The sequence below is a fragment of the Pinus tabuliformis genome, chromosome 4_1, assembly GCF_031772625.1.
Source record: "Pinus tabuliformis cultivar Carrire ecotype Pingquan chromosome 4_1, CPIR1, whole genome shotgun sequence".
Classification (NCBI taxonomy): Eukaryota; Viridiplantae; Streptophyta; class Pinopsida; order Pinales; family Pinaceae; genus Pinus; species Pinus tabuliformis.
Window position 1 is genome coordinate 766,804,861 of NC_142303.1, and position 72,089 is coordinate 766,876,949.

Consider the following 72,089-nt stretch of genomic DNA (forward strand, 5'->3'; position numbering starts at 1 on the left):
GATTAATGGCGGCTAAATCAACATCTTCGTGTTCTCTCTCGCGCCAATCAAGCATGGTGGGCAATCTACACACTAGAAAACATCCATTAGAATCCATGAAATCAAATTTTATTGGTCCAATTTGGAGAATTTGAGGTTTGTAAACCCTTTGCGCGGAGTACGCACCCCGCCTTTAGGAACAGAGCGTGGGTACGCGGGTTCCTTTAAGGCAAGGTGCGTACGCCCGCCATTTTCCCAACTGAGAAAATGTCGGGGTACGCGGGTCACCAGTGGAGCACCTGCGTACCCCGAAAGGCGGACCTTGAAACCCCAAAGCCTCCAAAAAAATGAAACTAGGGCCTAAAAACAAACTCTAAATGGATGAAATTGAAGAGGAGGATGTTGTAGAATACCTGATGAGACGGTGTTCGATTTCGACGGTCGGATTCTCCGCAATGTCCACGGGAAGTTTCTTGCCAAAAGCCCTTTTTCTCTCCTCAACAGTAAAATGGTAAAAATGAATTGGTAAAAGCCATTTTTATAGGTTTTTTGGGTAAATAAATGGTAAATTTGTTTATTTTTCACCATGAAAAGGTATTTTTCAAAGTATTTTTATCTATCTTTAAACAGGTATAAGTAATGTGTTGGTTTTTGCGCAGGATAAAAGGATTTTCAGGGAAAATTGTCATTTTTTACAAACAAAAACATCAGAGTCATCTTTAAGCCCTTTTCTAACTCCTAAACATGAAAAGATTGCCGAGCATTTCTTTTACACTCATTAAAATGAAATTAAAAGACGGTCCTCTTATAGCCCTTTTCTGACCGTAAAAACAGGAAAAGGTTGCCGGATTTTTGTCATTTCAAATTCGATATTGGAAATAAAACGACGTGTCCTTGATCGCTTTTTACTTTTCAGGTCAAAGCCACTAATTATGAAAGTACTCCTTGGTCGTAAAAGATCAAGCGGTTCTCTCAAGTATTATTTTATACTTTTTTGGGCTTGGGAGACACAAATTTACGAAAAAGTTCAACCCTGGAGTCTTCTTAAGTTTTTTCAGACTCTCTAAAATTGAAAAACGTCGAGTTTCTCCTATACTGGACTCATTAAAATTTCACTGTAAAGGAGCTGTTCGATTACAAACAGGAATGGACCACTCCTTCTTAGGGTTCGAATCTAAACTAAGTTGGACTCATCCGAAGGATGAGCTTATAATCAAGCATATGTTATCCTCCTCAAGCTTGTAAAAAATGAAGAGGTACTTTCCAGAAATGGTGGGGGAAAAGAGAGAAAAATGAGCCTATTTGTTATCCTTTGTCTCAGATGAAACCTTATCACCACTCTTGAACATGACACTTTTCACTAACCTGGGTTGGGAAATCCTTTGCCTAACAGTTAATCAAACCACATTGAAAATCTTCAACCGGTTCCGGGTATTAACTTTGGGACAATTGTCACCAAGTGTTGGGTCCCTATAATACTAGTAATTACCCCATTACTATTGTAGTTATACCCCTTATTTATATTGTTGTGCCCCTATTACCCCCATATTGTTATTTCTGTGCCCCATAGAATCCCTCTATTGTTATTTTTGTGGCTTTATATTATTATTGTTAGGTCGGCTGGATTATATTGTGACTCCTTAGACTCCTATATATAGAAAGGAGGTTTTGTCATTTGTATCATCCAAGAATTGTTCATTTATGTAATTTAAAGGAGGTTGCCCCCTCGAAGAGGTTGAATTCTAAGGCGTTGATCTCTCTTTTCTATCTTTTCTTGAGCTGGTTTCATAACATTTGGTATCAGAGCTTTGGATTCTAGGGTTTCGCTGCTCCAAACAGGTCATCGTGGCATTTTCGCTATAACTTTTTTCTGTGACGTTTCAGAAGTCGCAAAAAAAACCCATTTGAGAAGAAATCGCGCTGAACCTTGGGTCCGAATTTCAGAGCTTTTCGCGCGATATTTTCGGAGATATGATCTGAGGAAGTTGGTCTTTTTGCAGACTCCTGAATTACACTCAAAACAGGTGACCTGGGGAAAATCGTCATAACTTTCTTTCTGAGCATCGGATTGAAATTTCGTAAGAAGGTACAGAAAGAGGACGGACTGTAGTTTTTGTTTATATATTTTTCAGAGTCAAAGGTTGAAACAATGACACGTGGCACTTCATATAAGTTCGCTCTACTGAACTAGTCTATAATCAGGTCACTGCGGAAGATTGTGCATAACTCTTTCTTGGAGAATCCAATTTGGATCAGACTAGTGGCATTGGAAAGAGGACATAGAAGGCTACTACAGGTCACAATTTCAGAACTGGACGATTCGAAATTACAGAGATACATTAGATTCAATATCAGGCTTCTACAAAGTAAAAAAAGGTGTGTAGTTTTTTTTTAAATTTTTGCATAAGCTTGGTTTGAAGGAATTCAAAGGGCATAGTAAAGCATTATTATCGGTAACTGATGCCCCGAGGAAAGAAAATGCAAACACCTAGTAAGGAACCTGAAAGCTCTAGCATGACTCATGAAGAAGAGGAAGAAATGCTACATGATATATCAAAATTACAAGAACAAGTGCAACAAATGTCACGCTCACAAAAGCTAACAGATGTTAAGATAAATGGCGTGGAATCTAAGATAAAGGGCATGGAAGCTCAGGTGAATGGCATGGACGCTAAAATTGATGGCATGGATGATAAGATGGAAGAATTGAAGATAAATATGATTAAGTTGCTACAAGAAATGGTCACTAAGGGTGAAAGAGTACTAAAGGAAACTCATGATGAGAACAAAAGAAATGTTAATCATGATTCCATAGACTCTAATGTTGGATCGAAGACTCACCATGTTCCAAAAATCGATATGAGGAAGTTTGATGGCAAGGATCCCGCCACATGGATATTACAGATGGAGCAATTATTCGATCTCAATAATGTGCAAAACACACAAAAGGTACGTATGGCAACTTTATATTTAGAACCAAATCAGTTTGTATGGTATCAATGGCTTTGTTCTCGTAAACAATTTATCACTTGGGCAATTTTTACGGAAGAATTGATAGCACATTATGAGGATACAAAAAGCAACACTTTTTTTAGCCAATTGATAAGTCTCAAACAAAAGGGTTCAATAATGGAGCACATTGAGGAGTTCCAAAAATTGAACATAAGGGTAAAAGATATTCCAGAGGAGCATAGGATTGATGTGTTCATAGGGTCTTTAAAGGATAATATCCAACATGATGTGCGCCTTTGGGAACCTGATTCATTAGAGAAGGCATTCAAGTTAGCAAGAAAAATGGAAAGCAAAATTATGGTAACTAGGAAGCATACCATTCACAACTATAAAGATGGAAGTGTTATTGCCCATAGTCTTCCACAACCTACAAGGTTGACACCACAACAATTGGAAGAAAAAAGAGCAAAAGGGCTTTGTTACAATTGTGATAGCAAATACACAAAGGGTCATAAGTGTGGTGAGAAGAAATTATTCTACATAGATTGTGAAGAGGAAGAAGAAAAGGAGCAAGAAAGGTCAAAAGAAGAGGATATATTCCAGGAACAAAGCCTAGATGAAGAACAAATAAATCCGACCATATCTTGTAATGCATTGGCGGGAATTACCACTCCTCAAACCATCAAGATAGAAGGACAAATCAAGAAGAAAAAGGTAATAGTGTTGATTGATTCAGGAAGCACCCACAATTTTATTCATTGTAGGGTAGCAAAAGAATTGAATTGCTTCCTATATCCAGCACCAGAGTGTCAAGTGATGATTGCAAATGGAGGAACAATAAATTGTTCTGGAAAGTGCCATAATATCAAGCTATCCATGGGAGAATATGTATTGACTAGCCCAATGCTTTCCATTCCAATGGGAGGTGCTGATGTTGTACTAGGAGTCCAATGGCTACAATCCTTGGGTACAATAGCTTTTAATTTTCAAGAACTTTTCATGAAATTTTCTGTGGAAGGAAAGGAAGTTGAATTAAGGGGTATTGCAGGGAAACCAGGAAAGATAATCAGCTCTAATGGCATGACAAAGCTTCTAAAAAAGGAGCAAAGAGGTGTAATTGCACAATTATGTTCGCTAGATGTTTCCACATTGGAATCATCTATTTCTCCAGATCTCCAAAAAGTCCTGGACAATCATTCCAAGGTATTTGAGACTCCCAAAGGTCTCCCACCTATGCGTGATCATGATCATGCTATTCATCTGATTCCAGGAAGTGTTCCTCCAAACATCAGGCCGTACAGATATCCATATGTCCAAAAAAGTGAAATTGAACGTATGGTTGCAGAAATGCTAGAGGCTGGTATAATTCAACCGAGTCAAAGTTCTTTCTCAACTCCAGTAGTATTGGTGCACAAGAAGGATGGATCATGGCGCATGTGTCTAGATTATAGGGAGCTCAACAAGCTCACTATTAAAGATAAGTTCCCCATTCCTGTCATTGATGAATTACTGGATGAATTGCATGGATCAATTTACTTCACCAAGTTGGATCTTCGTTCGGGATATCATCAAATCAGAATGAAGATTGAAGACATTCCGAAAACGACATTTAGAACTCATGAGGGTCATTATGAATTTTTGGTCATGCCTTTTGGCCTTACCAATGCACCTTCAACATTTCAAGGTTTGATGAATTCAATTTTCAAACCATTCCTTAGAAAATTTGTGTTGGTATTTTTTGATGATATACTAATCTACAGCAAGTCTTGGAAGGATCATGTTGAACATGTTGACAAGGTGTTACAACTATTGGAGGAGAAACAATTATATGCAAAAAGATCCAAATGTTTCTTTGGAGTCCAGGAGGTGGAATATATGGGTCATATTGTATCTCATGAAGGAGTTAAGATAGACCCTAGCAAAATTAAAGCCATTAAGGAATGGAAAATCCCCACATCCATAAAGCATCTGCGAGGATTTCTTGGGTTGACAGGGTATTATCGCAAGTTCGTTAAGAATTATGGGAGAATAGCAGCACCTCTAACAACATTATTGAAGAAAGATTCATTTTCATGGACTCTGGAAGCAACAAAGGCCTTTAAACATCTTAAAGAGGCAATGTGCCAAGCATCGGTCTTAGCTACATCGGACTTCACAAAAACATTTATTGTGGAATGTGATGCTTCAGGAAATGGAATTGGTGCTGTTCTAATGCAAGATGAAAGACCCATTGCTTTTGAAAGTCGTCCAATCAAGGGAAATTTTTTAAGCAAAGCTATTTATGAGAAGGAAATATTGGCAATACTCCATGCACTTAAGAAATGGCGACCCTACCTAATGGGAAGACACTTCAAGGTAAAAACGGATCATGATAGCCTTAAATACTTTTTAGAACAAAGGTTATCCTCTGAAGAGCAACAAAAGTGGGTCACAAAGATGTTGGGTTATGACTTTGAAATCATCTACAAAAAAGGGAAGCAAAATGTGGTGGCAGATGCACTCTCAAGAAAGGATGAGGATATGGAAGCATTGTTGTGTGCCATTTCTATTATCCAACCAGATTGGATAAACGAAGCAAAGGAGGAATGGAAGAATGACGAAGAAGTGTGGGCACTTATTCGAAAGCTACAACAAGATTCCAGTACTTCTGATACATTTAGCTGGAAAAATGATTTGTTATGGTACAAAGATCGCTTATACCTCTGTAAGAATTCCCAACTAAAACAAAAGATTCTTATGGAATTGCACACTTCTCCCTTAGGAGGGCACTCAGGATTTTTAAAAACTTACCACAGGGTTAAGAAGGAATTTTTTTGGGATGGCCTTAAATCAGATATTCAAAAGTTTGTGGCGGAATGTTTGGTTTGCCAACAAAATAAAGTTGAAAAAATTAAGACACCGGGTCTATTACAACCTTTATCCATTCCAAGCCAACGTTGGGAGGAGGTTTCAATGGATTTTATCACAGGTTTACCCAAGTCTGAGGGAAAAAGTGTCATCATGGTGGTAGTTGACAGACTTACCAAGTATGCACACTTTTGTGCATTATCACATCCATTTAAAGCCAGTACAGTTTCTACTGCATTTATGGAAACAGTTCAAAAGCTACATGGAAACCCAAAGATTATTGTAAGTGACAGAGATCCCATTTTCACTGGAAATTTTTGGACAGAATTATTTTCTTGTCTTGGTACTCAGTTAGCTCATAGCTCATCTTATCATCCTCAATCTGATGGGCAAACTGAGATAGTAAACAAATGTTTGGAAGGATATCTTCGTTGCTTTGTATCTGATAAACAGACACAATGGGTCAAATGGTTGCCTCTGGCTGAATGGTGGTATAACACTTCCTTCCATAAAGCAACAAAAATGACCCCATTTATGGCACTTTATGGGTACCAACCACCATCAATCACATCATATTTAAGAGAAAATTCTAAGGTTCAGGCAGTGGAACATCACATCGAACATCAACAACAAGTCCTCCAACTCTTAAAGGATAACCTCGTGTTGGCACAAAATAGAATGAAACAACAGGTAGATCAACATCGCAGTGAAAGAAGTTTTGATGTAGGTGATTGGATATTCCTACGGCTACAACCATATAAGCAAATGTCCCTAAAGCAAGCTAAGAAGGATAATAAATTATCACCAAAGTATTATGGTCCGTACAAGGTGTTGGAAAAGATTGGTACTATGGCATACAAATTGGAGCTTCCTGTAGCTTCTCGATTGCACCCAGTTTTCCATGTTTCATGTTTAAAGAAGGTCATAGGCGACAAGCTCCCAGTTCAAACAATATTGCCAGAACTTGATGAGGAAGGAAAAATTATATTGGAACCGGAAGCAGTCACAGAAATAAGAACTCGACAGGTACAAAATCGATCAATTTCAGAGTATCTTATCAAGTGGAAGAACTTATCCGCTGAAGATTCCACATGGGAGGATGAGAATTTTATCCAGAAGTACCCAGAACTGCTCAAGCGTTGAGGACAACACTTTTTTGAAGGAGAGGGGCATGTTGGGTCCCTATAATACTAGTAATTACCCCATTACTATTGTAGTTATACCCCTTATTTATATTGTTGTGCCCCTATTACCCCCATATTGTTATTTCTGTGCCCCATAGAATCCCTCTATTGTTATTTTTGTGGCTTTATATTATTATTGTTAGGTCGGCTGGATTATATTGTGACTCCTTAGACTCCTATATATAGAAAGGAGGTTTTGTCATTTGTATCATCCAAGAATTGTTCATTTATGTAATGTAAAGGAGGTTGCCCCCTCGAAGAGGCTGAATTCTAAGGCGTTGATCCCTTTTTTCTATCTTTTCTTGAGCTGGTTTCATAACACCAAGCCATCTGTCGTGTCGTTATGTGTTCAAGAGGTCACTACAAATAAACCATTCATCTGCAAAATACCTGTCATCCATCTCGACCATCCCTGAGTCAGTCCTTACAGCTACATTTCTTCAGCTTGATCTATGATTTCGTGTTGTGGGCTTGCCTGCAACGGGTCGCTTTCTATCGACATCAGCACATTATCTAGAAAGATGACCTAGAAATCATCAGTACCTTGAGATCTGCATGCATCAATGGCCAGTTTCTTGCCTTTGATGACAGTTTACATCATTGACTCTCGATCGAAGGATTCCGTGACATGTTCGACATCAACACATTCATTCACATCTCATGGATTGTACTGGGTACTTTGAGAACCATTGACATCACTGGTGGTCTCTCTCACACTTGTTAACAGTTTACATCATTGACTGGTAATCAAGTGGCTTCTACCATGTTCGACATCAAATCATTTATTCACATGGATAGAATCGTACCATTCGGGAAGTAGAAATGAAGACCCTTGATTTAGTTTCCACCATCCAGGCTGCGAGGAGTTTTGTATTCATTGTATAGTAGACTAATAATAAACAGGTGGATGCGTCCATACTGTGTCTACAAGGGTCTATGATTATGATGTACTATGAAATCATTCCTATATCAGAGCAATAGTTAGTTTGTTAGTTAAAGTTTTCAATCTGAGTATGGGAATGCCTACCTCAACGATGATATGATCTTATATATGTATTTTGTGTTGAATATTTGCAGGTTCCGACTGGGCTCTCCACAAGATAATCCTTGAAATGATAAAGTACTTCACCCTTCCTAGATGATATGAAACCCTAATATACTACAGGCTTCGCACTTTAGGGGGCAATCTGTTACACTAAAATTTGTCACCATGACTATTTGCAGTCAGTATGGCTCCATCAACTGTCATACTGTCCTCCTTGGCAAGTCTTATACCTTTGCTCCTCATGTCAAACTCCAAGAAAGAGAGAAAGTCCTTAAAAAGTCAATTAACTCTGGTTACGCAGTTTCTCTTAACCTTACCTGCGTGTACGCACCCCAAGTTCACAATACCTACGTACTTGTACGCTCTGTCTGTAAAGGGGTGGGTGCGTACTCCTGTCAAGGTCAAAAGGCATGAGTTTTACTTCAAAAAAGTTACTTGTGGTCGAATCTAGAGCATTCTAGAAGATGGTTTCACGTGTATTGAGCGCCTCCAGATGGTTCATGCATCCCTATGAAAGAGGAACTTATCCCATCAAGAGGGGAGCTATCCCATTGAAAGAGGGGCTTATCCCATTGATGGTGGACCTGATTAACTTCCTCCAAAGAATTATAAATGCAGGCATTGGGCCAGAGGGAGGGGAGGTTGAAAGCTAAACATTCCTAAGGGTAGATGCTGCTGAAATTAGGACTCCCTTATAGAGCTTGAAAGGAGAGATTCCCATCCTTTCTTAGCTTCATTTGGAAGTGGGTGAGCTGATCAAAGTAAAGGAGAACCCTTGCTAGACCCTAGGAGGGACCTGCACAACACCAAGGCACTGGTTGTAATGGTTTCTTTTGTTTCTTCTTAATACAATTAAGTTCATTTTTCTCAACAAGTTGTTATATATAATTTGTTTCATATACTCCTTGGTCTTTATGATGAATATGTTTTATTTTATGAGTTATTCAGGTGCTATGTAATCGTTTGCTTGTTAGTGAATGTAGGTTTCAAAGAGAAGGAGGAGCTCATCTGGATCGGAGAGGATGGACTGCTACAAACAGCGTTGGACTAAAGGTATGCTTTAAACACCCGGTTTCTTGTATTTTAAATGCATATTTAGGGAAAGATAGTGCATAATTGTTTTGTTTGTCACTAGAAATCCTTAGCTCCTAGGGAGGTCAGTTTTGTCCGCAAAATTGACTCTTTCCGCATGACAATGTTTATATCCAAAATAATGCAACATTATGAGAATTCCATGGAGGTTTGAGTAGTGCGATAAGGCTTCAATGAAATTGAGATGGTGGTATATAATTGAGAGGCATGGGTTTCCACTCAAGTGTAGAGGGAATCACATGATAACATCTTGGTGGCATAGGATCTGCAAGGGCACACCATGACCAACTGGCCCACTTGATGACATCACCCACTTGAGTGATGGATAATTGAATTTAGGGATCGATGGAGTGCCTTACTAGTGTAGGATGGAACCCCAAATGTTCAACATGATTAGGTGACTAACCCCCAAATGAAGCATGAAATGAGTGAGAGTGATGGATAGAACCAAGTGGAATACCTAAAACAGCCCAGAGATGAATAATCCCAAGCCGAGGTATGACAGTGCTTAAGTGAGGAAACACATGGGGTGACACTAACTTGGGTTGATTTTATTCAACCCAATGTAGTTAAACATATAAGAGAAGGGAGGTAATAACATGTCGGGGATAAGACAAAATTGAGGGAAGAGGGAGAATCTCAAGTAGGTCTAAGGGGAATATCCATGACTCCTAGATCTCCTATTATACCCTTCACCTCTGAAAACTTTGTTGGGCACATTTCTTCATATTCATGAAGCAACTGTATAACTTTACTGATTGTCTCTGCATCCTAGCATCCTCCTATTTTTGCAAACTTGGTTTCCTTCTTTGATCCTATGTTCACCTTCTCGATCTTCTGTGGCTTCATTATATCTGGTATTTTTGGCTTAGGTCTAGTTACTTCATGGTATCGATCTTATTCTACTATGTTTATGTAGCGAGGATATTCTTCTTCATCTGTAGTTAGGTTATATCACTGTAGTACATTTTCTATCTATGCAACCCAATCATCTTGCTGCAATGTTAGTGGGGTTACATCCTCAAAAATATTCTTCTTGACTGTGTGAGGGCCAAATCTATGTATGGAAAATCATCCTCAAAATTGAATTTTAATATGAATCCATCAACCATGTCTACCCTATTTACTATACCATGTTGAAGTTTTGTTTCTAGGTACCAGTTCTTAGGAATTGTCTCTAATGTATGGATGAATCCATGTACCCATTCCTGTTATGGAATCTCCTTCCATGTTGTAGTGCACAACTAAATATGCTTCCTAGGATTAGTTTCACCATCATATTTTATCTCTATCTCTATATCTATTTGTCCAAACCTTATCAAATTCAATTTTTGACATTCTTACTAGCCTCCTATATTCTTCTTGTGTGCATTCCACCATCTAGCAGGGCTAGCTTTCAGGGATATATCCAAACCTGGAAAACTTTGATTTTCTGGAACTTGTTCTTCGTAATAATTAAGAAAAGTATTTACATAACTTAAGCTATCATAAGAAAGCATGACGCATAGCTTAGATATCATACAATGCACTGATTTGGTAATCCTTGCACAACGCCTTGTGGATACTTCATGTAGCCTATTCTTCTAGTTCCCTAATTCTTCTTCTGAGTCTGAGGTACAAGATTTATCATGCTCCCAACTCAAATTTCCCTCTACAGTAGGGTTAACCTAATCTTGTTCCTTTGCTATCATTTGATAGATGTTGTCTATGCTTGATGTGCAATATTCTTCTTTGTCTGGTTCTGTATATCTTACTCCTTCTGATGGATCCAAGGAAATAATTACTCTCATATTTGTTCCTTCAAATATCATCTATCACTTTATCAGATTAATTATGGGCAAATTTTCAAATGCCCAATCAATTCCAAGCAATGTGGGATAAGGGTTACTGTAATCGACAATCTCTATTACTTCAAAATCAGCAATAGTGTGAACTCCTTTAATATCCATGGTGACACCTGGTAGTCTTCCTAGAGGGAAGATCTTTTGCAAATTTTTCATCCTTAACTAAATATGTTACCACTGTAGCTTCATCTTACCCATTAATTCCCATGTCTGCTTCATTATGGCATTAACATCAGATTCTAGATTTAGAATAACTTGATCCATCTCATTTACTCCTATCTGCGCATTAAGCCTCATTTCTCTTTCGATTTTTTTTGTTGATGCAAATTATTGACTGCGCACATCTCACTTCACGGTATTTCTTTGGATGCACAAGAATATATCAATTCCTGAAGCCCTTCTGAAACATTTTGATCTCTGAAAAATTTCATATAGTTTTACGGAAAAGACTTTAAAATACCTGCTTGATTTGCTTAATCCTAGTATTGTGTCAGAGCTCAATCCTACGTCAAAGCTCAGTTCTATATCAAAGCTAATGATATGTCATAGTTACTCTTTTGATTGGGCTTTGGCTATGCACTAGAGGTCGAAGCTCCATCATCCATAAAACTTTTCTTTGCTTCCATAAATAGTTATTTTTCTTTCTAAATGTAAAAAACAAGAACTTTCTCAGCAGTCTTTCTCACCCACGCACTTCCAGATTCTTTCTTCCCATCAATTTATAACTACCAGTCACAACTCCACTTTTAGTGGTAATACTAATTCGAGGTGAGTCGGAATTCCTTTTAGCAGTCATCATTTGAATATTTTGAGTTGGTTGCTGAGTCCTTTTTTCTTACATATTTTCCATAAGTATAGGAGATTATGCAATTACATGGTCAAAGGATTTACAATACTTACATGTCATTGTGGGATTCTAACAATCTCTCACAAAATGACCTAGTTGGCGAAAGTTATAGCAAATGATATGCCCATGTCATTGACCATCTCTACCACCTCGACATCTTCTTTAGTAACCTCCTCGACCATCGTGCTATTTTTTTCCTCTTCACCATGCTCTTTTGCTCTCATTCTATAAGTGTCAGCACCATGCTCCATCAGTAATTTTTAAGCTCGACAGTTATTCTCATCATGTTCTACTGGTTTATAAAATTTGGAATATAGATTCCTCAGAGGCTGTAAGTATTTTTGTAGCAAGTAATAGTCTTTTGAATGATGTTGACCTATAGTCTTACATATTTTGCATGACAAGTTGGACCCTGCATTGAAAGGATTTGGTTCTGCACCGGTCATGTAATTCTTGAAGATAGGGCGTTGTGCTTTAGAATTTCCCTCTGATCTACATTTTGTACACCATACTTATTCTATAAATTATTTACTTTTCTTGATGTATTGTAACTATAGAGTTAGGTTCTCTGGCTCACTTTATATCTGTTGCATGTCTTCATTAGTGTCTCCTATAGGTAAAGCTTCCAATTTCATTGCAATTTCTAGAGCTTTTGTTTGAGTTCCTACCTTTTGTTGCATTAATGGAAATCTGATATGCAGTAATAGCGCATCCATAAACCATTCTTGATGTTTCTATGGAGCTATGTTGAAGCTTACATGACCTAATAACACCTTAAAGCTTTGATCAAAATCCCAAGCAAACTCACTTGGTTTTTGTTTGATCTCTTTAAACTCAATGATGTGTTGGGAATCAAACTTTGGCTTCTTAGATTCTCTTATCAGTGATATTTTAATATATGCAAATGTTCTATTCTGAGTATGTGAATACTGAACATATACCATGTCAATGCTCAATCTCATAACATCGAATGAGCTATGCTTTCTTTACATTCTCATTGTTTATCTACTTCACCGTCCATAGTGATTCACATAAAAACCAAAATTTTTCATGATCCTTGAATCTAGTTCTTTTGAAAATGGGTAGCTTAATATCATTAGTCATACTTCTTCTTGGAGGGGGAGGGGGAGTGGGATGGGGAAAAGTAAGGGGAGGGGGTTGTGGGGTAGGAGGGGTAGAAGGAGGGGTAGGGGGAGAGGGAGGGGGGGAGCCAAAAACACCCTTTTTATTACTAAATTCTCATTTCTACGAACTCTCAGGTTGGAAGGGTGAATATTGTGAAGTTACCTGAGGGTTATCAAGGAAGATTTCTTCACTTTTAGATTCACTCAAAATAGGGCTATAATCAGTCTCTATGAAAGTCTTCAAATCTTGTCCATGATATCTCTTTCTGGCATCTACTCTATATCTCTTTCCACCTCACATTGTTCTAATCACTTTTTCATATTTATTCCCTCTTCTTCCAAACATAAGTAAACTAGCAATCTGATTGCATTTGTAAAACTCACTTTTCACATAGAAGCATCTTAATCGAGAGTTTTAGAGATTTCAAATACTTACCTCATGGTGACTTGAGGAATCATTGTTATACTTCACTGTAGAAGATAGTTGAGTCTACCGTGAACTTAATAATGAATCCTCCAAAGATATTATAAATCCATAAGTCAACAACCCTTAAAATCTTATTGTGAGTGCACCTGAGTCGCTATATTAGCTTAGCAGTCGACAACGTAGTTTCTTGACCTTTGAAATAGTTCTTTCTATTGGTCAAACTCAATATCCACTAGAATAGCTCGATAAGAAATGAAACTAGGAAAATTTCATATTAGTTTGTGAAAATATACTTCTGTAACCAAGCTTCGAGTGTCAGACGAGTGTTTCTATTTTCTTGCTTCACAAATTCTCACTCTTTTAGTTATATCCAATCTTGAATTTATTTCTTCAACGGGTGCCACATCCCCGTATCCTTAAAATAGATCTCGATTCTAGCAACAAAACCATTTTTCGGCTTGGTTTGGTCTATCCTAGGTTCAATCTATACTTCACACCAACAAAACCATCAACCACTAGCACTTTTGTCAATGATCTGCAAGCAGACTGCAGTTTCACTCAAAGTGACTATGGGACGATGCAGAACCAGGATTCTGCAGCCTTGAAGGATGTGGAGATGTGGTTTTATTATGTTTCCTTATTCTTGACATTCATAAATCACTTCACCACATTACATTAATCACTTAAGCATATTATATCAAACAATAAACCATCATTGTGCTGAAATCAAATGCAAATGTAATAACTGCAACTCTAAAACAAATAATAAGAAAATATACACATGAAGACACCAAATTACCGTGGTTCACCCTAAAGTGGGGCTACTTCGACAATAATTATTTCTTAATATAATAAATATTGTACAACAAATAATTCTTGGCCTGCGCACTAAGCTTCAGGTCGTCTATGCACTCAGCTGCAGACTCATACCTCTATGCACTTAGATCCAGAGCCTCTCCTTTCCTACAAAAATACATATCACAATAATACAGCCCTAACACTGATCTAGATCATAAATATGATTCTCTTCTTTATTACATTACCCTATATATACTATTACATCGAGCGTTACATCATCAAAGACCATGGTCCAAATACCATGGACTCCCTAGAACAAGCTACTATGGTCTAAAAACCATTGATCCCTTACAAAATTATGGTTTTTTACAAAAATAAGGGTCTTCGACTCACCTCGAAGCCCCTACATGATGCGTTGTATTCACAATACTCCACTACGTGGTCCACTTTGTACTCTGCTGCATTCTCCACTATGCACTCCACTCCACAAAATGTCGAGGCCTTGCCAAAATCTTAGGCCAAGTTGGGCTACATCCAACATCAATGGATGTCCAGACTTTGTGAAATAATTTAATAATATATTGTTCATTTATTATCCAATATTAGTCCATCTTGTAGCAGGGAGAAAGTCCCTATATTATCTCATTTCCCAAATCTTCATAATATGCCCAATATTCTCACAATGTTCTACAAGAATAAATAATATTAAGCACATAATGAGCATGGATAAACCAAATTCCTAATGGCCCTTTATTACCACGAGTTAACTCTATGATGTGCAAGTAAGGGGGTCAAATAAATTTTTTAAGTGCCTATAAAAAATCAAATGGGCCTAATAAAATAGAAATTTTGTGGTCCATCAAGAGTTATGATTTTTTATATGTTTACAGGGGCTAACTTGTTAACAATTTCAAGTTGGCTTGGAGTTAATGGTGCCCTTTAGACTATTTCTTGAACCCCACAAGAAGCATATAAATATAATTTGTGTAGGATCTCAAAATATTACATCTGAGTGCATCAAATTACAATTCTAATACATTTGGTTGGCCCACACATTAGAGGTAGACTCCAAACAAAGGAGAAGGATGCTAGTGTGGCCTCTCTTGTGACAATTTTGCAGGCTGAGTGGATCTCATTACATGGCCAATTTATTACATTGTGTTTTGGGTTATTTTTTGTTAGTATGAGTGGAATTATACCTTAGTATTGTTTGCCACATGGGTTTGTTATGTTACAAGAGTCTGAAGCCTAGTGTGAGAAACTTACAAGTGTATCACATACATATACCTTACATGGGAGAAGGGTCGAGTCTTACTTTAGGTTGGAGGGATGGCTATAAGGCCTAGATAAGGGTTGGAACATTCTACAACAAAAAAATATGAGAACTGGAGTGTAATGGAGGGAGACCGCAACTATAAAGGGCTTGTTGGAAAGCGTAATTAAGGCTAAATTTCACTATAAGTTTCCCTAACTAGACCACGAACTTAAGATTCGTAAACATGAAATTAGAAACAGGTACGTTGTGATGTATTTAAGGTTGATTTGCTGCTATAGAGTAGTTGTCTAGGTTAGATAGAGTTTGGTTTGACCACCAAGGCTTATTCATTATAGAAAGAGGCATATGTCTGAGGTATGTGCAAGTCATGAAGGATCTAAGTTTACAAGAAAGAAGAGCATTTCTTGAAGTATGGAGAAGGACAAGTTAAGGGAAGAATGCATGGATAATGAAAGGTATATTTGTTTTTTTATCTATGGGTAGTATAAGTAGCATTTGGTGGGTTGTAGTAGCTACTACAAGAATCCTTAACTAGATAGCCAAAGTTTCATTAGATGAGAGCACATGTCAAGGTATTTTAGACAATATTAAATTGATGAATATGGTAGGGTGATGGTTCTAGTGTAAGAAACCTATTGGATATACCAAAAGAACGAGAGTTAGCATGATTGTAATGGCTTGCTCTAATGCATAAGCATATCCTCTTGAAGGACTGAGAGAACTATTAGAAGAGGAAAAATTCGTTGAGCTTGGGATTGATTCTTGATGGACAAATAAGGGAGGACAAGGGAGTAGGTCGCATGAGCCCAAGTTCATTATTGGATAAGGACTTCCTGAAGTGATATGTCGCATCCCTTTTTTCCCTAAGAAGTGTCTTCATCAGGTAGCACAATAAGGTACAAGTGGGAAGAAATTCACTAAGGGTTGTGTCCTTATAGGACTAAGGAGAAACTAGTTGGGAAGGAAGTCCCAAAGAAGTTGAGGAGCAACAATGGGAAATTGAGAGTTTTTCACAAATCTATTGATAAAAAACTCAACAAGAGTCTTGATGTGTTGATTTGTTGAATGACTAACAATTAGTTGGAGAGAAGTTGAAGCCATGTGCAATGACCTAATGGATTTGGTTCATCGATGGAGGCAGGTTGGAGTTGCTACAGATCAAAGCTGAAGGATAGAGTAGATATGTTCAAGATACAACCAAAAGGAGCTGAAAGAATTTGATACATCACATAGACGACCAGTGTATCTTGTTTGGGAAGTTTAGTTGTTATCGTTGTTGACACCAATTCATAGTTGTATTATTCGTATTAGTGGATGTATCAGGGCCATTATCCATGGTTCATGATCCCTAGTCAGTTGTATTATCAGTTTGTTAAAATAAGAAATTGGGCAGTTAAAATTTGTAGAAGGTTGTCGATATTTTTTCACATGTTGATCCATTGTTATTTATTGTTCCATTGTTCAAATTATTTTGTTGTGATACTTTGATTCATATCATCGGTACACTTGTGATACCTAGACTTTAGTATCATGGAAAAAAAACACTTTACCTCAAAGAAGTCCACATGGGAGATGGAGCAAAAAATGCGAGAAGAATTTCCATCTTTGTTCCAAGAGGAAGCGAAATTAAAATTACAATACCTAGGATGATTTTTATTTCAAGGGGGTAAATATGTAACCCCCCAATGGATCTACTTTTTAAACATTTACTATTTTTAGACACTGAACTATTATTGGATTGAATGGCTATGGAAGCCATGATGGGACTTATCTGATGATGTAATTATTTTATTATTATTTTAATTAACAAATAAATTGCTTGGAAATATTGAGGAAATAGCACTAGTGTCTAGAAGACTTCTTTCCATCTTAGGAAGAGTTGTTGGTGGTCATGTCCACATGATGAACCTTTGTTAAAAGTCTCAAAAATATTCCTAGGAGAAAATAATTAAAATTTAAATGAACATAATGGGAGAGAAAGGTTATGTTGATCTCCTAGTGGGAGATAAATATTAATTTAGGTGTGTTGACAGTGCTAGACCTGCCAACATGTCAAAGGGATATCCTCGATAAGAAACCCCAACTAGAGCTCAGATTGTTTGGAGTAGGAGTTCCAGAAGTGGGTAGTAAAGTAGTGCCTTGACCGTGGTAATGCACAAAGTTAAGTATGATAACTTTTTCGAAAGCAAGTGCGAGACCTTGTAGCAAGTCAAGTGAGATGCATGGGAATTACAACACACGGAGGGGGAAAAAGAAGTGTGTTCCTTAGAATATTGTAATGGTATGCAACATGAAAGGAACACAGGAGAAGAAAAGGAAAAGGAAGTGTGTCCTTTAGAAGCCCGTAATAGTACGCAGCTTGAAAGGAAAACACGAGAAGAATGACATCGCAAGTTGGAAAGAAGAATAGTACACAAACCAAAGTGATGGGCTAATATGACAACATGTCTTCAACAAGATTCATACAATTGCATAAAAAATAGTTCATACACAAATGCATAAGTTAAATAACATACATTGCTAAAGAAACCAGAATAGTCCAACTATAATAACAACATATGCATGAAAATGTGTTGGCTCATTTATATTATTAACTGAAAGTTCCAACCATACATACACCATTGGCAATCACTAGCCCCAATAGTGGACTATTACAGTCAACACCACCTGCTCCTCCAAAGAGACGTACACTCTCTACATTGTGGAGAAGCCAAGGCTTTTAACAATATTCTCCAAGCCTTCTCTAAGAAATTCCTAGCGCAAAGCTTGGCTCCCAAAATCCCATACTATGAGTTATGAGGTCCTATATATAAGAAAGGGTGGGGTGACCCTTCACGTTCCCCTTTGACTCTCTGACTACCCTCATGACTCTTCAACTCCTTTCCGAATAGCTCTTTACATTACATAGTGACTGTTCACATTCAAATAATGACACTTGGAATTTCACTTACAATATATTTACAAATAACAATACAATTTTCGCATATACATATGTGGGACAAAATTGGCTTGATTCAGCCTAACAAGACAAACACCATCACTCAAAGTCTTGGGAAAAGACCAACAAGGCAACATCCTCTTCATGGTCATCGATGACGAACTAATACCAAGCTTAGTACTGTGTTATTGTGTGCCCATACTATTTGGTGATGTCTTTCAAGAAACACGCTCTTGTCTCCATGGCTTTTGGGTATATGGTTTTGGAACCTTTGTCCAACTCATCTTGAAGCATGCAGAGTATTTTCCTGAGTGTGATTGGACCACCAATATACTTCTACATTTTTTCTTTGCTTAGTTGGATGTCATTGTTGGTTTCCTCTCGCATCGATTGCTCCATGTATCGATCGACCTCTAGTAGGAATTGGTTCTTCTTCATGGATTGAGTTAGGGATCTGATTGAAGGGATCTTGTGTGCCCTCACTATGACATCCAAACTCTTGAAAATTCGTGTATAGGAGGCCTCAATACTTGTGGTGATTGGAGGGAGATGCTCATAGTTCCATATCAACATTTTTATTCATGCTTTTTATGTCTCTGCCTGTGGCTTCATTATCTTATACAAGTAAAGAGGGGATCCCTTTCACCTTATTATCTATTCATATACATCCATAATAGCAATTTGTATGTCTTTGAGAGTTTGGAAAATCTTCATGCACTGCTGCTGAAAACCATATAGATGGAAAACCGCCTTGTGAATGGTGACAAATTTGTCATACATTTTCTCCTTGGTGGTCTCAAGAGTCGATACTTTAGCAAGTATCACTTTTCTCATTTCTACCATAGTAGATCCTGCAGACTATTCTATCCTTTGTCTGGCCTCTTACAAGTCCTTTTCCATCTTATCATTCTCTTCTAACAAGAACTTTACCATTGAATGTGTGGCTTCTTCATAAACCTTAGGGGCATTGGCCACGATAGCTGGATGTCCTCTAACGTTTGACACAATAACTCTTTCAACCATATGTGCATGTGACACATGATCATTTAGGAGTTTCTTTCTTCATGCATGTACAATCCTTTGTTGTGACTCATGAAATGGCGAATTTTACACATCCATCACCAGATCATTATCAAGGTGGAGAACCTCTCCTTTCTCACTCGAGACTAGTTCTAGTTATGGAGGTGGCATAGACTGAGGTGTGAACTTAGATGTTATCAGTATGACATCGGTATCTTGGTCCTATTTCTTTTGTTCTAACTCCATGTTTGTTTCTTCAACCATCTAATCAACCTAGTGAGAAAGTTTCTGAACAGACACCTGATCAACCTCTTCTTCATATGTTGGTTTCTCTAACTCCTCAACTTGTATAGGCGTAGTCTTCTCTGTCATTGTGCCTTGCCTTACTTCTTGTTCTTGTTTCTACTTCTCTTCCCTTTCTCTCCTTCTTAGCTCCTACTCTTCTTTCAGTTTCTTCTCTATTTCCTACAACATCATCTCTACATCCTCCAACCTTTTCTTCTCCCTTTTCCTCCATTCTACTATCCTTGCATGCTATCACCTCTTCACCTCTATTTCGGAAGCTAATATATTAACAACAGGATATTATTTGAACTTGTAGCTTTGTTCAACCTCTGGGTTCTTGGAAATATTCCTCTTGTCTTTCTCTTGCACCGGTTTGCTACTCACTACTATTGTTTTTGCTGCATCCTATGGTGTTGTTTCCTACAAAGTTTCTTTCCATTCTATAGCCATGTTGAATGGTTCATTGATTTTATAGGAGTTGTAGCAATACCTCCAAGGGTCCTCCTGTTGAAAATGGCAACAAGAAATGCTAAAAATAGAAGTGGTAAAAATAACATTGCTAAAAAATAGTAGTTTGGGTACCAGTGCTGGATTGGGCAATAGGGAATGAAAAATGGAAATGCTATTTTTAGCAGTTCAGGATGGATTACTAATTTTAGTCAGTCCCTGGACTAAAATAGGAAGTAAAATTCGAATTTGTTATTAACACCAGTTTGTAAATTAATTAATTAATTCATCTTGAGTTAATTAGTTAAGGAAAAACAAACTTGAAGTCTATGTGAGGACATGCGACAGTTTATCTATTAATTGAGGAATTTATCCATCAGTTAAAGAGATAAGGAGGAGTTGTAATATTGACTTGTAATTAGTTGGCTTAGTTAACTAAGTCCAGTCCAGTTAGATTAATTTAACAGTTTGTTAAATTAATAAGAGTTCATTTAGTTAATGCTTGTATGCATGTAACTACTGTATTTCAGATAACTGAGTATTCACTCATGGATAACTCATGCATGTCAGTTCAGATAGAGACCCAGTTGAGATCATAGAAGGGATAGTGTACTATCAGTTGGATGAATATTTTTCCTATAAAGGAAGCTCATCCATGATGAATATTTATCTCCTTCAGGACTGCGTAGTTGGATCAGAGGTTAGTGAGTGTGTGAAGAGGCCAATTCACACAAGTGGCTGCACTGGACCCTAATTGAAATTGCGCAAAGAAATAGGAGGCTTGGAGGGCGGACCAGAGGTTAGATAGAGGCCTTTGACTGTCTATGAGTAGCATAGGTATTACAGAGAGAGCAGCATAGCTTTTTAGCTGATTATTTTTGTAATACTAGCTATATTTTCACTTGTATGATAATATAGAGTTGTGGTTTTAGGCTGAGGCTTTCCCCGGGTAAATTCTTATGTGTTAGGTGTGATTTATTTCTCCATATTAGTTATATGTGTTCTTATTGATGTTGCTCATGTTCGATTAAGCTTCCGCTAAATTGGTTGTAGGAGTAGATCAAGTATTTTGCTTTAGTCTACTGCATTATCAGGTGATCTACAGGTGGGAATTTATACATGGTATCAGAGCACAGGTGATCAAGGAAGAAGAATATACAAGAAGGGAGAAGTTGAAGTTTGTGATTCCTGAATATAAAAATCGAGTTCTTATCACATCTCTATTTCACCTATGGCGTTCAACGATTTGAGACTCGAATACGCCCTTGATGGCAATTTGAATTATATGGCCTGGAAGGATTGCACGAAAGTAGTACTATAGGATAACGGTCTAAAGGACTTCATTGATCAAGAAGTCCCCAAGCAAACTGATGCTACCGAATTGGTTGAACGGAAGAAATGTGTAGCTATAGCGAGGAGAATCCTTCTGGAGGGAGTTCGAGATCACATAGTCTCAAGTCTCCATGGGAAGGAGACACCATTTTCAATGTGGAAAGCATTGAAAGATCTATATCAGAATATCAGTGATCAGAGGAAGTTGGCACTGAAAGGAAAGCTTCGGAAGATCAAGTGTGGAAAGGGTGACACAATCTCTATGTATCTGAACAAGCTCGCCACATGCAGGGATGAGCTTGGCTGTGTGGGGATCATAACAGTTGATGATGACATGGTGAGTCTTGCACTCCTCGATCTTCAAAAGAGTTGGCATAGTTACCAAGACTCGGTTAATGGAAGAGAGAAACTCCTAAATTGGGATCTACTTTGGTTGAATTAGATGCAAGAGGAGATAAGAAGAAGCACCAGAGATGGTTCTTCATCCATGGAGGATGAAGAAAACTATGCCTTAGGAGTAAGGTGAAGAAGGGGAAGGAGAGGGTTTCTCATTCCAAATCCAGTTGTTCCGATGGTGGGAAGAAGTTTGACAAATCAAAAGTGCGATGCTTTCATTGTCATGAGGTGGGCCATTTTGCTACAAATTGTCCACTAAGGAAATCCAAGAAGGGATCTGTGGAAGGATCAGAAGGTGATGCACTGGCCTCACAGTTCGAGTTGGATTTCACACTGTTCACATGCATGGTTTCATCCATGGTGGGAAGTGGTTGGTTTCTTGACAGTGGAGCTTCTTTCCACGTTACCGGTGACAAGAGTTTGTTTAGTACTTTGGAGGAGGAAGATCTCCAGATACTCATAGCGATGGGTAATGATTAAATGTATAGTGTCTCAGGTGTAGGCACTATTCTTTTTGTGAGGGAGCATGGAGCTCGCCTTAGCTTGACCGATGTCAAGTATGTACCAGGACTAAAGACAAGATTGGTGTCAATCCTGATGCTAGAAGACAGAGGATATGATGTATTCTTCAGTAAGGGAAAGGTTTTCCTTAGACACATCATCAATAGATAGGTGAAGCAGATTGGTTCATGGGTCAAGAACCTGTATGATCTTCAGGTTCAAGATGCATGCAAAGCCTTAAGGAGTAAGGAAACTGATGGATACTTGGTAGTTGAGAGGGAGAGTACATTACCGCTCAACATGTAGTGCCAGAAGAAGTCTCGGACAATTTTGGAGGTGCCACAATTGGTGAAGCAGCTTCAAGAGGTTGTGGAATAGCAACAACTAGAGAAGCTGGGAGGAGATCGAGTAGAGACATCTACTCATGAAGATACCTCCAGTAGGGGGAAACTTCGAGCCAGGAGGGTGGAGGGATCACATGCAGCCATACCTCTAGGTAGGAGGTGGGGCAATGTGGAATGATCGTCCCACAGAGGTTGATATGGTGGTAGGATCCTTAAGGTATCGAACCTCTTTGATTCGAATTTGCTATAGGAGCCCCGATGAGGAGTAACAAGATTGACTGATTGGGTAGAGATAGATGTGGATGGAGTGGTAGAGAGAGCTATAGTGCAGGAATCCCAAGATAGTGCAGAGCTAGCAGGCTGCAGCAATGTGAGAGGCACAAGTGTGTTGCACTAGTGCAAGATGGCATAGAGAGGTGTGCAACATTGCGAGATGCATGGAGATGTTGTAGTAGCATAGAGGTTAGAGAGGTAGCACTTTTCGGTAGTAGGTAGAGCTTCTGCATTAGAGTATGTTTTCTAGCCCAACAGAGAGGTCAGTTGGGAGATCTTTTTTGTGAGAGTTGTTGGAGAAACCACACTTGGTAGAAGTGTTGCATGCAGAACATTCTGAAGGTACAAGATGAGGTTCGAGTGGAAGCCTTTCTCACTGAGAGGGAGTGTTGAAAATGGAAACAAGAAATGCTAAAAATAGAAGTGCTAAAAATAGCACTGCTAAAAAATAACAGTCTGGGTACCAGAGCTGGATTGGGGAATAGGGAATGAAAAATGGAAGTGCTAAAAATAGCATTATATTTTTAGTAGTTCAGGATGGATTCATAATTTTAGTCAGTCCCTAGACTAAAATAAGAAGTAAAATTTGAATTTGATATTAACAATAGTTTGTAAATTAATTAATTAATTCATATTGAGTTAATTAGTTAAGGAAAACCAAACTTGAAGTCTATGTGAGGACATGCAACAATTTGTCTATTAATTGAAGAATTTATCCATCAGTTAAAGAGATAAGGATGATTTGTAATATTGAGTTGTAATTAGTTGGCTCAGTTAAATGAGTCAAGTCCAGTTAGATTAATTTAACAGTTTGTTAAATTAATGAGAGTTCATTTAGTTAATTCTTGCATGCATGTAACTACTGTATTTTATATCACTGAGTATTCACTCATGGATAACTCATGTATGTTAGTTTAGATAGAGACCTAGTTGAGACAAGAGAAGGGATAGTGTACTATCAGTTGGATGAATATTTTTCCTATAAAGGAAGCTCATCCATGGTGAGGATTTATCTCCTTAAGGACTGCGTAGTTGGATCAGAGTTTAGTGAGTGTGTGAAGAGGCCAATTCACACAAGTGGTAGCATTGGACCCCAGTCAGAATTGCGCAAAGAAATAGGAGGCTTCGAGGGCAAACCAGAGGTTAAATAGAGGCCTTTGACTACCTATGAGTAGCAGAGGTATTGCAGAGAGAGAAATATAGCTTTTGAGCTGATTCTTTTTGTAATACTATCTATATTTTCATTTGCATGATAATACAGAGTTGGGGTTTTAGGCTAAGGCTCTCCCTGGGTAAATTCTTCTATGCTATGTGTGATTGATTTCTCGATGTCAGTTATATGTGTTCTTATTGATGTTTCTTATGTTCGTTTAAGCTTCCGCTAAATTGGTTGTAGGAGTAGATCAAGTATTTTGGTTTGGTCTATTGCAATATCAGGTGATCTACAGGTGGGAATTTCTACACCTCCTTTGTCCAATGACATGCCCCTTTGATCCATGGATAATACACCTGTGCATAGTGGTTTCTCCATATGTAGTCAGGATCATAGGTATTCAAGTCCTTGGTGCCAAAATCAAACTTCTCTAAGTGCTTGACCTTGACATCCACATCCTTCAAGCTCTGGATCTCATACAATCCAATCCTCAAAGGAAGAGGAGGCCATGGTTCTCTCTTCCTCATGTGCAGTCTTCCTAGTAACATTGTGGATATGTGGGGTGCAACCTCTTGAATGACCAACTTATCTGTGGAAAACCTTGGTAGCACATATCGAGGCTTCTCTCTGCCAAACATCCTGATGACGGTGCCACCTGGTGAGGCATACCAATATTCAATGTTAAGAAATGACTCCATCTCTTCTTGGCACATGAAAGGTGGATCCTCCTCGAAGACTATCTTGTAAACTAGGGTGATGAAATCGTGAGATAGACTTGCCATGACTCCCCAATAGCTTAATTTAGAAATAAACTTACAATAAATGTTCACAACATTATTTGATGGTTTCCATGTCCAACGCATGCCAGGAAACTGATGTTGGTCACATATTACATCAAGTGATGTCTCTAATGTTCACATTGATGTTCGGGGTATAGAAGAATGCATCCATGTGGTTCACTGGTTCTGGTAAGTGATACATATGATGATAGTTTTGCATCGAAAGGTAGCAATATGTGTTCCACTGGAACTGCTCAATGTCATCATCTTGGAATCAATATGTGAGAAAATCTAGTGAATGATGTTCGCACATGGGAAGGCGGGGCACCTACATGCAACCTTGAATAAGTTTGACTTTTGGATGTTGGGATAGAACTTTCGATCTTCTAGATCTTCCTTGAACCAACCTGTGAAGATATGTTTAATTTCTTGCTATGTTATCTTCATGTCCTTCTTAATGGACAACTGTGTGTTTGCATAGACTCAGAAGTTCATTAATACTTGTTCAACTACATCTCCAGTACTTCACTTGATGGTATCCTTTGATCTAGCTCCCTTTGAAGCCATGTTACATGTACTACTTAATAGTTGCTTAACAACTATTGTATTTGGAGAGAGAGAGGACACCCATGGCATGAAAATGTTAGCTTAAAATTGAAAAGTACTTCAATCGTAGATTATCCAACCAACTAGGAAACTGCTAGGAATAATTGCACAATTGTGTGTTTTAGAGGTGAGGGACTGTCAGTTGGATCTTCACATTGTGTAGTCCCAACTACCAGTGAGAGGTGATGATGCCTCGAACTTTGCAATGCATAGTTTAGTGTGGCTTGATGATGACTAAAACTACACAATGTGTTGTTCAATCTTGCTTTGATGCTCACTAGGACTACGCATTGTGCAATCCCAGTGGGAAAGACTCCAGGACTGTCTCCTGGAACTTTGCAATGCATAGTTGGAGCCATTCATTGGCAGCCTCTGCACAATTCCTGGAGCCAAGGAAGAGCCTTGATATCCAGAAATGTGAAGTGCATGCTTGGAAGAGCTAGATCGGGGCCAAGGAAGCCCAGATCTTCCTAAGGGCAACACAAAAATGAGTAGATATGAATCTGTGAGAAATGGTTGGTGAAGATCTAAGTGAATGATGATGAAAGAAATAAAAAAAATGCAGGAACCAATCAAACATAAGAACAATGAAGCTTGTGGGAAGACTCGCCACAACGATCAGTGTTTGTATAAAAACTAGTTTATGCATGTGACACTTAAGAAAGGTAATGCAAAAATTAAACCAACACTTATACAAGCTAAAACAAATCAAAACATCAGTGGTTGTTCAATAAAATGGGTAAACCAACACTCTCACAAGCCAAGGAAGCAAAAGCGATAGGAAAACAACAAAAGACAAGAAAAACAAGACATACCAAGTAAAGTTGTGCCAACCTTACCCAAGGTTCCTAGATGCCTCCAGAATGCCATAACTCCAAGATAAAATGTGAAAATGAAGTCTGGTGATGTCCATTAAACATAATTGATCGGTTTAGGGTATATTTCGTGAAGGCCAAAAATATAGGAAAAAGAAACACGTGGCGATAGTTTCTAAAAATAAATCAAGTCTAACTCGAACTGCTAAAAATAGATCCCTATTTTTTAGGGATGTTTTTTTCTTTCTTGGGAAAGGATTCCATGCATGCATGGAGAAACTGCACAGTTCTGGGGAGAACTAGGTAACTCACTGGCACATCCACATGACAACTGTTGAGGGAATGTTTTTGTTTAATTCTTTCACTAAATGGCTTTGGCTACCTCTCATGCTCTGCACAGTTTCGTAGTGGAAGACAAGTTGCCAGCTCAGTCTATGAAATGCTGGAGCTAAGGCTCACGATTGGGCTAAACTGCACATTTTCGAAGAGAAAGTTTGCTTGCCCTTAAGGATTTCATAGTACATTAAGGCAGTGCTAGAACTGGATGCAACCAAGTCACAGGGTCATCTTGTGGATCGACAACAAAGCAAGTAACCAAACAAAAGTTGTAAAGTGAAAGATTAAAGTCAAATAAAAGCATGAGTACCTAGGCAGTGTAAGACAAGTTGCTGATATTTTAGAAGGGAGGCTCCAAAATGAAGCATAGGAAAAATTTTGGATGGTGGTTGTAGCTGCTACAACATTGGCGACAAACTTGTAGAAGTCTAGCTCTCTATATGGACCTTGTCTCGTGTAAAGTGATTCTTACTCCTCTTGAAGTATTATTCGATCCTTTTATTGTCATGGCTTCTTCACTAATTAGAGTTACAGATATAGTCCCTACCATTCTCTTTATTAGATGCACATAAAGGTTGATGCATGAGGGGTATATTGATGCATAAGTAATAAAGGTTGCGTTTTAGTTTCATCTTTGGTGTTGCTTCGCTACCAGCAAGTCTGGACAATACCCCGGCACTGTCACTTCAGTAACACAAGCATTTTTCCATAGCCAACAATCTTAGACATACCCTGACGTAGTTGCTTGTTTCACCTCCCTACAGAGGAAGCCTTTCTCTTCTTTTTCCTTTATTTTATTTTTTTCATTTTTTCATTTTTTCAAAGAACTGTGCATAGCAACTTATTTATTTCAAGAGGCAAAAGAGGGATCCTGATTTATTGAGAGCATAAGAGGTTGTCCCTTCAAACAAGGATGTTTATATATACCCCTAACATACTTTTTAAGGTTTTCCCCCACCTTACTCTACTTGACTGAGCTAACAAGGTTTAACCCAAAATATAAAAACCGATTAGATTAGGTGGTACTAGTTAAAAGTGCAAGCATTCTGTTTTCACCAAGACTCACTCTAAAAGGAACATATTTTCCATCAAGGTATCATCAACTAAAAGGAATGCAAGATCTTCATAAGGAGAGGGAATAAAGAGACAACCAAATGTTGGTATTTGTACAAGTCTTCTTGTATGTCACCATGCTTGTTCCAATAGGAAAAACATGGTTTCATGGGAAACTAATCCTATGTGTCCATAACAAGAAAACATGAAAAGGAAAGAAGTAAAATGAAAGAAAAAACAAGTAAGAAAAATCCAAACTAGAAAGCAAAAGAAAACAAGAAAGAAAACAATACTCCTACTCTTAGGATAAACAGTGCATGGGCCAACTCATGTGAAGTGATATTTCCAATGTAGCTATCGACACATTGGTTGGCCCATGTAGGGTAAGGCATGGTTGAAAAGAAAGATATTCAGGTAAAACAACAAGAAAGAGAGATCAAATAATGACATCCAACACACTCGAAATTTAAATGTGTCTAGAGAAAAGAAAAGAGGAAAAGTGCATGACAGGCACTTTGTAGTTGTACCATGTTTTTGCATCACATTGTGCGCAAACAACAAGCATGTACAATCTTTTGATGTTGAAAAATGAGAAAACATGCAGAAAGAAGAAAACTTCCATTTAACAACATGACTTTCTATGTATGACTCCTCGAATTCATGAGCGATAGGATCGTGTAATTCTGTTGGAGGATGTGAAATATATAGATCAGGTTGATTTTCAATGAAAATAGGAGAGCGATGAGGAGCATGGGGTGATTCAACATTCTGATCAGAAGTGGAAATGACCTCAGGGCTGTAAGAACCTGACATAAACATTTGCTCAAGCTGAAGTGCCTCGATAGTTTGAGGGGTATCTACTTCATTAGAAGGTATATCATCAAATACTAGTGGCTCAGAAAGATAAAAAATAAGTGAATCATAATCGTGATCAAATGAAAGAGTAAAAATAACATGACAACTACGATAAAAAAAATTGAATATGTGCATCGACATCCTCATGATTTGATGAACCATACAGAGCGGTTGATGAGAAACATAAATTTTTACCCTTTGAATTTTTAGAAATGAAATATGACAGATTGAATGGATTTGGAAAGAAATATTTATCCTCTCCACAAATAAATGATGGACCGAAATCCTGTGTGTCATGTGAATGTTGGGATGTAGAAACATACGGGTATGAATTTTCACAAGAAAAATTAGAAATGATAGGGTCCATGAAGATGTAAGGATAAAGTGAATGAGTTGTGGATATAAGGAAGTTATCCTTCACTGCAGATTCTTCTTTAGATTCCCACACATGCTCATAAAAAATGACAGCACAAGTTGGATTCTCAACACCAACTCTGTCGAGAACTTGATCCTTGTGAACATCAAATTTGGAGTCTAGAAAATATGAACACAACATAGTAAAATCTAGAGGATCAAAGGAAACAAAGGACGAAGGTTGAGAAAATGAGATCATGTGACAACCATTGGGGTTGTAGTCCAAATCTGTATAGATATATAGAGAAGGTGGGGTGGGAGGAGGTGATGGTTCAACAGATTGGTTCACAACTTCTCCCACCTCGTCTTGTGGAGCCAAAGCTGTTTGATGAAAAGAGGATGGTGAGTCACCTATGACAACAACCTTGTCCGCCTTAGATTATGAATCTCTAACACCAAGGTATGCTAGGAGGGGTTCGAATGATTCTAATTCATGTGGATTTTCAGATACATGAAGAAGATACTAAAATATTTCTTTGCGAAATTTCCAATCATCTTCATGTTCTCATATTTGAAAATAAATATTACGAAAATGATCCCAAATTGCACAACAGATTCATCAGGTGCTTTTTGGAATTCCATAAATTTTTTATTAAGTTCTTTATGGTCATAACGGAAGAAAGCATTTCCTAGTCTCTGATCATGTTATTAAAAGAGTGAATAGAGTCCACAGGCAATGGGAGACACCATTGTTGAACATGCCATTCAAATGTGTGAGTGAACAACCCACAGGCAATGTCGTCTAAGGGGACTTCAATCCTGTCATAGAAGCCTAAGAAGACAACTTTGTGTCTTAAAAGGGATATTTTGGCTTCACCATTGTATGTGAGTCATGACAAGTCATCGATGACATCCTTCGAAAATTTGAAATCTTGTGCATGAGAAAGATATGTCGGAGTTTAAATTGTAATGTAAGTCATGAATGATGTGCATATATTCATAATAGAATTTGCAGGCTGAGCTTGTCATCTAGCTCTCCTTCTAGCGCTATAGATGTTGACGGTACTGGACCCACCAACATGTGAAGGGGATCTCCCTAATAAGAAGTCCCGACTAGACCTCAAGTCGTTTGGAGTATGATTCCTAGCAGTGGATAGTAAAGTTGTACCTTGACTGTGGTAGCACGCAAAGGTAAGTATGATAATTTTTTTGGAAGAAAGTGTGTAACCTTGTAGTGAGTCAAGTGAGATGCATGACACACAGAGGGGGAAAAGGAAGTGTGTCCTTTAAAAGCCCATAATAGTACGCAACCTGAAAGGAATGCAGGAGCAGAATGACATCACAATATCGAAAGAAGAATATTCCACAAACCAAAGTGACGAGATAATACAACAACGTGTCTTCAACAAGATTCATACAATTGCATACAAAATAGTTCATACACAAATGTGTAAGTTAAATAACATACATTACTAAAGCAACCAGAATATTCCAAATAGAATAACAACATATCTATGAAAATGTGTTGTCTTAGTTCTTTTTTTAAGTGAAAATTTCCATCGATTCATACACCATTGATAGCTACTAGCCCCAATAGTGGAACATTGCAGTCAATGTCATATGCTCCTATAAAGAGATGTACTCACTCTACACTATGGAGAACCCAAGGCTTGTCACAATACTGTCTAAGCCTTCTCTAAGAAATTCCTAGCCAAAATTTTGGCTCCCAAATCCACTACTATGAGTTATGAGGTTATATAAATAAAAACTGGTGGGGTGACCCTTGAAATTCTCCTCTGACTCTTTGGCTACCCTCATGACTCTTCAAATCCTTTACAAATAGCTCTTTACATTACATAGTGACTACTCACATTCCACTAATGACACTTGGAATTTCGCTTACAATATATTTACAAATAATAATGCAATTTCCACATATAACCATGTAGGAAAAAATAGTCTTGAGTTAGCCTAAGAGGACAAAAACTATCACTAGGAATCTTGGGGAAAGACAAACTCGAAAACATCCTCCTGATGGCCTTCGATGATGAACTGATACCAAGATTGGTACTGAGTTATTGTGTCCTCGTATTATTTGGTGATGTATTTCTGGAAATAGACTCTTTCGTCCATGGATTTAGGGTTTATGGTTCTAGAACCTTTGTCCAACTCATCTTGAAGCACGTGCAACACTGTCTTGAGTGTGGCTGAACCAATGATGTACTTATGGATGTTTTCTATACTCAACTGCAAGTCACTAGTGGTGGCCTCTTGCATTGACTGTTAGATGTACCTGTCGACCTCGAGGAGGACTTGCTTCTTCATGGCTTGAGTGACAAATTCAATTGAAAGGATCCTATGTGTCCTCAATATGACATCCAGACTCTTGAACAACCATCCATAGGAAGCCTCAATTATAGTAATGAGCCGAGGCAGCTGCTCATAGTTCTGGATCAACATCTGAATCTGTGCTTTATTAGGCTCTACCTACAACTTCATTATCTTATGCAAGTAAAGCAAGGCTCCCTTGTACCTCATTTTCCATTCCTGTACATGTGTGATAACAACATGTATATCTTTGCGAGTTTGAATAATCTTCATGCACTACTCCAGAAAATCATATAGAAGGACAAACACCTTATACATAATGTCAAATATGTCATATAGTTTCTACATGGTGGTCTCAAGAGTTGATACTTCATAAAGTATTTATTTTCTCATTTCTTTCATAGCAGATCCTTTGGACTGTTCTATCCTTTCGCTAGCCTCTTTCAAGTCCTTTTACATCTGATCATTCTCTTCTAAAAAGAACTTGACAATTGAACTCGTGGCTTCTACATAGTCCTTAGAGGCATCTTCCGTGGAAGTTTGATGTCTTCTAACATCTGACACAATCGCCCTTTCTTCTATATGTGCAGGTGACAGGTGATCATCCAAGAATTCCTTTCTTTGTGCTTGTACAATCATTTTTTGTGACTCATCAAATGACAAATTGTACACATCCATCACCAGATCACCATCAAGGAAGAAAACCTACCCTAGCACACTGGAGACTCATTCTGATTCTTAAGGTAGTGGAGACTGAGGTATGACCTCAGATGCTCTTTGCATGAGGTCAATATCTTGGTCCTTACATGTTATTGCCTCTTCTCCTCTATTTTCAAATATACTCTCTCAACAAGAGGATCTCCTTTGAACTTGTAGCTTTGCTCAGCCTCTAGGTTCTCATAAATATTCCTCTTGTTTTATCCTACATCATTTTTCTATTCATTGTTGTTTTTTTTGTTGCTTCCTGTGTGCTACTACCTGCATAGCTTGTTTCCATTCTATAGCCATGTTGAATGCTTCATTGAGCTTAGAGGATTTTTAGAATGACTTCTCATTATCATCCTCTAGCCAATGACTCGTGGATCCATGGATAATACAAATTTTCATAGTGGTTCTTGCATATACGATTGGAATCATATGGATTTAAATCCTTGATGCCGAACTCAAACTTCTCTAAGTCCTTGATCTCAGTATCTGCATCCTTCAAGCTTCATATCTCGTACAATCCAATCGGAAAAGGAATAGAAGGCCATGGTGTGCTCTTCCTCCTGTGCAATCATGATGATAACCCTATGGAGATGTGATATGAAAACTCTTGCATGAACAACTTATTCGTGGAAAAACATGGTAGCAAATGCAGATGCCTCTCTCCGCCAAATATCCTGATGAAGGTGCCAACAGGTGAGGCATACCAATCTGCCATGTTAACAAATTCCTACATCGCTTCTTGGGACATGCAAGGTGGATCCTGCTTGAAGATAATCATGTAAACTAGGGTGATGAAATGGTCAGATATCCTTGCCTTGACTCCTCGGTAACTCCACTCAGAAAGAAAATTACAGTAAATGTTTACAACATTCTATGATGGTGCCCATGTCCAACCCATGTGAGGAAACTCATGTTGGGAATATATTTCATCAAGTAGGTATGCAAACATATAGAATTTCTCTTTCTCATCCTTAGGTGGATTCCAGGTATTAGTCACATGTACTTTGAGCTAAAGAGCTAACATATTCAACTATTTGAATGACCTTCCTTCTTTTTCCAACTGATCCAACACAACCACTCAATTTTGTGGAAAGTTCTCCATGCTCTATTGACCATACAAGTGGCATGCAAAGATGATCGAGAGTTGGTAGGCCTTCTTGAGTGACTTAATCTTCATGTAGACCTGATTGGGTGTCAACCTAAACTTCGATGGATATTTTACCCAATGCTTCATGATGTCTCTAGTGTTCACATTGTTGTTGGTGTATAGAAGAGTGCATCCATGCAGTTCACCAGTTGTGATAAGTGATAAATCTGATGATATTATTCTATCTTCAAGGTAGCAAGTTGTGTTCCACTAGCACTACTCAATGGCATCATCTCGAGATCGGTATGTGAGACAATCCAGTGAATGATGTTCGCACATGGGAAGGCAAGGTACCTACATGTAACCTTGTACAAGCCTGACTTGTGGATGTTGACATAGACTTATCAATCCTCTAGATCTTCCTTGAAGCTGCCTGTGAAGATACCTTTAATTTCTTTCCATGTTATCTTCATGTATTTCTCTATAAACAATTGTGTGTCTGCATAAATTGCAAACTTCATTGAAACCTATTCAATTACATCTACAATACTTCTCTCGATGGTATCTTTTGATCCATCTCTATTGGAAGCCATGTTACCTGTAATTGAAAATTTTCTCAACAACTATCATACCTGGAGATGGAGATGACACATATGGCATGAAAATGTTAGCTTGAAATCAAAAAGCACTTCAAGGGCAGATCATGCAAAAAAACAGGGCAAATATTGGGCAAGGTTGCACAATTCTATGTTTCAGAGGTGAGGGACTGTCAGTTGGACCTGCACATTGTGCAATCCCAGCTACCAGTGAGAGGTGATGATGACAATAACAATGCAATGGGAACTCCAGTGTCACTTGCTCATGACTGAAACTACACAATGCATAGCTCAGTCTATCTTTGATGCTATCTGGGGCTCTGAGATTATCTCCTAGAAATATGCATTGCGTAGCTGGAGCAAGTCACTAGGAGGCTCTTCGCAATTCCTAGAGCCAATGTACAGCCTTGACATCCAGAAATGTAGAGTGCATCCCGGAAAGAGCTACTAGGTTAAGGAAGCCTATATCTACCCAAGGAAAACAAAAAAATGAGCATATCTGAATGTGTGAGTGATGGTTGGTGTAGATCTCAATGAATGATGATGCATGTAGTCAAAACAAATGTAGGAATGAGTCAAACAAAAGAAAAATGAAGCTTGTGGGAAGAATCACTGAAATGACGACTGTTAGTGAAAAAACTAGGTTATGCATGCGACACTTAGGAAAGGCAATGAAAAGCTAAAAACAACACTTCTAGAAGCTAAAAAAAATAAAAACAATTGCGGCCATTCAATAAAACAGGTAAAACAACACTCTCACAAGCCAAGGAAACAAAAAAGACAGAATAAGAAACAAAAGACAAGAAAATCAAGACTTACCCAAAAAATTTACGACGACCATGCCGAAGCTTCCTTGATGCATCGAAAATGTGAGTGCTCCAACATTGGATGTGAAAATGAGCTCTCGAGGCATCCATTAAATAGATTTGATCGATTTAGGGTTTATGACGGGAAGGCCAAAATTCTAGGAAAAGGTGAGAGATGGCCACAATTTCTAAAAATAAATCAAGTGTAACTCCAACTGCTAAAAATAGATCCCTATTTTTTAGGGATGATTTTTCTCTTTGTTTTTTTCTTCTTTTTCGGGAAAGGCTGCCATGCATGCATGGATAAATTACGTAGTTTTGAATAGAACTAGGCAAGTCACCGACACATCCATTGGACAACTACTGAGAGGATGGTTCTGCTCAATTCCTGGGTTGGGTGGCTTTGGTTGCTTCTCATGCTCTATGTAGTTTCCCAGCTGAAGACAAGCTGTCATTTGGGTCTCGGTAATTTTGGAGCCGAAGCTCACTGTCGGACTAAACTGCGCATTTCCCGACACCAAGGTTGGTTACCCTCTTGGATTGTGTAGTGCATCAAGGTAGTGATAGAACAAGATGCAACCAATTCATGGGGTCAACTTTTGATTAGAAAACAAACCATGTAATCAATCACAAGCTGTAAAGTGAAATATAAAACTCAAATGAAAACACAAACACATGGGCTGTGTTAGACAAGTTGCTGAGATTTTCGTAGGGAGGCTCCAAAACGAAGTGTAAGGAAAATTTTAGAGGGTGGATGTAGCCACTACAAGAAGGTGGAATAAATTATTGTGAGAGAGAAAGGTGTGCTTTAAAGGAAAATAAAAGAATATTTTCATCAAAAACTAAAATAGAAAGGCCTAGGAAAAAAGCTTGAAAGATTTAAAACAAAAAACTGCAAAAAATCTACTAGGAAGATGTCTATAAAAAAACCACCTAAGAATCAAAGAGGTTATTGATTCTAATGGGAAATAAGATCTTAACTTGGTGGCAGATTCGCACAGATAATTCATGGTTGGGTGAAACATGCTTAGTTGTTAAATATTCCCCAAGCCTTGGTTTACAATTAGATGAATTTTGATTGTTTCTTATACGCATTAATATTTAAATTACTAGTAATATGGAATGGTAGAACATGCTAGAAGACTATTGTTAGGTCACTATACTACTAGTGTAACCCCTTATTGTTATTAGTACAACCCACTTATTATATTGTTGTGCCCATCTAGTCCCCATATTGTTACTATTGTGCCCCATAGAAGCCCACTATTGTTATTATTGTGCCCTTACATTATTATTGTTATGTCGGCTTTGATTATATTATGACCCCTTAGTCTCCTATATATAGAAAGGAGGTCTTGTCATTTGTATCATTCAAGAATTGTTCAATTTTGTAATATAAAGGAGGTTGTCCCCTCAAAGAGGCTGAATTCTAAGGCATTGATCTATCTTTTCTATCTTTTTATCAGCTGGTTTCATAACATTTGGTATCAGAGCTTTGGATTCTAGGGTTTCGCTACTTAAATAATCATCCACTTTATCAATAATATTGAGTAGGACCCATAAAGATTGATTCTTCCATTTTTTTCTTCTTTAGAATACTTTCCAAGGGCTATAGTCATAGAGATCCTCCTATTTCACTATTTCAACCATTTCCGAGCACCCTATATGATCAAAAGGTATATGATGAAGTTCATCGACATCTTATAGGAATATATTTACAATATAAAAAGAATACCTTTTTTGGTTATCGCCCATGAGTGAATAGATAAAGGATCGATACGAAAGAAGAAAGATTCTTCTTTCACATTCAAAAGAACGGAGGGAAGATGGGATTGGGACATTACCTATTGCAAGAAAGCCAGTCAGAAAGCCAGCTAGACAGAAAGCCATATAGACAGACAGTTACTACCTAACCTATCCAGTAGCCAGTTGGAGCCCATTTCTTCTAGAGGGGAATATAGCATTTTTATGTGACATGTTTAGCCCTTTTCCATTGATGTCAAAGGGGGAGACTGTGAGGATGAAGATTAATTTTCAAATGGTTGTTTTCAACTGAGATTACCATCAATGCCAAAGGGGGAGATTTTTGGCATTGATGTGTGTTGGAAATGTGTTGGTTGGTTGGAATTGATGTCAACCTACTACGGCGAGTTACATGTCAAGTTTTTATGCATATGTATGTGTGGATATAGGTGGTTTGTGTATAAATGATATGTAGATGGTCCTTGGTATGTCTACTAGCATGGAGATGTGACTTGCAGGTGTTGCATATATAGTGTGATTAGAGGATGTCATGGTCCCAATTATAATGTTGTTTCTTTTGAGTTGGATGGTGGGGTGTTGCAATGATTTGGAGGCCTTATGATCATCTTCTTGATCATGTTGATGAATACAGGTGTTGGTTGTTTCTACAGGAGTTAGAATTGAGGAACCTTGTTGTGTAGGTATCGATGTCCCAGAATAGGTCTCCCATGTTAATGGTGTTATACATTGGGATTGGAGACGATCTACAAGTGCCAGTGAATGCTTGATATGGTTGTACATGTGTTGCAGGATGTCTCAATTTTTTTGGAGTTCCATACTAACGACAGAGTTGTTGTGGAGCAGTTTGGTGGCCTAGGTGTTGTATGATTGTTGGTTAGAATCCAAGTCAACCTGGCTTGAATTATGATGATGATAGTGATGTGGAAGTGGGTTTGTGAAGTCTTGTAGAGGTGTCAATGGATTCCATATGTCCTATAGAGGCTTTTCAATCTCTGAAAGAATTTTGAACATGTTTTAAGCCAAGGAAAGATGACTTTGAGCAATATCTGCCCTAGTCGCATGGATGACGGGTAATAAGAGGGACTAAAACTCTCCAGTCACTGGGAGAGGGGATTGTACAAATGAATTAGGAACTCCAGTCAAATTCACCTTGTGTTGTGCATGCAACACAGTTTTTCATGATATTTTCTCCACATTCCTAGCATAACTCAGCTAATTTTGGTATTGTGGTGAAGCTTATGATAAAAAAAATTTGGCATATGGTTGTAAAATGTAATACGGACATTAGAAGTTCATTAAAGTTTAATATATCAAAAGGATAGTGGACTAAGTGGTTCGATTCGCTCAAGAATGCTATCTTAACCAAATCTAAAGTGTATGAAAATATTTGTTGAGTGCTCCATAACATGTAGCATTCACTGAGTCAATCATCACAAAAAATAATAAATAGAGGAATGCTTTGAGCCTATTGGGTTGTTTTTCTAGAGTGTGTGAGACCATGCCATTGTGGGGATTGAGAATGAAAAGAGCTTGCAACAACTGCTCACATTGTGTTGTAGTTTGTTTATCAGAATTGTGTATGTAAAATTCATAGATGATTTGAGGAGAATTTTAGAGTTGTTGTGTTGTAGATCAAAGTATTGTTTGTGGTAGAGAATATATAGCCATTGGTGTGATCAAGAGAATTTTTTCGTGTGAGAATGAGTGAAATATTTACATCCTTCGGGTCAGATTTTTTATTTAGATTTATGTTCAAAACAATGGTGTTGTTTGGTTTCTCATGTTGAGTGAATTGAGAGGCTAGTTTGGAAATATATGAAACATGGTTTGCATGAATGAAATGAAGGCATGGAGCTTCAAAGTACATATAAATTTGGCAGATTTAGTAGAAGGAACAAATTTATCCATCTAATAATAGTTGGATATTCACTTAGTAATTGGGAGAGGATCATTGGTCATGGGAGCTTCAAACAGATAGATTTCCATAGATCCGCGAGAGAAATAGATTTCTTGTATGATAGGTTCCATCACACTGTGAAGGAAATTGAGTATCTAACCTTATGGGTGTAAGCTAATCCATGTAAAATTTCTTCAGCAAATTAACAAAATAATTGAGTAGCGCAACAACTGCAGGGTGGTTTTCTTCTGAAAGGGTTTCCACCAAAAAAACTTGTGTTGTTATGTGTGCATGCTTGTGTTAATATTTTGCATGGTTATTATTCTTTCAGTTTATTTTTTGCTTTCATATTGAAATAAGCTAATGTTGTGAATGTGCATGGCTATTTGATATTGTGGGAAAAATATTTAAAATTGATATCAAGGCCATCACTATTGATTCACCCCAACCTCCCCCCCAAGAAGTGATCTAGTTTCCGACATATATATATATCTGTGTGTGTGTGTGTGTGTGTGTGTGTGTGTGTGTGTGTGTGTGTGTGTGTGTGTGTGTGTGTCTATGTGTGTGTGTGTTTGGAAAGGATTTAACGCAATCATTCTCTTCAAATATGAACATATAGAAATTCTTTTTTTTCTATTTTCCTGATATTATTATTATAATTAAAACAACATACTTTTCTCTTTTTGGCATAGCTATCACACCAACAAACTTTCTGCGCTCGTCCCACCCAATTCGCGTAGTTAAACAACTACTTAATCCCAATGAATGTTTATTGAATGTAGAAATGTACTTATGGTCATTTACTTCAATTTATAACAATCTTCTACCAATTTATTTTATAAGCAAGTAGACTTACGTTCCTTAGTCATTTACTTCTTCCAATAATTGTGTTTTAGGAGATGAAAATTTATCTCCTATATGTACTTAGATAAATTGTCCCTTATCAAGAGATTTAGTACATTTTTTCATCATTCGCATCTTCTTTTCTTCTCAGTCATGTGTAACTTAGATAGTAACTTTATCAATTTTCGAATATTGGTTTGACCCATAGGGCTTAATTCCTTGTAGGACAAAAATTATTTAACAAAAAACAATATTTTTTGAAAATGATCTTTAGTTGTGATTTGGCCCTTAGGCCTCACACTTGAAACTTAGCCTCTGATACCATATGTAACATACCTAATTTTGATGCACAAAAAAATATTTTCTAAGATAATATAATGGGAGAAAAGTCTATGAATTCCCTTTCCAATATTCAATATGTACTTTTACTATATACGACACCATTCATGATTCTTTTCTTTATATATAATTTATATGAAATGTGTTTGGATTTCCATAGCTCCCCACCATTCCTATTAATGCTTACGAAATTAAGATTATTGATGGCATACATTGTTAATTGGGTTCCAAAGCGCTCATCCTAGTTATAATTATCTTACTAAAATGGGTGAAGTTGTTACTAAATTGATGCCCCTTGAATTTCATACACATATATACATACCCCTTCTTAGGATAATACATAACATAACCATATATATTACATAAATTACATTCATATGGTTTGAAAGCTGAAGGTGTAACAACTATGACATATTTCAAGTCTTTAGAAACTCTTTCTAAATATGTTATAAATATCAGTCTATTGATACATGTAGGTTAAGATTTTAAATGAGGTCAATACTAACTCATATTTGGAATTGTAGCTTTGTTTCCATGTTACACTAACCATGTGACCAACACCTGGATTTAGTGTACTGGATCCATTAAGAACTGAGAGCGCATGTGTCAATATGAGGGTGGATACTCTCTACGGTTAATGAAAACCCTATCACTGAATTTCGTTTTCATTTTAATATCTTCTTTTTTCTCATTCGGTCAGGAGGCCACTTTGCAACATCGATAGGTAGCCCGATCCCTCTCTTCTATAACCATTGTGCTCTTGGCGCTACTATTATTAATAGAAATGATAAATGGAGATTCAACTGCCACTATCATGCTAAGAGCTCGTAATTTCTTATTCATTCTCTTTCATTGGTAAATTTGGAGCTTATACTTATAATTTTCCACTTTTAGTCATTTTATATTTGTTTACATTGTAGATTACCTTATCACTCTCGTATGCTTGTCATGTTCGTAGTGAGGATACAAGTTCAGGAGTAACCCTCGGCATTTTTCCTCAATGAGCTAGGGTTTTAGTCTACATCAACCATTACTTAGCTCGTTTTATATTAATACTACCCGTATTTGCTCTCAATTTTTGATTTCCATTTTTTATCCACAACATAGGTCAAGTAATTGATTTGGTTGCATGTGTTTTATGGAATTAGGGTCTTATTTATAAATTTCCCATGAGAATACAAGTGTGTCGTTCAATGAAGTCCTCATATTTAAATTTGGGTTTCCTTATTTCCTATGTTACCATCGAGGTAATTCCCCAACCTCTACATTCAAAATATTAAGGTTATTTTCTTTTATCATTTCAGTTCTTACATTTAATTGGGATCCTTAGAAAACCCCTGTTGTATTTCACTTGCTTATGAATAATGCCCTTTTTCCCTCCATAATGTGTTCTTTTGCAGGAGTTATGATAATTATTATCAGTGTAACTCGTTTAATTTACCATGTTGCTCGATTTACAAGTTATGAATAAAGGGTTTGCATCGTTCCCATTACTTTAGTTGTGACTATTGTATATTTAGACATTCCCCAAGGGAGAACTTGAGAAATTTTTCTTATCATTGTTGATGTATATTTCCCTTAATATTTCAATTGATTATTGTTATGCTCATCATGCTATCGTCCTTTAAATTCTTTCTCGAGATTGTGTTTTGGGTTTTCACTTAGGGTTTTAACCAAACCTTAGCTCCCTTTATCATATTATTTTTCCGAGTTTCATTTCTTTTATAAGTTATTTCCTTGTACTATTTTAATGATATTCTTATGCTTCGGGTTCACAATATTGGATTGAAATCATGGAACTACTCCTAATAGTTCTAATGTTTATGTTTTCCTTCTTTTTGCATTGTAATTATTTCTATGTTTGACACTTGAGGGTTCTAACCCTAAATGTTCATTGTATTGTAGGTATGTTTCTCTACTTACTACAGAAGATTACTCATTGGATTTAAATTCTTAACTTCTTTTTCAACAGTGAATTCCTCTTCAACCATTCCACGGGTCATCTTCCTTTCAAATTTCCACCTCTATATGCCTAATATAAGGCATGGTGAATGTTGATTAATATTTCAAATTGGTTGTTTTCCACCCTAAGAGGGTTTGGATGCCAATCCATGAATGTGGCTTCTAATTATTATTAGAACTATGGCATGGGTCCTTAAATGTATTGCAATGGGTTTCCCAATGTTTCCAAGTTTAACATACTTATCAATACTTTATATATTCAACTTTATGTCATGGTTCTTGTATAACTCTATGTAAAAACTCTTTTATTTCCTCATGAAGAGATGGGATATTGGTTCTACATATTTTTTATATAACAATTATCATGATTTTATACTAAACATTCCTTGTTTTCTTTCTTGTTGCATTGGAAGCAAGTATGGTTTTTTATTATGAAAAGAGTTCTCTTATGGTTACAGAGCAATACTTAGCTAGATTTCACATGATACTTTACAATGAACTATAGCTCAAAATCATCTTCTCACTTCACCTTCTATTTTCACTTATCTATGGTTGTGCTTCTTTGGTATATTCCATAGTTATATTTATACTCTTCATGTATACTTTTACTTGAATATGTTCAACCAAGTAATTAATATTTTTTTTGTATCCATGATACCATAATTTGATTTCTCCAAACTTAACAAAGTATAGGAGTTTCATATATCCCTCATAGGAACTCTCTTCCGGCATTGTTATGATAATAGATTAATGGCTTACTTGTAGTCATTCTTTGTTATCTTAACAGACAATCCATTCTCCCTTAAGAAATAGCTTCCAAGGGACTCTTAAACTTACTAAGTTATCAATTCGTAGGAAATTATCAATGTTCTCCCACACTGCTAACCCTTTCATGGAAACTTATGGTATATCCTTTGCTTTATTTCTCTGATACTATCAATACTACTATGTTTCTTTGAAATTACTTAAGAGTGCAAAGTTAATATAACTGACAATTGACATTTACGCATACCAGCAAATTGTTTCAAATTATGTTTTCTCGCTATACATATAAACAGAATATGTAATTAACTTAAGAATAATAACAACTATATCTCATTTCTCTTCTTATAGAAAATAACTCCATCTTGTGTGTATGTCTCTACTTTGTTCATGATTTTGGTATACAAGAAAATGATTTAAAGGCTACTCTATTGTAATTCCTTTCTTTTCTTTATGATACATACATTTCCTTTAATCAATGGATTAGAAACAAATACCAATTAAGACATATGGTGACTTCCATCTCTGGTTATTGTAGAATTAATAACTCAGATTATGTGCATGCATTCTTTTCTTGCAGAATCAATTTCCTTTTTATTTTTGATAAACATTTGTCCCTACAACATAAACTACTTTTTTTTTATGTTAACTTTAAATGAATGTAATGCATGTCATTGGAATGCATGCATGTATCAAGCATTTAAGTTAAAATTTGAATGAAAAATCTATATGCTCATATAATATATACTTAGATCTCTTACTATTTAAAATACTCTTTACATGATTCTATATACATACAATGAGTACTTATGAAATTTATATATATACATTTGTTCTTCAATAAACCCTTTTAACCTTAGTCAAGTTAAATAATACACATGATATAGGAAAAAAGAAATTCCTATCCATAACTAAATTCTTTTCAAATACTTAGGAACAAAGCACATGCCACCCAACCCTGAACTATATCCAATAGCTCCCCCAAATCTAAGACCTTATTTCCATAGGCAAGCAACAACCTCTTTGATTCCTAGGTGATTTCTTTTATATATTCTCCCTAATATATTTTTAGCAGCATCTTGCTTTAAGGTCTATGTGTCTTTTTCCTATGCCTTTTGCCTATGCTTCATTGTTTTCATTTTCGAAAAGCATTCATTTGTTTTCTCTTTAAAGCATGTATTTATCTTCCATCATTATTTGTTTTGATTTTCATGCCACTTATAATTTCTCTCCATCCATGTGATTAACATAATTTTTCTATCCCATTATGTTAATATATTTAACAACATTGTGTTATGGATTTTTATGAGACTTTTAGGGAAGGTGACTAAAATAATTTAAAATTCTAAAAATAGTCATGATGGAAACAAAAAGACCTAGGGGTGTTACATTGTCATCATATCAATGTATATCTTATTTTTCTCGTGATTTATTTACCCTTTTCTCACACTTCCTCTATTCTTGGGACTTGCTCTCCTTTTCGAGATCGAAATCTTCAATTTCCATTTTTCACTGTCAATTTTTGTGTAACTTCCATGTTGTGTTATTTTTCCATGAATAAATGTTCTTTATTATTTCTATATGAATAGGGTTCCAGTTTTTTTTTGTTTTCTTTTTTCTTAGGCTTGTAGTAGGAGCTCTTTTCATTAATGCCATCAATATAGTTGGTGTTTGGTTGGTGGGTAGTAATGTTTGCAAGGGATTTGTTGAGCTATAGTTTTATCAAGCTTGTTTTAACCATGTCTAGGGATTGATTGATTGTTTCTTAAACCTTCGATCAAGCTATTTCACAATTTTCTACCATAGAGGACTTAAGGAAGTATTTGTCCTTAAGAGGTGGAGATGATCATGTTGGATTTGCGAAGGAATCCTCTATCCAATGCAATATATGTTTTTCTACCATAGATGTCTTATGTATGTATTTGTCTTTAAGAGGTGGAGATTATCATATTGGATTTGTGAAGGAATCCTCTATCCAATGGAATATGATTTTGACATTTTCAAATTTATATGACATTTTTCATCTAATTTAATTTAAACATAATGCTTGAAATTGTTTTGCATAGTTTCAAGGGGGATATATAAATAATGAATAACGTAAAATATAAAAAGAAAATGAGTTTAAAAAAGTGATACCATCTTCATATATGAGTCCTCTTCAAAAGGGTACTCTTGGTTTTTGAATTTATTTATATACTAGAAACAAATCTTACAAGGACATGTGTCTGAAAAAATGCAATTCAATTATTAATTCACCAACATCAAAAAATAAAATAAAAATATAATTTTTCATAAATGAATAAAGTTTTAATATGCATAACTTAGTTGTCTCTTTGTGTGTGTGTGTGTGTAGTAAAAAATACACATTCTACTAAGTTATTGTATGTGAACACATCCATACCAATTAAGAAGTGTGAAAATTTGCAAGGACAAGAATTTAACTTAATTGAAAATTGACAGACTATATGACACTAATACTTTTGCCAAAAATATCATTATTAATCTAATTCTCCACGAATTTAATTTTTACTCCAAATCGAAATTCACAATGTTTATATTAATTTTGAGGACTTTAATTCGATAAAAGAGTAAAATTTTGAAATTTCATTGCCACATTTTGCCCAAAAGTTTAACCCATGTTCATGCATTCACCCATCACCTACTAGAAGCCACCACCCCCAATAATCCTGGTCTATCCACCACTGGACTTTCCAACCACGACTTGATGGAGATACTATGCCCAAGATATTATTTTATTGACCAACACCGGAAAGTAGCAACTACCCCTTTCTTGTTCAACCACTACTAAATAGAGGCCCCAACCTCCTCAAACTCTTGGAACCATTATTTCATTTATTTTCATATTGGACTCTGAGGAGAACTACACATCCAAACAATAAAAAAATCTATTGTACAACATGATAAATCTGATCAACACAAAAATTTCATATGTTAACCTAATAAACACATCAACAACTTCAAAATACACTAGATATATCTTTAATAGTTCCTTTTCTTCATCTTCTCACTCCTTTCTCAAGACATTGGCTGAAACATGCTTATGTTACCTTCTGCAAACTACTTCATATTTTTTGCATAATGTTCTTGATAGATTGCACATTCTTCTCTTCTCACACACTTGCTCATCCTCAGAATACATCCAACCAATCTCTCTTGTAAATAATTTCCTCACATAAATAATTTCCAAAGTGGCTAAAACAATAATTACAAAAGAGGACAAATCTAAACAACTATGTTCATACACTCTTGAATTGGTTCGATAATTTGGACATTTCTCCACCTTAACTTGATTCTCATTTTTCTTAATTTAATGAGTGACATTTTCAACTTTAACAATATTCTATATGACTTTGTACAAGGTGTAGCACTCCCTATACACTCAGTTATTGTGTTATAAAAAATGAAATTGGCTTGCCAAAGTGCATTATAATTCTTTCTACATGATTACTCACCTACATTACCAATATTTCACCTACAATCATAATTCAAATGTGCTTCAACCTCAACATAGCTTCCTCATGCACCTATATGACTTTTAGAAACTATTCAACATCTCTAGAACTTGTCCAAGCATCTCTAGCACATGTCCAACTTCCTCTGCAAGCATCAAAACATCATCATAAGACTCCCACTTTCTAGATAAATTTGTATCCTCCTGCAACTCTACTAACAATAATGAAGAGTGTGATAAAATCCAAGTTGACATCATGACAAGGTAGACAAAACTTAGTAACACTTTCACTCCTTTGCAATAAGCCTTATTTCCAACTGAAAGAGAGTACTACTCGTGGGCTAAGACATTAATCAACTTTGAGTAATGATATAGAATGATATGCAATAAAAATCAATGTTATAAGAAGAAAATAAATATTTTTGATAAGCAAATACGACTGATATATGACTCTCTTATAAACATTCCTATCATTAACCAATGACTTTATGGATTCAACTAACATCATTCACCCAATGCAATAGGGCTATATCAATGATATACTAGAAAAGTCATGACTTTGGCACCCAATAACCCATAAATAGCTAAATTTGGAAACTTCTACAATACATACTGGACAACATGGGTCTCTCCATGACCAATGCACCAAAGGATGAGATAATAATGATGCATGGCTATTACAATACGCACATATGTGTTGTCTCTCCTCTATGCATGACCAATACAATGATATAACATGAATACATGGTGTCAATACACAACCACATATTCTCTATACACCAATAACAATAAAATTACAATACATAACATGGCTTCCCTCAACACGTTAACCATAATAAAGTTCCTAACAACATAAAAATTTGATATCAGTGAAGAACTTTTTCAAAATTTAAGACCTTGAAAAGGCATTTAAGTATAATAGAAAAGTAAGGTTGATCAACAACATATCAAGTACCTAGCACCACCAAAAATGAACTCTCTATATCAAATTCATGGTCAACACACTAGTAATCACCATACTTTGCAAGAGCATCTGCAACATAATGATCTGATAGTAGTGGAATAAATAACATATAGTAGTGATAACATCATATAAATCCTTGTGATGTATAAACAATATATAATCAATGAATCTCAACAACATATAAGAATACACCTGTAACTCCATCTCGAGCTTTGGGAAACATATCAACAAGAAACAAAACCATCACTAGAAACAGATGAACGAATAGAGTAGAAAACTCTCCAACATGATCAATGTGTAGCCAAATAAGTAATGCATCCAAAATGAAATATAAGAAATAGTAGTAGAAACACAATATTTTTCAATAAAACAGTATCAACATATCATAAACTAATAATCTCCTTGACCTCACGTTGTCAAGGTCAACACACTCTCTCCTCATAAAATGAGATCAAAATCCTATGTAGCAACAACATATTAATATCTTAAACGAAAATATCATAGGAAGCATACATACTCTCATGAAACACGTGAAACATCATACTATCTCCATGCATCAATATAAATATACCATTCTCATAGTCTCATCCATTTACATCATATACTAGAAGGACATTAATACTCAACTGTAAACCAAAAACTCATCACAACTCAGCTATCAAAATGAAAAAGACCCCAACAACAATATACGTCATCTACATATATATAAGTCATAAATATACGTCATCTACATATATATATAAGTCATAAATATTAGTATGTATACTCTAGATGTGCCAACTCCAATGAACCATTACCTAATCTCAATAGAAACCACACAAGAATGGTAATATATGACATATATATAAATTGGTGATATAAGAACTAGCAACATACTAGATTTTCCATGCAAGCATGCTAAAATATCTAGAAATAAATGAGGCATCCACAACAAAACTATTCTCAACATCTTTGTGCAATAAACTAATGTCAAATAGATGCATAACAAGCTCCACTCCCAACAATGGCAATGATATCTTGGTCCACTGGAAGCAAAAGTGCTCCCGCTAAATATATGATATTTCTTCACTTCTTCACATACCTCTCTTTAAAGTGTTCATTCTTTAAAACTTGATCAGAAAATTTTTAGCATATTCATCATTTGTAGCATAAACCGTTGTATGATATAATCAATGAAAACGCATATACTAAATCATCTCCTTGAACATACTCATAAGGTCAAATTCATGGTTTTCATGTCCTCAAGAATATCATAAGAATCAACATAGAATTGTTCCAAAACTATTAGAAATTTTATGTGGTCAATCCAACTAATGAAAATATGAGAATAAAAATACATCGGAACTAAAACTAATACTTTGAACCTCATGTAGCTCTTCCTAAGCTCATACAGGTTCTACATTGTCCATATACAATCTCTCTTATATGGCTACACTTTCAATGGTCTACATGAAACTCAAGATAGAACTATATTCTCCCCCCGAGAGCATGCAAACCTAAACTTTTGATGGGAGTCTTCTGTTGCTCCATTTTCTTCCAAAATTTGATGGGTTGAACTTTGACAAATTCATCACCTTCCTTCTTCTTGTGTGGATGGACTTGCATGATATTCTCTCTTTGACTATGTTTCCTGTAGCATATGGACATTTTGAAATATTTGGCCTTATGGATAATGTTGTCACATACATAACACCTTATGTGACCAAGAAACAGTGGATAAGGCTCTAATCTCCTCTTCTTCACATAGGTCCTATAGTTAATGGCCTTATGGCCAAAATAATTTCCTGAGGAATAGTAGCCATCAAAGGAGCTATTATAATTGACTATAGGTGATATTCCTAATGAGGACAATTTTCCTTGCATGCTTTCTTGAGCATACATCTCCTTTTGTAGCTTCTTCTGTTGTGAGTACTTGATCTCTTTCCTTCTTCAATATGTTGCAATATATCTAGGTTTTCTATAGTTAAATCATCTAACGTTTCCAAAGGGTGCAAATGATCTTATTGAAAAATATTTTTTCTTTGGAATGTTACTTTCCTCCTTTCTTGGCTATTGGTATTGCAGATGGTTCTCCTTCTTCATGTTGCTACTACTATTTTTTTTTTTCTTGTAAATGCTTCTGCACTAGATCTACTCCCTATTAACTCTTCTTTTTCAAAATCTACTTCATCTCTTAGTTCTTCATATTTTCCCTTAATCTACTTCATCTAACTACTCACTTCCTCTATAGTTTTGCTTACCTCCTACACTTAGGTTTTCAAATTAGAAGTTTCTTGCTTGAAACTTTTCTCTTTTTCTTTAGGTATTTTACGTAGTTGCTTCAAATATTTATTTTCAAGTGAGAGCCTTTCTATTATAGCCAATGCTAAGATAAGCTATGTTTGATTGTACCATACCTCAATTTAGAGCACACAAAAATAACATTTGATACAATTCTCCATGTACTTATCTTCACTTTTGTAGATATATATAAACAAGTGAGTGGTCATTTCTACTTTGCTTTGTCTTTTCATTAACATGTTTATTAAATTAGGCATTTGTTGCACATATAATGTATAGTTTCCAACAACTGGATTCTCGCTTGCATTCAAATGTTCTAGGACCAAATTCGTTAAATTCTCTGTTAAGAACATTTTACCTTTGTGGAACTTGGTTATAAAAATAATATTAAATATTGTCTTCTCTTCCAATTAATTATGGATCAAGGTATGGATATTATTCTTATTAAATGTATCCAAGAAGTTTACTTTTCTCTATAACTATTAATGCTAGATTAATATAAGCAAGTGAGTGGTCTAGTTCTTTATACAACTCTCATTTCTACTTCCTTTGTCTTTCCATTAGCATGTTTATTGAATTAGTCTTTTGTTGCACATATAATGTATAGTTTCCAACAACTGGAATCCTGCTTGCATTCAAATGTTCTAGGATCAGGTTCGTTAAATACAACTCTCATTGCTTCTTTACTTTTTCTTGTCATTAGCAGGTTTATTAAAGTAGACTTTTGTTGCACATATAATGTATAGTTTACAACAACTTGATTCCCGCTTGCATTCAAATGTTCTAGGACCAAGTTCGTTAAATTCTCTGTTAAGAACATTTAATCTTTGTGGAACTTGGTCATAAAATTATTATTAAATATTGTCTTCTCTTCCAATTAATTATGGATCAAGGTATAGATATTATTCTTATTAAATGTTTCCAAGAACTTTACTTTTGTCTATAACTATTAAAGCTAGATTAATAAAAAAATACCTTGTTTGAACTTGGTCATAAAAATGTTATTAAATATTGTCTTCTCTTCTAATTAATTATGGATCAAGGTATGGATATTATTCTTATTAATTGTATCCAAGAACTTTACTTTTGTCTATAACTATTAAAGCTAAATTAGTAAAAAAGATACCTTGTTTATTTGAAATATTTCCATCCCAGTATAAAATTTAGGTTCTTTTGTCTTTATACTAAAATTTTCCATGGTTATACACATATTTTGGTTAACGTTCTATAATGCCAAGTAACAATTATCAACACGGGTTAGCTTCATATGGATAGAATAGAACACTTTGAAATATTATATATTATGTGTATCTAGTTTTCGTAGTTCAATGTGCGATAATGTGCACTAATTCTAACCCCACATGGCAAGTGAATATTGGTCTCTGCTGAGTTGATCACATGAACTTCACGCGGACTATGGCTAGGGTTAATGTTGAATGGTTGTGATGAATTTTGGGGATGCGATGGTGGATTGAGGTCAGGATTTACACACGATTCGCCTCATTTTTCATTTGCATGCTTGGCCAAGCGCGGCTCTTGAAATGTGATTCGCCTCAGTACTTTTCTTACCTCTATCACATTTTATTTTAGTTTGTAACTTCCATGGAGCCACCTTCTCATTCCATTGAAGCAAATTAATTTGATGGTGCTTGTAATTATAGTTGCACTGTTAATTTTTCACTTAAATTTCATATTTATAGTTACAGTTTTCCCATTCGTTCACTAATTTGCATGGTTATGTTGAAGGATGGATTTTACTTAGGCCAGGCATATGACATTGTTACAAATCATGCTCGTATGGAGTAGAAGAGGGTTTTTTTCTCCAGTTAGCTAATAAAAGTTAGCCATTTTTCTTCCATTGAAATTGTACAATCGTCATTTTCAAGACTTTCTATTCGAACCACTAACCTTAGACCATGCCTTACAAGATGGCGTGGATTAGTTGGAGTTTCCCTGCCTACTAAGTGTTCCTGTTTGACAACAGGTACTAAAACTCTGTGAGTTTACCCCTGTTTGTTTTTCTTTTATTTACAGTGACTCTAGGGCCATTCAACACTTCACAGTTTCTCTGTAAGGAACTTTGGAATTTGAATTTCTCTATACAGTAAATTTTGTGTTTTCTATGGTTGTTTCATTTATTATTCTTGTGGCCTTAGCATACATTTGAGTCTTGGTATCAAAACTGAGTTGTGGTTTAACCCTGAATTCCTCATTTGGTGTTCTTTGCTTTTTCCTTCATCTGATATATTCGACTTGCTGCGAATTTTTTATTTCTATTTGCTTAATCACTATTTTATGGTGCAACAAATGTAATTATATATATATCCAGCTTGTTTTGGAGCCAAGGTCACAATGCCGACTATGACAGGTGACCCGATCCCTTCTGCTCCATTCTCGAACTGGTTATTATACAATGGTCTTCTTTTAATTGAACTAAGAGATTGAGGATCATTCTATTTCTAATTTTCTTTGACAGGAAAACCCATGAAGATGGTGCTTCCATGTGGCCTTACCACAGGTAAAGGAATGTCACCCATTTTAACTCCAGTTCATTCTTTCCTTGTTATAATCATTCTTTATTGAATACCAAATTAATGTATAAAGATTCCCCTTCAGGTGTCCCGCGAATCTAGGTGAAATGTCGATTAAATTTCAATGACTTCTATACTTGCGGTTTCAACAAATTAACTCCAATGTTATCCTATAGGTCAGCCTCTTAATCCGCTTACCCATCCTCAATGGCTATGTTGTATGCATGGTTTTTTGGGTATTCAGACATCGTTATGGAAACCATCCATATGTATTGTCCTTAATTTGTTCAAGTATTTGTACCCAACCCTATCAGGGTTCGTTGTATATGTTGCTTCAAAAGAATATATTCAAGATTCTCAATTTGGGAATGCATATAGAGTTTCTACTTTAAATATTTAATGTCATCTTAGTAGCCAGCCTATCGGTTCAATATATTTTGAGTTTATTGGTCGACTATTGGACCTGATGATTTCTCTCCTTTTTTCGGTTGAGTCTTAATCCAGTCTCTTGTAAATTTGAATATATAATTTCCATATATACTACTTTCGAACACAAGCGTTTTTAAGAAAAATGGTTCATATTGTACTACTATTTTATTCGATTGTTTGCCTATAGAATGGTATAGATGTGCCTATACCAACTAGACTATTTTGTGATTTTCATATTAAAAAAAAAAAAAACTTTGAGATTATGTAGGTTTAATTGACTGCCGTATAAATGGAGGTTTGCGCATAGTCTTAATACAATACTCAAGTTTTTCTATATATTTTTAGCCATGTTCTCTAGTCGAGTCGAGTTTGACTTAGACCTATGTTCTCTAGTCGAGTCGAGTTTGACTTAGACCTATATGATTATCAAACTTAAGGAATTATTATAAATATTTTTCACTCTTCTATCCCGATCGAATATTTAAGATTGTTAAACTTATATAATTCCTATAGTATATATCTCATCCATTTAGGGCGAGAACTATAAGCGGCTTGATCATAATTTTAAGTGATCTCCCTTCAAAAAATTTACATGGAGTAACTAGCGTGTATTTAAGGAATTTATTTCCAATTTAATAAGCATCTCTACAATTTTAAACTAGTTAGTGTTACTTGGTCATAACAACTAACCAACTAGAGAATAGTAATTTTGTTAAGTAGCTTTACACAAAGTTATATTTTCTATTATTTCTACTAATACCTAAACTTACAAACAAAATGTATCCCTCATATATAATTTATTATGACTTCATAACCATACATGTACCCTCGTGGCCGTATTGGAATTAAGCATAATATGGTATGAAATCATGACTAACACTTTATTAAATAGTCTTATTAGACTTCTTCATATAGTCTTATTAGACTTCTTCATAGATTAATCATCATTAGTTTCTATACGCATACAATATAGTCTCTTTACAAGTAAAAGCCAACACATTATAATACAATTTACTCTAATAACCTCATCTAATTTGACAAGATTCAATCTCTTATATTTGTCCTAATTTAAATTCATAGATCTATTTATCTATAGAATCTCTACTCAATATATTTTTTCTTTCATAACTAAGAATAATAACATAATTAAATGATAAACTCCCATATGTATATTATTTACTCTATTAACTATGTCAAATATTTATGAATGTGATCTATACTTATTTATTAGAGGACATTAGAATAGATATGAAGCGTACTTTATGCATGCAAATTCAACCATAGTTGTTATCAAAACAACTCACAAAAAGATAGAAAATATAGATCAATGCCTTAGAATTCAGCCTCTTCGAGGGGGAAACCTCCTTTACATTACACAATTAAACAATTCTTCGATGATACAAATGACATGACCTCCTTTCTATATATAGGAGTCTTGTTGGCATTATGTTACTGGTATGGCTATATGTTACAGATGTTGTACTTGATGGCAACTCCCGTGGCAAGGCTCTCATTTTATTGAAAATTAAGAAGTACGCAGGAAATCAGTTCAGAAGGTGCGTACCCACAGGTACACCATGCAGGGACCGCGTCTAGATACGCAGGCCAGTCGTTCAGGAGGTGCGTCCCCCCAGTGCACACATTTCAAGGCAGAGAAAAGCACACGTGGGGTTTCTTATGTTTTACTCCTGGTATTTAGCCGACGGTATTGGGTTATTATGGTGTCGGCTCGTGGTATTGTTCCATGATTTTAGGAGGAGCTTGCCTATATAAAGCAAAGGAGATCACTTAGCTAAGCATCTTTTGCAATTGAATATCTTTAGATCTGAAATATTGGGTTATGGTCTTAAAAGCTTGATCTATATAAAAGGGAAGTTGAAGGCGAATCTGTGAAGGGTGATCTCTCGAGCGCATGATCAGATCTGAGCAACTGTGTCACTCTGGTGGACTGCCTACTTTGCCCTAATCAGAAGGCCGCAGGTGTTTAACAGAAGAACTGCGTGGGTACGCAGTGTAGAAACAGGAGATCTGCGTCGGTACGCAGAGCAGAAGAAGAAGACCTGCGTCGGTACGCAGAGCAGAAGAAGAAGACCTGCGTCGGTACGCAGAGCAGAAGAAGGAGAGATGCGTCGGTACGCAGAGCGACTAAGGTTCAGGTGCGTCTGCATAGTAAAAGTACGCGGCGCGATAGTATTTTTGGGTGCGTCCCTGCAGTAACAATACGCGGCGCGATAATGTCTCTGGGTGCGTCCCTGCAGTAATAGAACGTAGTGCGGTTGAAGGAATAGTGCGTGGGCACGCAGTACAGCAGAAGGATCTCTGCGGGTATACGCAGGGAAGCAGAAGGTGAACTGCGTAGTGACGCAGGCCACAGAAGGGAAAACTGCGTATCTGTTCTGTTGATTGAATTTTTCTGTTGATAAGGTGTTCTGGGTTAGTTCTGTTATTGCTGATCTGATAACTGTAGTGGACTGTAACTTTTATGTACTTGATGATCATTTGATGCTTTATGAAAAGAAGTAGGGGGTTGTAGCTCCCTTCCAGGAGAGACTGGAAAACGAGAGAGAGAGAGAGAGTTGTAGCTCTCTGCAGGTTGCAGCCTGCGTACTGGTAAAGGACTGCACCAGTATAAAACCATTGTAAAAGAGGTTTCTAATTGAAAGAAGATAGAGACATATTGCAGTAGGTGGTTTTCACCCACATTGGGTTTCCACCTTACATCTTGTGTTCTTTGGTGTGACTATCTGTTTTTCCTTGTTCATCCTCATTATTTTATGGTACTGACATGCAAAAATAATTCAAAGAACAAATAAGGAAGATTTATTAAAAGAATTAGATAATACTGATTCACCCCCCCTCTCAGTATTATTGTCAACAATTGGTATCAGAGCCAGGTCCTTCAAAGAAGCTTGATCGCTTGAAGGTAGATCGTTCATCATGAGCAACTACGAGAGAGAAGCATCAATCAGGCCACCGGTTTTTGATGGGACAAACTTCAATTATTGGAAGGTAAGAGTTACTGCCTATCTTCAATCTCTTGGTACAGAAGTTTGGGACATCGTAGAGACAAGCTATGCTTTTCCTTCAGCTACTCCTACAGATGCAGCCGAGAAAAAGAAGTATGAAACAAATGCGAAAGCAATCAGTACTCTATTAGGATGTATATCTCAATTAGAATTCATGAAGGTAATGCACTATAAATCCGCAAAAGAGATATGGGACAAAATTGTCACGAGCTATGAAGGAGACGAACAGGTAAAACGTGCTAAACTTCAAACTCTCAGAATTCAGTATGAGACTCTCAAAATGTATAATGATGAAAGTGTGGCTAACTATTTTCTTCGAGTAGATGAGGTTGTTAATTGTATGAAAAATTTGGGTGAAGAAATAAAAGAGGCTATTGTGGTTGAAAAGGTCCTAAGATCATTATCCCCCAAGTTTGAATCTAAAGTATCTGCAATAGAAGAAAAGGAAAATCTACGAATTCTTACTATGTCTCAGCTACATGGAATTCTAACTGCTTATGAAATGAGAAAGGGAGGTCCATCAGACAGAAGAGAAGCTGCTTTCAAGGCATCAGGCAAAGGAGATTATTATGAAGCAAGCCACGTCCCAGAAGAAGAGGAATAAGAATCAAATTTTGTCAGAAATCTTCAAAGGGGTTCTGGAAGGTTCAGAGGTAAGTTACCTTTTAAATGCTTTTCTTGTGGAAGAGTAGGTCATTATGTTGCAAAATGTCCTTATAAGGATAAAGGAAAGGAACCTGCTAGATGGAACAAGAAACAAAACGCAAATAAGAAAAGCTACTACACTCATGAAGATAGTGATGGTCTATCAAACAGTGATGAAGATGAACAAGGTAATGAATATAAGTTGTTAATGGCATTTGAAGATGATGATTATATGGATGCTATAGATGTGGATAACCTTTATGATGAAATTACTAGACTCAAGAGATGTATAGAAGAAAAGAACATGATCATTGATACTCTACAATTTCAAATTGATGAAAAGGAAAAACATCTTGAAAAATTAGAAGGTGAAATTGTTGGTCTTAGAAAAGAGATTGAGAAAACAAAAGCTATTAATCTCAAGTTTGTCAAAGGATCTGAAACTTTGGATGAGATTATCAATGTGCAGCGGTCTCCTCTAAACAAAACAGGTCTGGGCTATAATGGAGAAACTTCTCAAGCATCCACCTCAAAAAGTTATCTTGATGCAGCAAGAAGAAATGAGCAAAAGCACAATGAAGATCATCAGGTAAAGCAGGGACGAATTACAAACAGAAACTATCAGGGCAATCCATCTTAAGGGTGAACAAAAGCTACAACCAGCCACAGGTAAAATCTTCTCAATTTGGTTCAAGAATAGATGAAAATAGAAATTACAATCAGTTGGCTGGTAGATTCGATAACCGCAGAAGTTTCTTCAATGGACAATGCTTTTCTTGCCATAACTTTGGTCACAAAGCAGCTCAATGTGTTGCATATAAAACGATCATGACTAGGGAAGCTCAAAAACAAAGAAGTATGACAGGAATTACAAAAAGAACCTATAACAACTTTTCGGTTCTTGAAAATGAAGTTGAGTGCTCTATTTGCAATAACTTTGGTCATGAAGACTCTGAATGCAGGAGCAGGTTACAGCAGAAAAAGGAACAAGCCTCAAGCACCAAAACATGGAGAATAAAGGAACCACAAACAGAAAGATGTGGGATAGCATTTTATGCAGAGGGACAGGAAAATCTATGGTACATTGACAGTGGATGTTCGAAGCATATGACAGGTGATAAAGAAAAACTTGAGTCTTATTCTGCTCTAGAAAAGGGAAAGAAAGTCTCTTTTGGAAATGATACTCCTGCAACTATAAAAGGAAAAGGCATTGCTCAGTTAAAAGAAAAGGTCAAGGCTGGAAATGTTTTGTATGTTGATGGATTGAAGCATAATCTTCTAAGTGTCAGCCAGATGTGTGATCAAAGAACCGAGGTTATATTCAGATCAAATGGATGTCTTTTTCGTGATCTTGATACAGGTAAAACAATGATCAAAGGCAAAAGAACTCCAAATAATCTGTACATATTTGAAGAAGGACAACAACAATGCTATCTGAGCAAGGATGATGAGCACTGGTTATGGCATCGGAGGTTGGGGCATCTAAGCTTTTCACAAATAAGGAAAGCATGCAAATATCAGGCAGTTCGCGATCTTCCAGATATCAAAATTCCTGACAACACCATATGCAAATCATGTCAGTTTGGAAAACAAACCAGAACTAACTTTCCAGAGAAGGAAGGATCAGCTAGCATGCCTCTTGAGCTAGTAAATACAGATACATGCGGTCCATTCAGGAAAAGAACACCTAGAGGAGAAGAATACTTGATATTATTCATTGACGATTTCTCCAGGTTTGTCTGGCTAGGACTTATGAAGCACAAAGATGAAGCATTCGAAAAATTCAAATCCTTCAAAGCCTTGGTGGAAAATGAATCAGGTCACAAAATTAAGTGCCTCAGATCCGACAGAGGTGGGGAGTTTACCTCAAATGAATTTTTCGATTTCTGTGAAGAACATGGGATTAGAAGAGAATTCTCTACAGCTAGAACTCCTCAGCAAAATGGAGTTGTGGAAAGAATGAACAGAACAATCCAACAAATGGCTCGTGCTATGCTTGATGAATCAGGAACTCCCGCAACTTTCTGGGGTGAAGCTGCACATGCTGCGGTTGTTATTCTTAACAAAACAAATGTCCGGGTGAACAGCACTCAAACTCCTCATGAGCTCTGGAGTGGTAGGACTCCTTTAGTAAAGCACTTCAAAATCTTTGGGAGCAAATGCTATATCAAGAATACTGATGAGCAGCTTGGCAAACTTGAACCTAGAGCAGATGAAGGTATTCTTCTTGGTTACTCTCCACATAGCAAAGCATACAAATGCTACAATAAAAGACTTGGCAGAATTGTTGACAGCATTGATGTAGTGGTTGATGAGAAGGGATACATTCCTAGGCAAGTACATCATGAAGACATCGAAGAAGATGAAGGCTACCCCCAACGACAGAATGATGAAGAAGAACCTCAAGAAGAACCAGAGGAGCAAACAAGAATAGAAGAAAAGACTCCATCCAGATATGTTCAGAAGAACCATCCAGAATCTCAGATTATGGGGCAGAAAGAAGCAGGTGTACAAACAAGAAGAACAGTTGCAGAAGCTTCAAGCTATTTGGCATTACTCTCCTCTACTGAACCACAAAATGTGAAAGAGGCATGCAAAGATGAATGTTGGGTGAAAGCAATGGATGAAGAACTTGAGCAAATCGAAAAGAACAACACTTGGGAGCTGGTTCCTAGACCGAAAGATAAGAATGTTATCGAGACAAAATGGGTCTTCAAAAACAAATTGAATGAAAATGGTGAAGTAATTAGAAATAAAGCCAGACTTGTTTGTAAAGGGTATGCGCAGCAAGAAGGAATAGACTTTGAAGAAACCTTTGCTCCTGTTGCAAGACTTGACGCCATCCGAATGTTCCTTGCTCTCTCAAGTTTTCAAAACTTCAAAGTATTTCAAATGGACGTGAAATCAGCCTTTCTGAATGGAGACTTGGAAGAAGAAGTGTACATTGAACAGCAAGATGGTTTCATTCTTGGAAATGATCCAAATCTCGTATGCAGATTGAAAAAGGCTCTCTATGGTCTCAAACAAGCTCCAAGGGCTTGGTACTACCATTTGGACAAATATCTTCATCAACAAGGCTTTTCAAAAGGATCAGCAGATAGCAATCTTTATATAAAAGTTGAAAATGACAAATTGCTAATACTTGTTGTGTATGTAGATGATATTATTTTTGGGAGCAATGAAGAAGCTATGAGTCAAAGCTTTGCCTCGGTCATGCAGAAAGAATTTGAAATGTCTTTTCTAGGAGAACTGACATATTTCCTTGGTTTGCAAATCACCCAAAAAGAAGGAGGAATCTTTTTATCTCAAACCAAGTATCTCAAACAGATTTTGAAGAAATATGGTATGGAAGATGCAAAACCCGTATGTACACCCATGGTCACAGGATGTAGCCTCAGTGCAAATGATGAATCTGCAGCAGTACATCAACCAACCTACAGATCTATGATTGGATGTTTACTTTATTTGACAGGTACCCGACCGGACATCATGCATGCAGTTGGAATAGTTGGAAGATTTCAGGCAAATCCGAAGGAGACTCATCTTCAGGCAGTGAAGAGAATCTTCAAATATCTTCAAGGGACTCAAAATTATGGCTTATGGTATCCTAGAGATACAGATCTTACACTTCATGCTTATATAGATGCAGATTGGGCCGGAAGCGTGGATGACAGGAAAAGTACAAGTGGTGGTGCGTTCTTTATGGGTTCCAGACTGGTATCTTGGTTCAGCAAGAAACAGAGTTCGATTGCCTTGTCTACAGCTGAAGCGGAATATGTTGCTGCTGCATCTTGTTGCACTCAACAACTTTGGATGATGCAGACTTTGCAGGATTTTCAAATCACTTGTACACCACCTATCCCCATCTTATGTGATAATACAAGTGCTATCAGCATCTCAAAGAATCCGGTTATGCATTCAAAAACCAAGCACATACCAATCAAGTACCATTTTCTCCGGGAACAAGTACTTGAACAGAAGGTCAAGTTGGAGTATGTTCCTTCTAAGGAACAAGTTGCTGATATTCTCACCAAACCATTGCCCAGGGACACTTTTGAATACCTCAGGCAAAAGCTGGGGGTTGTTGATGCATCATCTTATTGTTGAACCTCTTCTGATTGATGGTACAGGTTCAGGGGGAGCATATAATGCATTGTTGGCATTATGGAGGATGGTCAGAAGGAGATCTTGGAAATAGCTGCAATATGTCTCTATCTCTTTCATGGTGGATTATGGTTCTTTGTTGCAGATCTGGTTCATTTTCAGGGGGAGCATGATCTTAGGGGGAGCATACCCCTTTGCCCTTGATGTCAAAGGGGGAGAATGAAGCTGAAGTTTGTGAGGTTGCCATCAAGTCCAAAGGGGGAGATTGTTGGCATTATGTTACTGGTATGGCTATATGTTACAGATGTTGTACTTGATGGCAACCCCCGTGGCAAGGCTCTCATTTTATTGAAAATTAAGAAGTACGCAGGAAATCAGTTCAGAAGGTGCGTACCCACAGGTACACCATGCAGGGACCGCGTCCAGACACGCAGGCCAGCCGTTCAGGAGGTGCGTCCCCCCAGTGCACACATTTCAAGGCAGAGAAAAGCACACGTGGGGTTTCTTATGTTTTACTCCTGGTATTTAGCCGACGGTATTGGGTTATTATGGTGTCGGCTCGTGGTATTGTTCCATGATTTTAGGAGGAGCTTGCCTATATAAAGCAAAGGAGATCACTTGGCTAAGCATCTTTTGCAATTGAATATCTTTAGATCTGAAATATTGGGTTATGGTCTTAAAAGCTTGATCTATATAAAAGGGAAGTTGAAGGCGAATCTGTGAAGGGTGATCTCTCGAGCGCATGATCAGATCTGAGCAGCTGTGCCACTCTGGTGGACTGCCTACTTTGCCCTAATCAGAAGGCCGCTGGTGTTTAACAGAAGAACTGCGTGGGTACGCAGTGCAGAAACAGGAGATCTGCGTCGGTACGCATAGCAGAAGAAGAAGACCTGCGTCGGTACACAGAGCAGAAGAAGAAGACCTGCGTCGGTACACAGAGCAGAAGAAGGAGAGCTGCGTCGATACGCAGAGTGACTAAGGTTCAGGTGCGTCCGCATAGTAAAAGTACGCGGCGTGATAGTATTTTTGGGTGCGTCCCTGCAGTAACAATACTCGGCGCGCTAATGTCTCTGGGTGCGTCCCTGCAGTAATAGAACGCAGTGCGGTCGAAGGAACAGTGCGCGGGCACGTAGTACAGCAGAAGGATCTCTGCGGGTATACGCAGGGAAGCAAAAGGTGAACTGCGTAGCGACGCAGGCCACAGAAGGGAAAACTGCGTATCTGTTTTGTTGATTGAATTTTTCTGTTGATAAGGTGTTCTGGGTTAGTTCTGTTATTGCTGATCTGATAACTGTAGTGGACTGTAACTTTTATGTACTTGATGATCATTTGATGCTTTATGAAAAGAAGTAGGGGGTTGTAGCTCCCTTCCAGGAGAGACTGGAAAACGAGAGAGAGAGAGAGAGTTGTAGCTCTCTGCAGGTTGCAGCCTGCGTACTGGTAAAGGACTGCACCAGTATAAAACCATTGTAAAAGAGGTTTCTAATTGAAAGAAGATAGAGACATATTGCAGCAGGTGGTTTTCACCCACATTGGGTTTCCACCTTACATCTTGTGTTCTTTGGTGTGACTATCTGTTTTTCCTTGTTCATGCTCATTATTTTATGGTACTGACATGCAAAAATAATTCAAAGAACAAATAAGGAAGATTTATTAAAAGAATTAGATAATACTGATTCACCCCCCCCTCTCAGTATTATTGTCAACAATTGGTATCAGAGCCAGGTCCTTCAAAGAAGCTTGATCGCTTGAAGGTAGATCGTTCATCATGAGCAACTACGAGAGAGAAGCATCAATCAGGCCACCGGTTTTTGATGGGACAAACTTCAATTATTGGAAGGTAAGAGTTACTGCCTATCTTCAATCTCTTGGTACAGAAGTTTGGGACATCGTAGAGACAAGCTATGCTTTTCCTTCAGCTACTCCTACAGATGCAGCTGAGAAAAAGAAGTATGAAACAAATGCGAAAGCAATCAGTACTCTATTAGGATGTATATCTCAATTAGAATTCATGAAGGTAATGCACTATAAATCCGCAAAAGAGATATGGGACAAAATTGTCACGAGCTATGAAGGAGACGAACAGGTAAAACGTGCTAAACTTCAAACTCTCAGAATTCAGTATGAGACTCTCAAAATGTATAATGATGAAAGTGTGGCTAACTATTTTCTTCGAGTAGATGAGGTTGATAATTGTATGAAAAATTTGGGTGAAGAAATAAAAGAGGCTATTGTGGTTGAAAAGGTCCTAAGATCATTATCCCCCAAGTTTGAATCTAAAGTATCTGCAATAGAAGAAAAGGAAAATCTACGAATTCTTACTATGTCTCAGCTACATGGAATTCTAACTGCTTATGAAATGAGAAAGGGAGGTCCATCAGACAGAAGAGAAGCTGCTTTCAAGGCATCAGGCAAAGGAGATTATTATGAAGCAAGCCACGTCCCAGAAGAAGAGGAATAAGAATCAAATTTTGTCAGAAATCTTCAAAGGGGTTCTGGAAGGTTCAGAGGTAAGTTACCTTTTAAATGCTTTTCTTGTGGAAGAGTAGGTCATTATGTTGCAAAATGTCCTTATAAGGATAAAGGAAAGGAACCTGCTAGATGGAACAAGAAACAAAACGCAAATAAGAAAAGCTACTACACTCATGAAGATAGTGATGGTCTATCAAACAGTGATGAAGATGAACAAGGTAATGAATATAAGTTGTTAATGGCATTTGAAGATGATGATTATATGGATGCTATAGATGTGGATAACCTTTATGATGAAATTACTAGACTCAAGAGATGTATAGAAGAAAAGAACATGATCATTGATACTCTACAATTTCAAATTGATGAAAAGGAAAAACATCTTGAAAAATTAGAAGGTGAAATTGTTGGTCTTAGAAAAGAGATTGAGAAAACAAAAGCTATTAATCTCAAGTTTGTCAAAGGATCTGAAACTTTGGATGAGATTATCAATGTGCAGCGGTCTCCTCTAAACAAAACAGGTCTGGGCTATAATGGAGAAACTTCTCAAGCATCCACCTCAAAAAGTTATCTTGATGCAGCAAGAAGAAATGAGCAAAAGCACAATGAAGATCATCAGGTAAAGCAGGGACGAATTACAAACAGAAACTATCAGGGGCAATCCATCTTAAGGGTGAACAAAAGCTACAACCAGCCACAGGTAAAATCTTCTCAATTTGGTTCAAGAATAGATGAAAATAGAAATTACAATCAGTTGGCTGGTAGATTCGATAACCGCAGAAGTTTCTTCAATGGACAATGCTTTTCTTGCCATAACTTTGGTCACAAAGCAGCTCAATGTGTTGCATATAAAACGATCATGACTAGGGAAGCTCAAAAACAAAGAAGTATGACAGGAATTACAAAAAGAACCTATAACAACTTTTCGGTTCTTGAAAATGAAGTTGAATGCTCTATTTGCAATAACTTTGGTCATGAAGACTCTGAATGCAGGAGCAGGTTACAGCAGAAAAAGGAACAAGCCTCAAGCACCAAAACATGGAGAATAAAGGAACCACAAACAGAAAGATGTGGGATAGCATTTTATGCAGAGGGACAGGAAAATCTATGGTACATTGACAGTGGATGTTCGAAGCATATGACAGGTGATAAAGAAAAACTTGAGTCTTATTCTACTCTAGAAAAGGGAAAGAAAGTCTCTTTTGGAAATGATACTCCTGCAACTATAAAAGGAAAAGGCATTGCTCAGTTAAAAGAAAAGGTCAAGGCTGGAAATGTTTTGTATGTTGATGGATTGAAGCATAATCTTCTAAGTGTCAGCCAGATGTGTGATCAAAGAACCGAGGTTATATTCAGATCAAATGGATGTCTTTTTCGTGATCTTGATACAGGTAAAACAATGATCAAAGGCAAAAGAACTCCAAATAATCTGTACATATTTGAAGAAGGACAACAACAATGCTATCTGAGCAAGGATGATGAGCACTGGTTATGGCATCGGAGGTTGGGGCATCTAAGCTTTTCACAAATAAGGAAAGCATGCAAATATCAGGCAGTTCGCGATCTTCCAGATATCAAAATTCCTGACAACACCATATGCAAATCATGTCAGTTTGGAAAACAAACCAGAACTAACTTTCCAGAGAAGGAAGGATCAGCTAGCATGCCTCTTGAGCTAGTAAATACAGATACATGCGGTCCATTCAGGAAAAGAACACCTAGAGGAGAAGAATACTTGATATTATTCATTGACGATTTCTCCAGGTTTGTCTGGCTAGGACTTATGAAGCACAAAGATGAAGCATTCGAAAAATTCAAATCCTTCAAAGCCTTGGTGGAAAATGAATCAGGTCACAAAATTAAGTGCCTCAGATCCGACAGAGGTGGGGAGTTTACCTCAAATGAATTTTTCGATTTCTGTGAAGAACATGGGATTAGAAGAGAATTCTCTACAGCTAGAACTCCTCAGCAAAATGGAGTTGTGGAAAGAATGAACAGAACAGTCCAACAAATGGCTCGTGCTATGCTTGATGAATCAGGAACTCCCGCAACTTTCTGGGGTGAAGCTGCACATGCTGCGGTTGTTATTCTTAACAAAACAAATGTCCGGGTGAACAGCACTCAAACTCCTCATGAGCTCTGGAGTGGTAGGACTCCTTCAGTAAAGCACTTCAAAATCTTTGGGAGCAAATGCTATATCAAGAATACTGATGAGCAGCTTGGCAAACTTGAACCTAGAGCAGATGAAGGTATTCTTCTTGGTTACTCTCCACATAGCAAAGCATACAAATGCTACAATAAAAGACTTGGCAGAATTGTTGACAGCATTGATGTAGTGGTTGATGAGAAGGGATACATTCCTAGGCAAGTACATCATGAAGACATCGAAGAAGATGAAGGCTACCCCCAACGACAGAATGATGAAGAAGAACCAGAGGAGCAAACAAGAATAGAAGAAAAGACTCCATCCAGATATGTTCAGAAGAACCATCCAGAATCTCAGATTATGGGGCAGAAAGAAGCAGGTGTACAAACAAGAAGAACAGTTGCAGAAGCTTCAAGCTATTTGGCATTACTCTCCTCTACTGAACCACAAAATGTGAAAGAGGCATGCAAAGATGAATGTTGGGTGAAAGCAATGGATGAAGAACTTGAGCAAATCGAAAAGAACAACACTTGGGAGCTGGTTCCTAGACCAAAAGATAAGAATGTTATCGGGACAAAATGGGTCTTCAAAAACAAATTGAATGAAAATGGTGAAGTAATTAGAAATAAAGCCAGACTTGTTTGTAAAGGGTATGCGCAGCAAGAAGGAATAGACTTTGAAGAAACCTTTGCTCCTGTTGCAAGACTTGACGCCATCCGAATGTTCCTTGCTCTCTCAAGTTTTCAAAACTTCAAAGTATTTCAAATGGACGTGAAATCAGCCTTTCTGAATGGAGACTTGGAAGAAGAAGTGTACATTGAACAGCCAGATGGTTTCATTCTTGGAAATGATCCAAATCTCGTATGCAGATTGAAAAAGGCTCTCTATGGTCTCAAACAAGCTCCAAGGGCTTGGTACTACCATTTGGACAAATATCTTCATCAACAAGGCTTTTCAAAAGGATCAGCAGATAGCAATCTTTATATAAAAGTTGAAAATGACAAATTGCTAATACTTGTTGTGTATGTAGATGATATTATTTTTGGGAGCAATGAAGAAGCTATGAGTCAAAGCTTTGCCTCGGTCATGCAGAAAGAATTTGAAATGTCTTTTCTAGGAGAACTGACATATTTCCTTGGTTTGCAAATCACCCAAAAAGAAGGAGGAATCTTTTTATCTCAAACCAAGTATCTCAAACAGATTTTGAAGAAATATGGTATGGAAGATGCAAAACCCGTATGTACACCCATGGTCACAGGATGTAGCCTCAGTGCAAATGATGAATCTGCAGCAGTACATCAACCAACCTACAGATCTATGATTGGATGTTTACTTTATTTGACAGGTACCCGACCGGACATCATGCATGCAGTTGGAATAGTTGGAAGATTTCAGGCAAATCCGAAGGAGACTCATCTTTAGGCAGTGAAGAGAATCTTCAAATATCTTCAAGGGACTCAAAATTATGGCTTATGGTATCCTAGAGATACAGATCTTACACTTCATGCTTATATAGATACAGATTGGGCCGGAAGCGTGGATGACAGGAAAAGTACAAGTGGTGGTGCGTTCTTTATGGGTTCCAGACTGGTATCTTGGTTCAGCAAGAAACAGAGTTCGATTGCCTTGTCTACAGCTGAAGCGGAATATGATGCTGCTGCATCTTGTTGCACTCAACAACTTTGGATGATGCAGACTTTGCAGGATTTTCAAATCACTTGTACACCACCTATCCCCATCTTATGTGATAATACAAGTGCTATCAGCATCTCAAAGAATCCGGTTATGCATTCAAAAACCAAGCACATACCAATCAAGTACCATTTTCTCCGGGAACAAGTACTTGAACAGAAGGTCAAGTTGGAGTATGTTCCTTCTAAGGAACAAGTTGCTGATATTCTCACCAAACCATTGCCCAGGGACACTTTTGAATACCTCAGGCAAAAGCTGGGGGTTGTTGATGCATCATCTTATTGTTGAACCTCTTCTGATTGATGGTACAGGTTCAGGGGGAGCATATAATGCATTGTTGGCATTATGGAGGATGGTCAGAAGGAGATCTTGGAAATAGCTGCAATATGTCTCTATCTCTTTCATGGTGGATTATGGTTCTTTGTTGCAGATCTGGTTCATTTTCAGGGGGAGCATGATCTTAGGGGGAGCATACCCCTTTGCCCTTGATGTCAAAGGGGGAGAATGAAGCTGAAGTTTGTGAGGTTGCCATCAAGTCCAAAGGGGGAGATTGTTGGCATTATGTTACTGGTATGGCTATATGTTACAGATGTTGTACTTGATGGCAACTCCCGTGGCAAGGCTCTCATTTTATTGAAAATTAAGAAGTACGCAGGAAATCAGTTCAGAAGGTGCGTACCCACAGGTACACCATGCAGGGACCGCGTCCAGACACGCAGGCCAGCCGTTCAGGAGGTGCGTCCCCCCAGTGCACACATTTCAAGGCAGAGAAAAGCACACGTGGGGTTTCTTATGTTTTACTCCTGGTATTTAGCCGACGGTATTGGGTTATTATGGTGTCGGCTCGTGGTATTGTTCCATGATTTTAGGAGGAGCTTGCCTATATAAAGCAAAGGAGATCACTTGGCTAAGCATCTTTTGCAATTGAATATCTTTAGATCTGAAATATTGGGTTATGGTCTTAAAAGCTTGATCTATATAAAAGGGAAGTTGAAGGCGAATCTGTGAAGGGTGATCTCTCGAGCGCATGATCAGATCTGAGCAGCTGTGCCACTCTGGTGGACTGCCTACTTTGCCCTAATCAGAAGGCCGCTGGTGTTTAACAGAAGAACTGCGTGGGTACGCAGTGCAGAAACAGGAGATCTGCGTCGGTACGCAGAGCAGAAGAAGAAGACCTGCGTCGGTACACAGAGCAGAAGAAGAAGACCTGCGTCGGTACACAGAGCAGAAGAAGGAGAGCTGCGTCGATACGCAGAGTGACTAAGGTTCAGGTGCGTCCGCATAGTAAAAGTACGCGGCGTGATAGTATTTTTGGGTGCGTCCCTGCAGTAACAATACTCGGCGCGATAATGTCTCTGGGTGCGTCCCTGCAGTAATAGAACGCAGTGCGGTTGAAGGAACAGTGCGTGGGCACGCAGTACAGCAGAAGGATCTCTGCGGGTATACGCAGGGAAGCAAAAGGTGAACTGCGTAGCGACGCAGGCCACAGAAGGGAAAACTGCGTATCTGTTTTGTTGATTGAATTTTTCTGTTGATAAGGTGTTCTGGGTTAGTTCTGTTATTGTTGATCTGATAACTGTAGTGGACTGTAACTTTTATGTACTTGATGATCATTTGATGCTTTATGAAAAGAAGTAGGGGGTTGTAGCTCCCTTCTAGGAGAGACTGGAAAACGAGAGAGAGAGAGTTGTAGCTCTCTGCAGGTTGCAGCCTGCGTACTGGTAAAGGACTGCACCAGTATAAAACCATTGTAAAAGAAGTTTCTAATTTGAAAGAAGATAGAGACATATTGCAGCAGGTGGTTTTCACCCACATTGGGTTTCCACCTTACATCTTGTGTTCTTTGGTGTGACTATCTGTTTTTCCTTGTTCATGCTCATTATTTTATGGTACTGACATGCAAAAATAATTCAAAGAACAAATAAGGAAGATTTATTAAAAGAATTAGATAATACTGATTCACCCCCCCTCTCAGTATTATTGTTAACAAGTCTAAGGGGTCATAATATAATTAGAGCCGACATAACAATAATAGTGTAAAGGTGCAATAATAACAATAGTGGGCTTCTATGGGGCACATTAATAATAATATGGGGACTACATGGGCACAAAAATATAACAAGGGGGTTGTACTAATAACAATAAAGGGTTACACTAGTAGTATAGGGACCTAACATGCCCCTCTCCTTCAAAAAGTGTTGTCCTCAACGCTTGAGTAGTTCTTGATGCTTCTGTATAAATTCTTGTCCACCCATGTGGAATATTCAGCGGGTAAGTTCTTCCACTTGATGAGATACTCTGAAATTGATCTATTTCGTTTCTTTTGATTCCTTAGTTCTGTGACTGCTTCAGGTTCCAATATGATTTTTCCTTCATTGTCAAGTTCTCGCAATACTTTTGAACTGGGATCTTCTAAAACTTTTGAATGAGTTCCCACTCCTTTGGCAATATGGATATATGTAAGGCCTGATGTTTAGAGGAACACTTCATGGAATTAAATGAATAGCATGATCATGATCATGAATAGGTGGGAGGCCTTTGGGAGTCTCAAATACCTTGGAATGATTGTCCAAAATGATTTGGAGATCTGGAGAAATACATGATTTCGATGTGGGATCCTCTAATGAACGTAATTGTGCAATTACACCCCATTGTTCTTTATTTAGAAGCCTTCTCATGTTGTTAGAGTTGATTATATTTCTAGGTTTTCCTTCAATACCCCTTAATTCAACTTCCTTTCCTTCCCAAAAAAATTTCAAGAAAAGTTTTTGAAAATTAAAAGCTATTGTACCCAAAGATTGTAGCCATTAGACTCCTAGTAAAACATCAGCACCACCCATTGGAATGGAAAGCATTGGGCTATTCAATACATATTATCCCATGGATAGCTTGATATTTGGAACTTTCCAAAGCAATTTATGGTTCCTCCAGTTACAACTATCACTTGAAACTCCAATGCTAGATATAGGAAGCAATTCAATTCATTGGCTATCTTACAATCAATAAAATTATGGGTACTGCCCGAATCAGTCAACACTATTAATTTTTTTCTTCCCGATATTTCCTTCTATCTTGATAGTTTGAGGAGTGGTAATTTCTTCCAATGCATTACAAGATATGGTTTGATTGATTTCTTCAGACTCGATGTGATCTTTCAATTCTTGAACATTTTTCTTCTTGATATGTCCTTCTATATTGATAGTTTGAGAAGTGGTAATTCTGTCCAATTCGTTACAAGATATGGTTAGATTCATTTCTTCTTTCTCGATGTGATCTTTCACTTGTAGAACCTTTTATTTCTTGATATGTCCTTCTATCTTGAGAGTTTTAGGATTGATAATTCTTTCCAATGCGTTACAAGATATGGTCAGATTCATTTTTTCTTTCTCTGGGGTTTCTTCCTGGTGTATATACTCTTCTTTTGACATTTCTTGATCCTTTTCTTCCTCCTATCCACAATCAATGTAAAATAATTTCTTCTCGGCACACTTATGACCTATAATGTATTTGTTATCACAATTGTAACGAAGCCCTTTTTCTCTTTTTTCTTCCAATTGTTATGGTGTAACCCTTGTAGGTTGTGGAAGACTAAGAGAAACAACACTTCCATATTTATAGTTGTGAGGGGTAGACTTCCTTATTGCCATAATTTCACTTTCAATTTTTCTTGCCCACCTGAATGCCTTCTCCAATGAATCAGGTTCCCAAAGGCAAACCTGATGTTGAACATTATCCTTTGAAGTACCTATGAAGAAATAAATCCTTTGCCCCTCTAGAATATCACTTACCCTTATATTCCATTTTTGAAAGTCCTCAATGTGTTCTGCCATTGAACATTTTTGTTTGAGATTTATCAATTGGCTAAAGAAGGTGTTTCTCTTTTTATCTTCATAACGTGCTATCATTTCCTCCGTGAAAATTGACCATGTAACAAGTGGTTTACGAGAACAAAGCCCTTTACACCATAAAAATTGATCCACTTCTAAATATGAAGATACAATACGTACCTTTTGTAACAGTTGCACCTCATGTAGATGAAAATATTGCTCCACTTGTAATATTGAATTTACCGAATCCTTGCCATCAAACTTCCTCATATCTCCTTTCCTTTATTTAGGAGCTCAATCTTGAAACGACTATAACTCTATAATTTTGGCTCTTCCAGTTTTGAAATTGTGACTTTAGTAACCCTCTATGTCCTCTTTCAGGTGCCACCAGTCTGATCGTGATTGGATTCTCCAACAAAGATTTATGCACAATCTCCCAAGATGACCTAATTATATACCTTTTAAGAAGAGAAAACTTGTATGAAGTGCCACGTGTCCTTGTTTTGACCTTTGGATCTAACAAATATATACAGGAAACTATAGTTTGTTTTCATTCTGTAACTTCTTATGAAATTTCAATCTGATGCTCAGAGAGACAGTTATGACGATTTTCCAAAGGTGGCCTGTTTGGAATGTAATTCGAGGGTCTGCAAAAACCATAAATTCCTCAGACTATATCTCCAAAGCTATAGTGAGCCAGGATCTGAAATTCAAAGACGAGGTTCAGACTAATTTTACCTCAAATGGGTTTTTGTTTCAGCTTCTGATACTTCCTAGCAAAAGAGTTATAGCTAAAGCCCCACGATGACCTATTTTAGTAGAAATTCTGGAGCTTGCAAAAACCCTAAATTCCTCAAATCATATCTCCGAAAAAATAGCGAGCAATGGAGTGTCTAAAAAGGATTGGACTTCAAAAAATTAAAATAATAACACAAAATCCAAAAAAATTAAAATCCTGTGAAGCGTACTTTAAAAATAATGTGTGCTACCTTAAGAACCTAATTTAAGAACAACTAGGATACCCCTAAAGTTGGGGGAAGGGAACATAGAGGGAAGTTAAGATGTTATTTGAATATAAGAGAAATGTGTTGGATGGTTCATAGGTAACTCATAAGGAATCCAATAAAATTAAATTTTTTTTTTTTTTGAATCATTGACCGGAGAATCCACAGTTTTATCATTTTTGAACCAACGTTTCAAATCCCAAGTGGGATCCATCATCAGGATGAGAGAATGATGATGACAGAAGAGCAGCGGAGAAGTAATAAATAGTGATGAGGATAAAACATTTAGGAATAACAAACATGTCGGCTGAATTAATAATTTTTATTTATTTTAATTTATTTTATTTTATTTAAATTTTTATTTTTTTTGATAATTAATATTAATTCTAATAAGAAATTAATTTCTAAATAATTTAATTAAATTATTAATAATACTAATTAATTATATTATTAATATATTATTAATATTAATTAAATTGATTATATTAATATTAATATTATTATATTAATTAATAATAATTATATTAATAATATTAATTATATTAATTATATTATTATTAATATATTAATTAATATTATTAATAATATTAATTATATTGATTAATTATTATTATTATTATTATTAATAATAATTAATTAAGGAAGGGGTCCCCCTTAGACCAATAGTTAATACTATTGGTTCCCCAACCTATGAGCTTGCGAAATATGTTGCAAAAATTCTCAAGCCCCTTGTTGGAAACACTGATTCCTTCATCAAGGACTCCCAAGACTTTGTGAACCTTATTAAGAATGAAAAATTGGAACATGATGATATCCTTGTAAGCTTCGACGTGGTATCCTTATTCACTAAGATCCCTCTTGATGAAGCCATTTAGGTTATAAAAGAAGTTGCTGATCCAGGTACTGCAAAGCTGGCTGAGATCTACCTAAGGTCGACTGTGTTCACCTTCCAAGGAGTATTTTATGAACAAACATCCGGTGTGGCAATGGGGTCCCCTCTTTCGCCAATAGTGGCCAACCTTTACATGGAATACTTTGAAAAGAAGGCCCTGAATTCATATCCTTTGAAACTAGCCTGGTGGAAGCGATTTGTTGATGACACCAATATAAAATGGACTCATGGTATAGCAGAACTCGAAAAGTTTTTCACTCACTTAAACTCTCCAGATATAAAGTTTACAATGGAACTTGAAGAAAACAAGAGCATTCCGTTTTTAGACGTCCTAATCATCAGAAAAGAAGATGGCTCTTTGGGCCATAAGGTTTTCAGGAAATCAACCCACACAGAGAGTTACCTCCATGCCGATTCCCACCATCACCCTGCGCAGAAGATTGGTGTTCTAAACACGCTGGCCATCAGAGCCCTTCGAATTTCCGACTCAGAGCACCTGGAGGAAGAGAAGAAGCATCTAATCCTAACTTTTAAAAGTATAGGCTACAAGGAGCAGGAAATTAAAAAGGCCATAGAGAAAGCTGAAAGGAAGTTGTTGTCCCATGAGCCTA